This window comes from Lycium barbarum, chromosome 4, assembly GCF_019175385.1.
Source record: "Lycium barbarum isolate Lr01 chromosome 4, ASM1917538v2, whole genome shotgun sequence".
Taxonomy (NCBI): domain Eukaryota; kingdom Viridiplantae; phylum Streptophyta; class Magnoliopsida; order Solanales; family Solanaceae; genus Lycium; species Lycium barbarum.
In genome coordinates this window covers 30,595,163-30,667,251 of record NC_083340.1, presented here as the reverse complement: position 1 = coordinate 30,667,251, position 72,089 = coordinate 30,595,163, and the positions used below count along the sequence as shown (strand labels likewise).

The 72,089-nt window shown below is 35.8% G+C and overlaps 1 protein-coding gene and 1 long non-coding RNA gene across 2 annotated transcripts; both read left to right on the top strand.

The window, feature by feature from the left end:
- Window positions 1-30,371: 30,371 nt before the first annotated feature.
- LOC132635778 (protein DUF642 L-GALACTONO-1,4-LACTONE-RESPONSIVE GENE 2) lies at window positions 30,372-39,086 on the top strand. Its single transcript, XM_060352301.1, has 3 exons — window positions 30,372-30,529; window positions 35,668-36,165; window positions 38,214-39,086. The coding sequence occupies exons 1-3, from the start codon at window positions 30,451-30,453 to the stop codon at window positions 38,750-38,752; spliced, it is 1,116 nt and encodes a 371-aa protein (XP_060208284.1). The 5' UTR covers window positions 30,372-30,450; the 3' UTR covers window positions 38,753-39,086.
- A 27,734-nt stretch (window positions 39,087-66,820) lies between these two features.
- On the top strand, window positions 66,821-69,305 carry LOC132638337 (uncharacterized). The gene is made up of 3 exons (XR_009581682.1): window positions 66,821-67,038; window positions 67,940-68,005; window positions 68,947-69,305. It is a non-coding gene; the product is annotated as an uncharacterized LOC132638337 (long non-coding RNA).
- The last annotated feature ends 2,784 nt before the right edge of the window (window positions 69,306-72,089 follow it).

The following is a 72,089-nucleotide window of genomic DNA, read 5'->3' as shown; positions in this document are numbered from 1 at the left end:
GTCCTCGGGGACGGTAACCACAGCCGATCTTGTTCTCCTCGGATCCACGCTTGGGGCCGGAAAGTTGCGCACCAAGCTATCCCTGGTCCCAGATTCGGAGGTCCGGTTGGCAGACCTCGTGGACCGAGGGATCGTAAGATGTCTGAATCCTGCGGCTTCGACGGTAGCGGGAGGAGTCCCCGAGAACATGTCCTCAAAGTCGTCAGGCCTCGGAGTCGAAGAACTTGGAACAACACCAGTATCTTCAGCAAAGCTCGAGGGCCCCGTGGTAGAAGCAGACTCGTGCTCGGGAGCCGGATGGATATCAGCAGGGACTTCAACCTCCGGGACCGGTTCAGCCCTTTGGCCGGTTCCAGCAGCGGCCGCCTCCCCGGGCCTTCCTGTCCTTTGAAGGGGAAGCTCTTCGGAGGAGGTTTCACCTGAAATGTCGACGAAGTCAATCGACCTTAAAGGAGCTGGAGAAAGGATTTCTTCCGCACCTGTGTGAGAAGCCGGAACTAAAAGTCCTTCGCCGACCGAAGGAAGAGGTGCAACTACGACAGAATCCTCCGGGATCGAGGCCACGGAAGGTACGACATCAACCCTCCGAACTATAATATCGGGCTCTGTTTCGTCCCGTAAGGGCCGACTAACGCTTCTCGCCCTTTTCTTCTTCGACTGTTGCCCTTTGTCTGAGGGCCTTTTTCTTTTTGCAGCAGTAGCAGCAGCAAGGGCACGAGATACACCCGCCGTATCAAACTCGGACGCTGACGTTGTGGGTTCGGCTGTCGACTCCGATTTGGGGGCTACCGAGCCCTTAGGCAAACCTGAAAAGCGAAGATGTTAGTGAAGGTCGAAGGAGGAAAACGAACGATAAAGAATGCAATGAACACGAATAGAAGTAGAGGGCTACCGTGATTCTGGGCAACCCATCGACCACGTGATAGGTGGGCCCAGGTCCGATTTTCATGAGGACACTGGCGGAGGAGTGTTGTGACCCATTCGCTCAGGTTGCGAATGACCAGAGGGACGTAACCATTGGCTGGTAAAAGTAAGGAAGAAACAATGAGAAAGCAAAATCAAAATTTGACAAAGCATGCCAAAGCGATTACCGGGGTTTCGGACTTACGCTTGTTATTCCACTTCTCCGGGAAAGACATATAATCGGCTGGAATGATGTCTTCGGCCCTCACCCGGACATATCGCTCCAACCAACCCCGGTCTCTATCTTCATCCATTTTCGAGAAGAATAGATTCCGGCTGCGCTTGGCAATTTTTATTACACCACCTCGGAAAATCCTCAGGGAGTATAAACGTATCAGGTGGGCCAGCTTCCACTCCTTCTCGACATTGTTGGCCAACTGCCGAAGACATGCTACGACCCTCCAAACGATTGGACCGATCTGTGCTAAGGTTACGCCGTAGGTCCGGCACATGTCCAGGATGACCGGATCAACCGGGGGGTCGAGTTTGAGAGTGAAAGGATAAGTGTACACATACAGAAACCCTTCCCGGTGGTCAGCAACAGATTCGTCTGAACCGGAGGCAAAAACCCAAACCGGACGGGTGTCCCACCCGCAGTCGACCCGGACTATGTCTAGCCTCTCCTCAGTAATGGATGAGGGGTATCACCTCACATCAAACCCCCTATCGGACACCAAGGAAGGTTTCTCAACCTCAAGATCTTTGTTGAAGTTGGGCTTAGCCGGTATAATATCAGAGGCCGTGGGCTCGAAAGCGCTTTTTGTTTTGGCCGGAGATGCAGGCTCGGAACCCGGGGACGAAACCGATGGAACATCATGGGAAGTGGTTTCGGACATTTCGAAAGATATGAAAGGAAGAGGGTTCAGAAGAAAGCTCAAAAAGATTGAGGGAACTGGTGATTCGAGAAGCGACGAAGTGCAAAGCAACACTCAAACGAGAACAATTGGCAGAAATTGTGACAAAGTTGCCCCTTTTTACGTAGTATGTGCAATAAATCAGCGACAGACTGGCTATTGAAGACAACTAAATATGGTGAAAATGAGGAAATGCAGTGAAGAGTGAAAAGTGAAGAAGAAACGGATCGTGAAAAGTGTTGGAATGAAGGGGAAAAGGGCCTTATATAGGCATGGAACTGTGACAGTTACGATTCTCCAACCAACTGTGGGATGCCACGTGTCCCCCGTAATTAATGAGAAACGACTCGAAGCGACGTGCGTGCGGCGGTTGTCAGAGCCGGCCATTCGGGATAAGACACGTGGCTGATAAAAGGGGAACGTGACGCAACCGTTCCCGCCAAAATAAGAAGATAACGACGGGCAAACAGAGTCACCGGTTTTGTGGTTTATCCACTTCCCATTACCCCGATAGATCGGTAATCCGGAAAGTGTGGGGGCTATCTGTATACGGTAAATACCGGATATGAGTCAAACCGGATAGAGAAAGGAATAAGAACGTACACGAAGAGTCTCGTTCCGAACCGAAGGGACGCTTGTCCGGAGCTGATAGAGCTTACCATTTGTTCCGGTTCATTTATCACCGAGTTGATCGAGGTCGTTACCCCGAGTACCCGTGCCATTGGTTCGGTACACCCGTTGCACACAGGCCACACGTCGGTAGCGTCCTGCCATGGTCAACTACCAACCATGCGTGTGTCAGACCGTACGGCCAAGCTAATCCCACCAAATCCGTTCGGAGTTGTCCTTATTATTATTTTAATGGCTTGTATTGTATATGGCCCTTGGAGGCAACACTATAAATAGGGTTGATCCCCCTCCTTTGAAGGGGTTTGCCTCCTCACTTTCAAGAACAATTGTAATAGCAAATATATATAATTTCTCTCTAAATATTGGATTCGGCTGTGATCTGTTGTTTTCATCTTTATCTTACTTCTTCCATCAAATATTTCATATTGCTCATAAATGTTCATACCCACAGCAAATCGCTATTGTCAGCCGCTTTATTACAAAACATTCATACACTTGTTTTCTTCATCTAGTATACATTGAGACCCAAACACACATCCTATATCTATTTATAAATTTAATTGATTATCCAAATCCGGGATAAACAATATTACATGTCCAAGGTGTTTAAGTTGGCCTATGTTATTATCACAAACATAAGAACGGGCAGGATTTTTGGCTTTTTTCTTCTTTTTGTTTTTGAAAATGAAGTTGCTTATATAGTCTTTGACTAGTATTTCAAGTTAAGGTGTGTATGGTATGTTTGAGGAGGTCACTCGTGTACCATTAGACTCTCGTGAGTGGTTCACTTATTTCAGTCCAGTACGGGCTCATCATATTTTGTTTACTAATACCACTGTAATTTCCTTTCTCAAGGCCCGAGGATTAATGTGTTCTCAAGAACGAACATGCATGCTTCTAAATTCTAATTCAATGGAGTAGATTGTTATGGAATTGCCCCCCCCCCCCCCCAACCCCCACCAACCCCCTCTTCTGTCTATAGCTACGTTGGTATATTTATACTGATAGCCAATAGGATGCGCACTGCATAGAAGGGAAGTACTACAACCTACAAGCAAAGTTCGCAGAAACATTCATGCTCTACAAAATGAGATAGGCTATTTGAATTGTCACTATCCATATTGCTCAACATTGATGGTTAGACAAAATAAGCAATAAAGCATATAATGAAAACGTTTGCTCAATTTACCAAAACTTGTAATTTGATGACTAAAAGTGAGTAATAAAGATTTTAAATACGATCGAGTTGCCACCAATATATGAAATTATATAATTTGTACACGTACTTGACCCCAAGCTAATGTCCTTTTTTTATTTGTCTAATAGCTTTAATTCTTAGAAATGAGAGAGAGAGGAAAGAGTAAATTCTTCCACATAAAATGAAACCATAAATGTCAACAAGCTCTTCAATTTGCTGATGAAAAAAATTACAATCAATCAAAGATTCCTTTATTTTTCTCATTTCCACCTTATTATGTAAAAAACAAATGCATCTCTATTTGGTTTTTTCCCCATAATTCACATTCGCCCTGGAATCTGTGAGGAAATGCGTTTTCTTTTTTCCTTAAGATTATGAAGCAGCGAGCAAGGAACAAAACAAATAAAATAAAATTGTGGTTTAATCTGCTTTTAAAAAGAGAGAGAGAGAGAGAGAGAGAGAGAGAGAAAGAGAGAGCATTATTAGGAGACAAAGGTATTGAATAGCGCACACGTGAGATGACTTTAAGCCGTAAGAATTTGACTTCAAGTTTGAGCCCGTTTGGATTGGCTTACAGCTTAAAGCTGTTTGCAGCTTATAAGCTGAAAAAAATAAGTTGGGGTAGTCCAACTTATTTTTTTTGGCTTATAAGCTGTTTTCAGCTTATAAGCTGCTTTAGATAAACTAAGTCAAATGGGTCCAATTATTTTTTTGAGCTTATTTTAAGCATAAAGTGACTTTAAGCTGGCCAGCCAAACACTCAAAAAAGCTGAAAACAGCTTATAAGCTAACTTATAAGCCAATCCAAACGGGCTCTTTGTGGCCCAACTAAAAAGAGTCGGCTATTTGTCATTTTCTTCATATATATAAGACCCTATATATCCCAATTACCCTACCAACAAGTACACCTACCAAAATGAACAGAGGAAAAAGAAAAAAGTGGAAAGTTTAGGTCATACTTAACTTAATTATATACATAATATTTATTAAAATTTCATATTAAAAGCGGTGGTTTTATTTTTGAGGTTACCTTAAAAAGTAGTAGATCTTTACATTGGTATTGGAAGACTATCGTTTTCATTTTGATTGGAGAAAGATGTGCCAATCATAATTAATTTGTCCGATTGGTATTTTTATAGTTAGCCAACTTATTTAGAGCTATATAAATCCGTTTGGAGATGAACATTTTTCTTTGAAAAGATTTTTGAAAACATCATTTGATTATTATATGGAATAATTTTTTGGTTAGTTTTTGAAAATAAGCTTCAAGCCTGAAAATTGGTCAAGTAAAATCACTCAAAATTTTAACTTTTTTCAAGTAAAATTCATCTCAACTTTCAAATATCATTTTTCAACTATACTTTAAATATCACTCGATTTGTGTCCAATCGCATACTAAATCATTATCATTATTATTGAACAATAAAAAGAAGTTATTTAATTTAATAAATCGTTATCATTACTATTGGACAATAAAAAGAAGTCATTGAACGTACCCTTTAATTAAGAGATATGAAACAAAGGACATCTAGTTCTAAGATCCTTTATATAATGTTCTACAGTATTTGAGCAAATTCCTATGAATTTTATTTTACTTAGAAGCAACTCACGAAAAAACAAAAACTAAAAAACTAAAAACAAGAAAAAAAACAAAAAAAAACAAAAAAACGTAGTGGTATGTGAATTTCTACCTTTCTGGTGTTATTTCCTCAAAAGTCAATCAAGAAAGAGACAGACCACCAAAAGATTTTGTGATTCTAAACAACTTTGAGTTAATTCTTAAAGGTATTTAAGACCTTTTCCTCGTTAATTCCATGATAAATCCAACTAAATTAATTTAATTTAGCTGATTCTGTTTCATTTAAATAGAAGTGCTACAGCTTTCTTTTCACGACTTTTCTTTTCAATCAAATTGTTCCTAGTTATATCATCTATAAAAGTGACGTGTAATTGTACATAGCAGGGAACATCAGTTCTTACAAATATATTGCTGTGAAAATGATTCACCTTTTATTTTTAAATATAAGAATAATTACTCAATCCATATGTTAGCAATATTGATGCATCGATAGATTCAAAGAGTCCATAGAAAGCCAGGTTTTCAGATGTATTTGGAATAGTTCATCTCTAAGCAGAATATCCATTTTTAGATTAGGCTAAAGTACTGAAAATTGTTAATAAAAGAAGTTGTCCATCTTTTATCACATTTTATATCTATATTACTGCTTTTATTTCTACTTTATTTAAAAGTTAGTAAAAAAACAAAAAACAAAAAAACTCAGCAATTGAATGCACAACGAGTTTAATTTCTTATGCATTTACTGCATAAGATATTTTTATACAATTATATAAGACATATACCATTATTACATAAAAATATAATTATAATAAATTTAATTTGTAACGTAGTAAAAATGGTAAATAGTTTGATATAACAAGTTAAGTTGCCGTGCAGTTTAAATGGTAAATAGAAAAAATATCCATCTTTTAACTTATTTTATTCTTGGTTCTTTTTACTTTATTTTAAAAGATTAATAAAAAAACTAAGGAATTTCATAACTTAATCAACCTCACTACTTGTTCTCTCTGTATTTTCGGCCACATGAATCTTTTTTTCAGCCGACATTTCTGCAAGCCTGCAATGATATATGGATGACTATTTACTACAGGACAGATATCTTATTTTGTCTTGCAAAAATCCAAAATTAGCAAAGGAGTTAAGGAGATAAAAGAAATACTGTAATATTAATTCAATAGTTATGGAAAATAGGAAAACTAGAAAAGAACAAAGAAGGTACAATAAGGGCAAAATGATACTTTTAAGTTTGTGCCAAAGACAAAATAGCGTCCGGGTATTTTCTTTTGCCTCAACACATGAACGACGGGAAAAAGAGAAAGGGGTCATTTCTGATCTTTAAATTTTGTCTTTCAAAATTGAATTCATGCTTAGAGATGCATAAGTTACGTATCATAATATTCACAAGTTATGCCCACACCCCTCAATAACTTATATTTCGCTAGGAGTAAGTTCGATTTGAAGGGACAAAAAATTAAAGATCAACCCATTTGAAGGGAAAATCATGAAATTATTTGAAAAGAAAACGATAAAAAAAAGGCAACTTATATAAATAATTACCTTTTATAAGCTCCTAACAATATATAGCTATAAGTTTGCAATTTACAAACCATAGCTACCTTTGCAATTTCGGCTGTATTTTCGTGTTTTTAAATATAGCTGTAAGGCTGCTATCCGAAATACAGCTGAATATATCAAATACATTTGACATACATCTGACCAAATACACTGAAATACAGTCCAATACAGCAAAATGTTAGGTTGCTATTCGAAATACAGCCCAATACATCAAATACATATGACGTGAATGTGGTGCAACCAATTTTGTTAATACAGTTAAATACAAGTGTATTTGATTGTATTTAAAAGTATGAAAATACAGCCGAAATTATAATTTCTCAGAAAAAAAGAATGTGCTCAGCGGGATTCGAACCTGGGCGCAAAAGGACAAAGGACATGGCCAATGACCACTCCAGTTATACCGCCTCATGTATCGTAGCTACGAAATGTAAAATATAACTACGAAATGTAATTATTGCAAAAGATAGTTATAATCTATGAATAACTCTTAGAAGTAGTTATGGATGTAAAGTTTCCAAAAAGAAATGAGGCTGAGGTAGAAACCCGGCCCACATCCATAAATAAATGAGTCCCAGATGGCTAGTGAAACTTAAGAAAGCCCAAAAACAGGCCATGATCTTTTGTTTCAGGCATCAGGTCAGCTAGATTTTCCTAGCGACCTCTCTTTTGTGGGGTATTTTCATGATTATGGGCCCACACCAAACCCCTTGTGTGTTGTGACTTTCTACCAAGAGAAAGCAAAAAGTTTGTAATCTAGAGTGTATGGACAGTAGCTTTAGGAGGAGGAGGAGGATTTATTTTGATTTTTGTTTGTTTGTTTATAAGTGGAAGACCTGTAGAGGTGGCAACATAATCCATTTTTAGTACCTCACTCAATCTGTTCAAGTTTAAATACGTAATATAACTTGCTTATCGATTTGAACTAACGAGTAAGAACTAAAAATTAGTCATCAAATTGTTGGGTAGAAAACCACCAAAATGTGGTACTAACTCAACATGTCGAAAAAGCAACTCAACGTACAAACAACACTTAAAATTAGAAATGACGTAATTAGAAAAAGCTTAAGTTTAAAATTTTAGAAAAAATACATTAAGTTTCATGAGTAGGGGATGTTGTGTCATGTTGGGCAGGTTGGATTATCACCTGTTATTTTATCCTATTGATTCAATTTACTTTGACCCAGATGAATTTTGAACAAATTGCATTACGTTCGGGTGTCGTAATTTGACCTACTTTGACCATATTTTTGCGTGGATTCAATTCATATGGACTGGTCTTTAATTTTTGCCCCTCAAATCGCTGATCTTTAATTTTTGCTTCTGCTTCTCATTTAATGAAAATTTGTGGGCAAAGTATCTTTATTCGTTGGTCTATGAAATCAAATATTATGGGTTCGATCCCCAGCAGAGTTAAAAAAAAAATCGAGGTTTGATAGAAACTATACCTTGTCCGGCATAGTTTTGTAGAAATTAAGTTATCCGGCATATATAAGTTGTGTGGTAACTAATTCGCTCGGCATAAGTTTATAGATACTATGCCTATTCGGGCAAAGTTACATAGAAATTATGCATTGTCCTGCATAAGTTCCATAGAAATGAAGTTATGCCTAATAACTTTTCTACAGAATTATGTCGGACAAGGCATAATTTCTATGTAACTTTGCCCGAATGGGCATAATTTCTATGAAACGTTGCCTTGCGAATTAGGTCATGGATCCGAATTTATTTTTCTTTTTTTTTGTTTTTTCGATGTCAGAGATATTTTCGACCACTTTTTTATTATTAAAGTGCCACAAGACAATTAAAAACCAGCGATTGGAGGGGCAAAAATAAAAGACCACCCCAAAATAGGACGTTAGTGCGAATTGCCCTACTTTGACACCCAAGTTCAACCCAACTGCCGATGTTCCACCTCTAGGAAGAAGTTCGAAAAAGAAAACCCGGTGACAACTGCACATTGTCATTGTATTATAAAAGTATAGCAAGTTTATCAATAAATTATACATTCTTAATTTTAGAAGAAGGTGTATTGATGATATATAGTATTGAAATTTGAGCACTCATATTTGATGTCAATGATCTCATTACTATTCAATTTTAGGTTGGTATTTATATAATCGTTGGAACATCTGATTTATCGTATTTGAAAAGCGAGCATGGACTTCGCTTGTAGGAAGGAGATCATCTCAGAATAATTTTATTTTCGATTTGGTATTTAATATTAATATGAATTATAATAGTTTTAGAGCATTTTAACTGCTTAATCTTAAACAAAAGTAAACACACACAGACTTTCCAAAAATATGCGGCCTAACAGAACTCATTGCTAGGGGTGTCAATGGTACGGTTGGTACGGTTCGGGCGGTTATTTTATAAAATTTATACCGTACCAATTTTTCGGTTATTTCATTTTGTAAAATCAAAATTAGGCTTTTCGAAAACGTCCTATCATGTCGGTTTCTCTTCGGTATCGGTACGGTTCGGTTACGTTTCGATTTTTTTTTTTAAAAAAGAACATCATGTTATAGTCACTAGTAAAAGTTAAGACACAATGCCATACATACTTCTATAGGACTTTGACAAAAACTCTCTAGATATTTTTACTGATTAAAAGGTGAAGAATCAAGAAAGCATGAAAGACGACAAGAATAGAGATTGATCCCAGTATTTTATGGTAGTGTATAATAATGTTAAGCTAAAACAAATATATTTTAGATCACACGATGGGGAAAACCCAATGAAGATGAGACTCAAGAACTGAGACTACTAAGATTGAGTATCCACTAAGAGAATTTGAAATCATACGAGAGAAAAAATATCTAATACCTTATAGCTTTCTATCCAAAATCGTTGGGATACCTTGTAGTAGCTTACTAGTTATTACTCGAGATGCTAGAACTAATTTAAGTTCAATATGAGTAATATAATAGGCTTCAGAGTTGGAACTTTAGGTATTAATTATGTTGTCGGCTTGTAGTCAGGCGAAAATTTTAATATTTTATTGTACGCAAATTTAATATATAAAATATATTTTACATATATATACTTATTCGGTTCGGTTCGGTATTTTTCGATTTATTTTTATAAAATTAAAACCAACCTAATTATTCGGTACGGTTATAAATTTATATAAAAATTGTCGGTTTTATTAATAGAAACCTAAAAATTCGGTTCGGTACGGTACAATTCGTCGGTTAAGTTGGTTTTTTTAAAATCATTGACACCCCTTTGCTAGTTTACATTCACGTAGTCTACATTTTCCTTATAACATTGTTTATTCACTCTTATGCATTATTATACAATATTTATATACTTATATAAACAATGTATCTACCTTGTATAAAGTGTATTAACCTTATATAACAGTAGAGTATATAATAATGTACTATAAAAGTACAAAAACGCCATTAGCTGTAGTGACAAACTTCTTCTCAATTTTCAGTTGCAATTCTTATTCAGAACAAGTCCAAATACCCGCCTAGTAAGTTTAATTTTGGTAGATAACATCCTTAGATTATTTCCAACAAGTCTAAAAAAAACCTCACTCCAAATTTCTCTTGAAAGTCAAAATTAAAATTCAAACTCACTTCTTCAAGCTTATTCAACAATGAAGGATTACTTTTCTAATATAATTTTTACAACCCAAATCTTACAAAACGAGTACCCTAAGTCTCTAGCCATGATTTGAGCTCCACACAACAAACAATTGAGTTATGTCAACTAACAATCAAAATGACTCCCAATTTTAAGATTCAACTTTGAAAATATAAACTCAAATAACAATTAAGATTTCAACATTTCTCCTCCTATCTGAATCTGAATGCAAAACTAGGATGAATTCGCTACTTGTCAATCGAAGTTCAATGACAGCGGAATTGAAACAACTCAAAAATCAAGCAAAAGAAGGGCAAATGAGTAAAAATTGTATGTCTTTAATGACTTATTAATAAGTGAAAGAATATTTTAAATTATATACAAGATAGCTAAATCGGGTAATATCTAAAAATATAAGCTTATTTAAATAATAAGCTTAGCCCAAGTAATATACAGGATAAAAATCCTTAGGATATAAGCACACATTAATATCACCATGTCAGTGAAATTTTGTAAGGATGAGTAATCTTCCGGTTGATGCTAAGTCCCAATGACTTATAATATAAGTAAAGGAAAATACGTTGCGCAAAACTTTTAATGTTCATTAGGCAAAAGTTGAGATAAATTGGTTTTTCCTATGAGGTGGGAGTTTGTCGCATTTCAATAAATCAAAGACAGTAAACTTGTTCGCTTGGTCATGAGTTCTTTCTCATAACAAATGTTGCATGTGTTGCTCAATTGTTCACAATTTATAATAGTCGGAGAAGACTTAGAACTATTTATACTACCTATCGTGTTAAATTGGTCAAGATGTGATGTATTGACAAAAATTTCTTGTACTATTCTATTGTTCACGATATTTTTCTCCACCTTGTAAAGAATCATTCTTATGATCTACAAAATAATATGCTACACCCTTTTAATTGAAAATGTATGTGTCAATTTTTCTTTTAAGAAAGTATAATTGACTTTGATCATGATTAATTTTAAAATTAAAAAATAAGTCAGTCAATACAGCTGAAAATCATGTCCTATAAGCCATATGTAACACTATATTTAATATTTGTAACTTATTGAATATTCCGAACTCATTTCTCGTAAGAAAAGCTCATTTAGGCATACATTACAACTGAAACTTAAGTTGAGGTTAGTTTTTAGAAATTTGTTAAACGGGACAAAAAGTTTAAAATCACCCCAAAGATATCCTATTTTGTACATTTTTACAATTAATTTTAAACAAATTAAACGGGATTCTCTATATATGTAGGTTTTAGGTGTTTGGTGATAAAATTTACTTTATGCGTCACATGACAAACTTTAGTTAGGTGAGATCTCCTATCATTTGACAAGTAGAATCATGAGAACCACTTACCTGGTTTAAAAATATAAAAATAAAAAAGGCAACTTTTTCGTACAAAATTTTCCTAATTAAAATACTTAATAAATTAAATGATAAAAAATGCAAGAGTGTACAACCTCCCGAGACACAAGAAATTTCACCTGATGTCCTTCTCAAGGGATGGTGTCTGATTTTTTATATTGTTAAGAAAACTTTAGCAAATATAGCTTCTTCTTCTTTTTCTTTTCGGTTAAAAGCAAATATAGTTATTTGTCCGAATTTGTGCTAATCCTCGTCCTCCTTTTTCCTCCCTGTTTTTCAGTTTTGTGCTAGTAAAAAATTGAAGATACATAGCTTATCTGTAATTGGGTCGAATTAGTTTTATTGAAGAAACTTAATTAAAAAACACCAATTGTTGAACTTGATTGTTGAAGAAGACAGTGTGTCTATTAATTATTTAAACCATTGAAAATATTGTTGAGATTGGTATATGAACATTAGATTAATTTAGATCCATTTGGAGTTGATTTGAATTGCAGCAAAACGTGTTATGTGAAGTTACTCATAAACGTCTGATAATCTGACTGGAGTTGCGAACAATTTGTTTTCAAGCTACGATACAATTTGTACTAAAATGTTGGTGATTCGTTGTCACGCCCTGAACCATGGCCTGGGCGAAATACGGTACTCGGAGCCTTACTGCATGTGACCAAGCGAACCACATGGCTTGCTGAATCATTATGAGGCATAACATGAGCAAAATATAATGTGAATGCATGATGAGCCTTTATAAAACGTAGTAATTTATAATACTTAATAAAAATACTTGTTTAAACATGAGTGCGGAAATAACATGAATGAGCCAAAACGGCTATACGACTCCGAATGTCTGACATAACATAACTGACTTGTCTAATCTATGAAACCTCTAACATAAGTCTGAACATGAAAAACATACTCGCTAGGACAAGGCCCCCAGCATACCTTAGATGCATAACTAATCATAAAACAAAAGTTGACTAAACCCCGAATGAGATGGGGCTCACCAATAAGCTGATACGAATGCTGTCTTACTGAGCAGATGTGTCATGAAATGCAAGCCCCCGGGCAATAAAAGGGGACGTCAGCACATTGAATGTACTGGTACGTAAAGCAACTTAATGAAATAACATGGGACATGAAATAACATGATAAGAACTGAAACTGAAAACCTGAACATGAACATGAATACATATATTTATATATAACATGGTAAAAATATCATAAGTAGGGAGAGCAATAACTTATAACCGATCCATGGTCTGGTGCTTGCGTCCCGCCAGCATAACACTCAGTCCTTACCAGGGAACATGAGATTTAATAAAATATGAAAGAATCCAGTTATTATGAGAGATCGTTCGGGACATGGGTGGAGCGATCCTCATCCTACGGTGGCTACGTAGTTTCAGGCTATCTGAAGCCCTCCTCGGTAATTAAAGCAACTCCCAAAAACATGAACATGTAAAATAAGTGGCACTTGTTGCCCATGGTTTTCATGAATATAACTTGCTTGTACATGGATATCATGAATTATAGCTTGCTTGCATGAAATTGTAAAACATGTATAGTACTTTCTTAAAATAGCATAATATATCATAAACTAGCATGCATGAACTCATTGAATGAGATATATGGGTTTTTTATAGATTACGGACAGATTCTTAATAATCATAAAGAAATATTAAGAACTCAACGATGGAATTATAACAATTCATAGATAATATAATCATGAACATGAATCTAGGGTTATCATGAGCATGGTATAGAAACCCTAGTTTTCGTAAAGAATCATAATTTATGGATTATGAGGCGTGGGGAAGAACAATGATGTTCCCACACGTAGATAGTAACTCTACATACCTTAGTCGCTCCAAAACTTGAATTAAAGACTTGAGCTTTGAAGAAGATTTCCAAAATCATGAATTCTTGAACCTTGAGATGGGTTTTCTTGAAAACCCTAGTTTTGGAATGATAATTTCTTGTTTAGATTACAAGGATAGGTATTAGAATTGACTTGAAATAATAAGAGTAGGCTTACCTTGGTGTTCTTGATGATAGAAGAGGATAGGAGGTCGTTCTAGGGATTGAAGGAATGAAAACTAATGATTTGAACTGATATGGACGAATATATACTATTCTGGAAAATTATATTTTCGGCCCAGTTAAATACTGGCCGTATTTTAAAATATGGACTGCACTCGTCTCTTCAGTAAAATGGTCATAACTCTTTGGACAGATGTCCGTTTTACCCCCATAATATACCGTTGGAAAGGTATTTCAAAGCTTTACAACTTTCATCAAGGAAGTTTTCCCAAAATTCCAAATACGTTTTGAAATACGGGCCGTATTTTGAAATACGGTCCGTATTTAGCGATGTAACCTCTAAGTGTCAAATTCCAGAATGCTCAGAAATCTTTGGTACTAGTTTACGACTTCAAATACGGACCGTATACTGAAATATGGTCACTTTCATGGGCGTAAACCCCCATCTTACAACTGAACAGGGAAATTCCAATTCCCACATTCTTTATCTGATTTTCTAAGTCTAAGATCATGGTCAAAGCTTAGGTTAAAGGTAACGGGGTGTTACAATATCTCCCCCTTGGGATCATTCGTCCTCGAATGATGGGTCATGGTTAAGAATATGGCTGGACATGGCTTGAATACGTGAACATGAAAGAAACATGACGTAAAACATAAGAGCTTGGCATGGTTACATGGGAACATGGTCATGGATCATGAGAACTGAATACGTGATTACATGGAAACATGTACATGGGCAACATGAAACTGAGTAGCACGTACATGAATGAGAATCATGAAAGATTTGTCCTCGATTTATGACTAGTGGTTAAGAATCGCTACTAACTCTGGAATCTACAAAATTTATGGCAGGACTTCTTTCATAATTCGGACCCTCACGACATTTCTCAAACGCCTGCCAACTAACTAAAGTACCAACACACAACTCACATAGCATCTTAATACGCATGATGTGACATAACGTGATTACTGAATCTTTAATGTAGCTAACATAAATACTGAGCTGGCTTGAACACACGGATATTGGCTGAATGATTACATGATTACTATACATGGGGTTTGGAAGAAAATTCGTAGGCACGAATGACATGAGTACTGGAAATAGGCACGAACATGACATGATTACCTAGGCGTGAGATGCATGACGTGGGACATAAATACCCGAAGACTAGATGACATGAATACATGAGTGCTAAACTGTCATGAGATACGAATACGTGTGAAAATGGATATCGTAACCTGGGATCTGAATGTCGAAAACATGATTGTTACAACATGTGGATTTGGATACTTAGAGACTTAATTATTGACGTTAGTATGTCACCATGGTAATATGAGATAGAAGTATGACTTAGGCTTTGAATGTAAGCGCAACTCGATGTGAATGCGACAGACTTGAGTCGTATAACAAGAATATGATCCTAACATAGGTGTTCATAAATCTCTAGCATAGGCATGACATGAATATGTCGAATCTGATACTCCCGAGATAAGTACCATAGGGTACATGAAAATATATCTATTTGAATATAGGAATGCACCTTACTTCTGATTATCTTGTTAGCTGTTAATCATGATTATGAATACCTTAGCTCATCTTGCTCATTCTCGTGAGAGGACTGAGAGAAAAGGAATTGTTGGTACTATTCATATAAGATACTTGAGAAAATACTCAAAATACCCCCAACGTTTGACCAAAATCCCAACTACACTCCTAATCTTTGCGGGGGTCCTATTACCCCCCTGGACAAATTTTTTTCAGTATCAAAATGCCTTTTTTTTGCTGATGTGGACAAGAGCGTGAATGCACCGCCCAGTGGCGTGTGACAGCCTTTAAAAAACAGCATCTGACGTGTTTTGGAGCGCCAACTCAGCTGCCACATAGATGCCACATAGATTAATTTTGAACTCCCTCCATTTTTAGGCTACTTCATCTTCTTCTTCACCCTATTTAATACCCATCTCCATTTTTTTTTTGTCAAAATAATATCCATTATAAATTCATAAAACATAAAAAAATAATACCCCCATGAAAATCTAATCTTGTTAAACGAAAGCACTAGCAATCAATGTGAAACCAAAAATAAAGCTAGCATTTGGTGTCGTTTCTTAAATTCAATGTACACCCACACACACACACACACACACACACACACACATATATATATATATATATATATATATATATATATATATATATATATAGTTCTTTATAGAGTATTATACACAAAAAGATAAAGTGAAACTCTAATTTTATTTTGTTTTATAATTTTCAGGAAGAGAAGGAAGAAGAGAATAATTAAAAACTATGACGAAGAATTCATTGTCAGTTGGAAATGTGTTGTGGTTATGGTGGAAACTGGTTGTTGTTGTTTCCCTTACTCTTTGTGTATTAGCTTTTTTGAAGCTACAAAGCTATTCTCTTTCCGATTCCGAACAACTTTCCACCATAAATGAAAATCTGAAGAAAAAAAAAATGAAAAATCTGAAGAAAAAAAAATGAAAAATCTGGAAAAAATAAAAGGTTGAAAAATCTAATCTTGTTAAAGAAAATCTGATTGGAAGTTGCTTGTTTGGAGTTGCTACTTGTTGCTTGGTTGGAGTTGTTTAAGCACTAATTCTTTGAGTTGATTTGGGGATAAAATTAAACTCCATTGCTAGGAATTTGGAGAAAGCTATGAAGAACACCAAATGGGTTTCTTTAAATTCTTGATTGTTTAATCAAATTAATGGATGAACTTTGTTCTATTTGGTGTTAGGAAGCTTCCTTTCACATTTGGGTTTGTTTGGATTAGATTTGAGGAAGTTGGTGTGATTTTTTTTTTCAACTCCTAATGAAGATGATGATGATGATGATGATGATAATGTTGATGAAGATGAAGGAGAATTGGGTATGGGTTTCGGATCCTTACTAAAAATGGAGTATGGAAAATTGAGAGATTTTTTTTTTTTTGAAGAAGAGTAGATGGATGGAGGAAGGGGGAAATTAATAAAAAAAATGGGGCGAAATTAAACACGTGGCACGTGGGCCAGGCACGTGTGGACAACCGCCATTTAATATTTGGGGGTTGGCAGATTGGACTGCCACATCAGCAAAAAATGGGCATTTTGATACTGAAAATATTTGTCCGGGGGGGTAATAGGACCCCCGCAAAGGTTAGGTGTGTAGTTAGGATTTTGGTCAAATGTTGGGGGGTATTTTGAGAATTTTCTCTAAGATACTTTGCTTTAGAGAACAGACATGACATGGTGCATTGTACATGGAGGACGTAACGTGGAACATGCGTACATGGGAACGTGATTCATATGGCATGAAACGTGAATACGTGAATAGCATGACATGGGACATGGGTACATGAAAAACATGGCGTTCACATAAGTATATGCATGCCATGGCATATAGACTTGAGTTCATGAGCATTGAAGTAAGACTAAGGCATAAGTGTGACTTGCGTGGAGTACAATTGTAGGCTAACTCTTGGGTACTCATAGACGTAAGGCATGGATAAAGCATTACCTTTAGAATTTAGATATACCGAACGAATAGGACATGATTCAACATAGCTTACTCTTATCACCGTGAGTAAATGCCCTTGTTATAAATAAGGCTTATGAAAGAATGGATTATAGGCATGAATAATTCGTTCCTTGAGCATCTAAGACATAAGTAGAAAGTTACCTTGAACTTAAACAGGGCATAGGTACTTCGGAAAAGAAAATGGCATCTTTTGTGCCAAGCTACGAGCTGCTTTAAAACAGTAGCCAGAGGAACATAAACATGAGTTACATAGAATCATGGGTAGGACATCCATCTTGGTTCACTTCATTATTATCTAACAAAATCATTGTTAAGATACCGCTATAAGTGGAATGCATAATGAAATGGATTGGGGCAAGAGTATGTGGTAACATGGATAACATAATCATAGGGGTCAAGATCATCATCAGATTTGAAAAGCACTTAGATGCTAGAACATGGACATGAGTACAAAAGCATGATAGATCTGTGAGACCTGAATGCAGTTTTTAACTTTAGACATGAGCACACCAGAAGTGCCAGACATGAAAGGACATTCCCTTGCATAACTTACTATCGTATGAAGTCTTAATTCTTGTATCTTAAACGTGGAGTATCAATCTATAACATGGGCATGATATGGGTACGAAAGGCACGAGTAGAGTACGTCTGGGCACTAGCACCACATAGTACATGAATTACTCTGGAATTGGAACCGTTATACCCTTAAAACCCGTTATTCGATCTAGAACTTTATCTCATAACATAGTTACCAAGTACTTGATCACAACAGCATGACAAAGATCACATTCTACGCACCTTATCTTGGCTACATAAAACTGTGACCCTCTGACATAATATCCTTAACACCTATCAGCTTACAAAACACATAGTTTATATCGACACCTTATCATATTATATCCCCCTTAGTTTAAAAGCTGACGTTTAAAGCCCGTGGATCCCTGGAGTTAGCGATAAGTGGTCATCTAGTGGTTCTGCTAATTTCTTCTAACATACTGACGACTCATTTCTTCGGCTTACTTCAAGCAAGTCTTACTTACTGGGAAAACTGGATTACTTAAATGAACGGGTTTCTAATGTACATAACTGGCATACTAGCTTTGTCAGTCTTGAGGAAAACTCTTTTCTGATAACCCTTAAAGGCTCTTCTTCTGTAGCTTGCTCTTTTATTGCTTAGATAGTTTTCTTCTTTCACCAATTTCTATACCTCAAATTTAACTTAAACCCTTTGGGTTCTAACACGCCTTCGGTGTATTCAGACAGTTACCCACTTAGTAGTGCTAACTTGACTAAGTACTCAAATCGTACTTCTACTAACTCTGCTGAAAATTTCTAATTCACTGTATATATTCAAACTTACTTAATATGCTTCCGTTAACCACTTGCTAGCATCACATCATCTAATTTTTCTCTGAGTACTAAAGTGAAGCATAAGGTTATTTCTAATTTTTCCTCCTTATCTGACTCTATTCTGGGGTTGTATACTATCTTTCTGAACTATAGACACAGATCACACCTAGGGAAATTTTATCTGTCTCAAATTCTCAAATGAGAAATTGGAACAACTAATCTCAAACTCCCTATACAAGTTCAAAATTATATTACACCATACCTATCCGGGATAAATACTTAATCACATAACCTAAGAGGGAATTGTCATATCTTTTATCTCATAGTAATATTTGCTTCTTGTAGTAACTCACTAACATCATACTCTCTAGGTCTGATCTGGATAAGCTTAAATAATTTAAAACTATCCCTAAAAATTCAATATCGTCTGCTCGTGGTTTTTCTTATCGCACTCAGTCCCTTCTTAGTCATATACAAAGTTCATATGGAAAAAATATATATATATACCTTTGAAAAAGTCGAGACTTTCTAGTATTACAGGTGGTTGGCTCTTAGGCTATTTCCTGTTTAAAACTACTGTGGACAATTTATTATTGCTGCAGCTAATTTCATAACATGTTACTCTGTAAGGTCTTAAATCTGAACTATTATCCTTATACTGTAGCTCCATGGTCAGATAATCCAAATAAACTTATTCTGTAAGGTATATAACCTATGTGTACTGCCATGCCGAAAATTGTTTTTAAAAGGGTATTATCACCTGATAAACACACCATGCACTATTTGGTAAGTCTTGGATCTCGAATTTTCCTTCTCGCCGTTTACGCGTTCGATACGTTTAGAATTCGATGGAAAGAGAATGTTACTTACTACTCTAAGCTTCATGGCACGAGTTAGAATAATTCCTGATGCCTCCACCGGAGAGCAACACATCGATAACGACTAGCTTTACATCTTCCTCATCCATTGAGACTACGCGTATTCGGTAGAATGGGAAACAACACATGAGTTCGAGTGATTTCTGAGAACACAGCTTTATTGCACGATCTAGAGTTGAAAGAATTGAGACAATCTTAAATGTCTTGGTGGTCAACTGTTTATATGTGTAGGGCGCACACACATATAAAAGTGACCCCACTGGAAACGGTTTCATAGACTCCCTAAGACACTTGAACCTAGGCTCTGATACCAAGCTTTGTCACGCCCCGAACCATGGCCTGGGCGAAACACGGTACTCGGTGCCTTACTGTATGTGACCAAGCGAACCACATGGCTTGCTGAATCATTATGAGGCATAACATGAGCGGATTATAACGTGAATGCATGATGAGCCTTTATAAAACGCAGTAAGTCATAATACTTAATAAAAATACTTGTTTAAACATGAGTACGGAAATAACATGAATGAACCAAAACGACTATACGACTTCGAATGTCTGACATAACATAACAAACTAGTCTAGTCTATGAAACCTCTAACATAAGTCTGAACATGAAAAACATACTCGCTGGGACAAGACCCCCAGCATACCTTAGATGCATAACTAATCATAAAATAAAAGTTGACTAAACCCCGAATGAGATGGGACTCACTAATAAGCTGATACGAATGCTGTCCTACTGAGCAGATGTGTCGTGAAATGCAAGCCCCCGGGCAATAAAAGGGGACGTCAGCACATTGAATGTACTGGTACGTAAAGCAACTGAATGAAATAACATGGGACATGAAATAACATGATAAGAACTGAAACTGAAAACCTGGACAGGAACATGAATACATATATTTATATATAATATGGTAAAAATATCATAAATAGGGAGAGCAATAACTTATAACCGATCCATGGTCTGGTGCTTGCGTCCCGCCAGCAGAACACTCAGTCCTTTCCAAGGAACATGAGATTTAATAAAATATGAAAGGATCCAGTCATTATGAGAGATCGTCCGGGACATGGGTGGAGCGATCCTCATCCTACGGTGGCTACGTAGTTTCAGGCTATCTGAAGCCCTCCTCGGTAATTAAAGCAACTCCCAAAAACATGAACATGTAAAATAAGTGGCACTTCCTGCCCATGGTTTTCATGAATATAACTTGCTTGTACATGGATATCATGAATTATAGCTTGCTTGCATGAATTTGTAAAACATGTATAGTATTTTCTTAAAATAGCATAATATATCATAAACTAGCATGCATGAACCCATGGAATGAGATATATGGATTTTTCATAGATTATGGACAAATTCTTAATAATCATAAAGAAATATTAAGAACTCAACGATGGAATTATAACAATTCATAGATAATATAATCATGGACATGGATCTAGGGTTATCATGAGCATGGTATAGAAACCCTAGTTTTCGTAAAGAATCATAATATATGGATTATGAGGCGTGGGGAAGAACAATGATGTTCCCACACGTAGATAGTAACTCTACATACCTTAGTCGCTCCAAAACTTGAATTAAAGACTTGAGCTTTGAAGAAAATTTCCAAAATCATGAATTCTTGAACCTTGAGATGGGTTTTCTTGAAAACCTTAGTTTTGGAATGATAATTTCTTGTTTAGATTACAAGGATATGTATTAGAATTGACTTGAAATAATTAGAGTAGGCTTACCTTGGTGTTCTTGATGATGAAAGAGGATAGGAGGTCGTTCTAGGGCTTGAAAGAATGAAAAATAATGATTTGAACTGATATGGACGAATATATACTATTCTGGAAAATTAAATTTTCGGCCCTGTTAAATACTGGCCATATTTTGAAATACTGGCCGTATTTTGAAATACTGGCCGTATTTTGAAATACTGGCCGTATTTTGAAATACGGACTGCACTGCGTCTCTTCAGTAAAATGGCCATAACGCTTTGCATAAATGTCCGTTTAACCCCCATAATATACTGTTGGAAAGGTATTTCAAAGCTTTACAACTTTCATCAAGGAAGTTTTCCCAAATTACAAATAAGTTTTGAAATTCGGGCCGTATTTTGAAATATGATCCGTATTTAACGATGTAACCTCTAAGTGTCAAATTCCAGAATGCTCAGAAATCTTTGGTACCAGTTTACGACTTGAAATACGGCCCGTATACTGAAATTCGGTCACTGTTCATGGGCGTAAACCCCCATCTTACAACTGAACAGGGAAATTCCAATTCCCACATTCTTTATCTAATTTTCTAAGTCTAGGATCATGGTTAAAGATACGGGGTGTTACATTCGCTAGGAATTGTGTAAGCCCATCTATTAAAAAATCTAACCAGAATCTGTGATCAATTTTTATTAAATTTCTGGTGATTCACCAAAACTTGTGGCAAGTCATCCATCAAAACTCATGGTAATCCGCCAAATTTTTTTGTACCAAATTCAATTAGCCGTAAGTTGTGGCAATTCAAGTCTTCTGGTGATTCACCATGAATTGACACCAATTTCTGTTGCGAAAGATATTTTTGCAAATATATTTTTTAATGGCATCATAATTAAATAACGATGTAAAATAATTCTGCAAAAGAAGTCATACCATCAATGCATAAAAATTTGTATACTTAATCCACTTCAAAACATACTTCAGACGTACGTGATTGAAGTTACAAATTTCGGGTAGTGTACACTTTAGAAAAATCAAGTTACAAACTTCCAACCATCGGATCCGAAGTTCTTTTGTCATAGTCTAAACTTTAGACCATTGTGACTGAAGTTCTCCTGCACAGTGCATATATGATTATGACCGAAGTTCTTTCTGTGATAGTGCAAACTTCAGACGATCGCGTCTGAAGTTTGCTTGAAGCACGCAGTCCTAACTTCAGACAATTGGATATGAAGTTTTTCTGTCGCAATACAAACTTCAGATAATCATGCCTGAAGTTCTCTCACGGCAGTGCATGCTCCAGACAATTAATGACTAGTAGTTTTTCTTGTGAAAGTGCAAACTTTAGACAATCACGTCTAAGGTTTGCTTGAAGTAGTCCTAAAATTTTAGACAATTAAGACTAAAATACTCCCATGGCAGTGCATACTTCAGACGATTATGACATGAAGTTTTATCTGTGACAGTGCAACTTCAAAAAATCATGTTGAAAGTCGCCTGAAGCAGTCCTAACTTCATAAATCGATTGTCTATTAGGGGTAAAGGCTCCAGTAAGGTTGTTCAGTTCAGGTATTGAGTTTCTTAAATATGTTGAATTTATGACTGAAAGTTTTTCATCACTGGGTTAAAAAGGAGGAGGAGAAGAAGAGAAACGAAGAAGTGGAATCTGAAGTGTTTGTACATGGGGCACCAATCAAATAACTTGTAAGAAGTGGACGTGAATTAAATGGGGGGAGACTAATCGTCTGTTTGGTCAAGCTTCTAAAATTAGTTTATTTTTAAAAGTGTTTTTTTTCAAAAGTACTTTTTAAAAAAGTACTTTTGACGAAAATCAATTTGTGTTTGGCCAATTAATTTAAAAAGTAATTTTGAGCAGCAATTAATGTTTAGCCAAACTTTTAAAAAGTGTTTCTAAGTGTATTTTTCTTAAAAGTACTTTTCAAAAAAGTGCATTTGGGCAAAAACTATTTCTTTTAGCTTCTGAAAAGCTGTTTTTGCTATTCCCTAAAAACACTTATTTTCTCCCAAAAATTTGACCAAACACTTCACTTTTTTAAAATAAGCACTTATCTCGAAAATATGTACTTTTAAGGGGGGGGGGGGGGGGGGGGGGGGGAATAAGCTTTGGCAAAGAGGCTATAATATATTACACGTTGAAGCCAGAGCAATTTATTGACATTATATAACCATATCCAAGAAAATAAAGTCTTTTTTTCATATGATTGTAGTTCTAGTTCAAAACCTCAACAAATTAATTGATATTTACTATATTATATAAGAGCAAATGTGAGGACTTTTTTAGTCCTCATAATAATTTTCCAATTTTTTAAAAACTTTTTAATTAATTACTTTTATGTCCTAATCTTATTTATTTAAGTCAATTTTTTTGTTTTTTGTTTTTAAAGTCTACTTTTCAAAAGCTATCAAACCTGGGGACTTTTGTAGTCCTCACAATAATTTTCAAATTTTTTTAAAACTTTTTAATTAATTACTTTTATGTCCTAATCTTATTTATTTAAGTCAATTTTTTTTGTTTTTGTTTTTAAAGTCTACTTTTCAAAAACTATCGAACCTCCTACCTCATTTTTCACGTTCTTTGATTTTCTGCTTGGTGCTCGATATCCGCATTTGAGCCCAATTAATCCAGATAATTCGCATTGTATCGCGCCTATTCGGGGGGAGCGCTTCCTCCAAAGATTTTTTTCCATATCCATATTCGAACCCCTAATCCCTAATTAAGAGAGGAGTAGCTCCATCAGTTGCACAAGTTAAATTATGTATTTGTCTTAAAAGTTCATTAACTATGTATAGATTATTTATTTAGAACTAAATAACTTTAGAAAATTAGGATACATAAGTTATAATGTCAAATTCTGGCTCCAAATTTGATTTGAATTAAATAATTTCATCAAAATGGAAGTTGAAATATTAAAGGAGTGAAATGAAAATTTTGCTTTCATATAACTACCCACTTATGGGACTACAATGGGTATATGGTTGTTGTTGTTGTTGTTGTTGTTGTTGTTGTTGTTGTTGCTGTTGTATACTTGTACTAACACAAATTGTATTTTTTTAATTAAAATATCTACTTTTATATTTTGAGTTTGGGCCCGGACTTAACACGGACCTCACATTACTAGTTACGTTTATAAGGCCAACATTATTGAACAGACATATCGCAAACCCACGAACGTCACTTAACAAGATCTAAGTTTATGATTAGCGGGGATCTTGTCACCAAAATCTAATGGAGAAATGTCTAATATTTTCTTTTTGTTCTTTTTGGTTGTGGGTGGGGTTACATTTTGGTTTGTTGGAGTTATAAAATCGATATGATTACTTCATTTAATTAGTCCTAGTACTGTTGCTAAACTAAACTTTGAGGAGTAGTAATTTGACTTTTTCATTGATCAATTCAATTCCCCTAAAAGTTGAATTGAGGAGGAGGATTTCCAAACGAACGATAATATTAGAAAAGGAAAAATCAATCAGTTTGTAATTTTATACACTAATAAATAAATTAAGAGATACAAACAAATCATAATAAGGGATGTAATTGTAATACCGTAAATCACAAGGGAGACTAGTGAAATGAAATAAAATCTGAGGGGAGGTCTCTAGAATTATCTCATATTACTACTGTATATAAGAGAGGATCCCAAATTTTTGTAATTCTCACAAGAATTTTAATTCCATGGTATTGCTACACATGACTTTGTTTTGTCTTTTCCTTGCCTATTATCATTTTTTGGATTCGTTCTTTGTCTTAAATCAATTTTTATGTGAGCATATGTAATTGGTGTATATTTTACTACTATATATAAGGGAGGATCTCAAATTTTTGTAGTCCTCGGGAATTTTATTCCTATGGTGTTGCTATATATGGCTTTGTTTTGTCTTTTCCTTGCTTATTATCAATTTTTTGGGCTAATTCTTTATCTTAAGTAAATTTTCATGTGCGCATATGTAATTGGTGTATATTGAATTGTAGTAACTTTTTGTGAATCTTTTCTTGCTCTTTACTTCCTTCGGTTCATATTATATGATATTCTTAACTTTTATATTTAATTCGAATATTTTTTTATATATAATTGAGAAGGTATTAATAGTTTTTTATACCAAAATTTCCATTATTTAGATAAGTGAAATTTTAAATAACCAAAAAATTGTAACTATATATAAGGGAGGATGCAATTTGTAGTTCTCACAAGAATTTTAACCCTATAGTGTTGCTAGACGTGGTGATAGTTCCAAGTGCATCCGTGTTTTGATGATTGTCAAACTATTTCAGAACTAGATAGAGACCTGGTCTGTGATCTGCTCTCTGTGCACCCTGCACGGTAAGTAGAGACAACTGTAAAGTCGAGCTACTTACTGCACAAATATAACAGTTGAGCTGGACCATTCTTTAGGTCAAAATGAATGAGTGGTCTCTATCCATCCCACATGCTCCCACTATATATACAACTAATGGCAACGTATTGAGTAGACTTGAAAACCTAATCCAAAATCTTGCAAAGCTGCCGACATAAGTTCTCAAGATCTCTTAATAACAAAGTCACCTACAAGTTGAAGAACCTAATCCAGATACAAGATTTAGTCTATGTTCTTTAGGGTTGTTGTAAATCTTTGTTCATTTGTGCTTAAATTGTAAAGCTACTCTTCTGTGTTAAGAAGCTGTTTGTAGGTGATTTGAAAAGTCTCAAAGTGTACTTGCTGGAAGTGTGTTTCCGCAAGCTTTTGAGTGGTACATTAGGTTAGAGTTAGTCTAGGTGTATTAGTGGTCCTTGGCTGTCAGTCAAGTGGAGGTGCTTGCAATCGGAGTATTGTAAGTGTGGAGGGACTACGGGGTTAGTTCCTAGGTTACATAAGTGTTATTGTAAGGGTGAGGGATTATGGGATTTAGTTCCTAGCTTACGATAGAGTTGTAACCTGAAGTTACTCGTATAGTGGAGTTGAAATCCTACTCGAGTAGGTCGTGGTTTTTAATCCCTTGAGCAAGGAGTTTTCGACGGTAAAATCTTGTGTTGACTCTCTTATTGCACTGCATGAGGGACCTGGATACACTGTTTAGTGGATGCATAGCATGTAACACGTGGCTTTGTTTCGTCTTTTCCTAGCTTATCCTCATTTTTTTCACTCATTCTTTATCTTAAATCAGGTGATGGGGTTGCACCAAGGATCAGCTCTTAGCCCATTTTTTTTCTCCTTAGTGATCGATGGATTGACGCGGCAAATTCAAGGTGAGGTGCCATGGTGTATGCTATTTGCGGATGACATAGTCCTGATTGACGAGTCTCGCAGCGGGGTTAACGCTAAGCTGGAGGTTTGGAGACAAACTCTGGAGTCTAAAGGGTTCAAGTTGAGTAGGACCAAGATAGAGTACTTGGAGTGCAAGTTCAGTGATATAGTGCATGAGACTGACGTGGAAGTGAAGCTTGGCACCCAGGTCATACAGAAGAAAAATAGTTTCAAGTATCTTGGGTCTATTATATAAGGAAATAGGGAGACTGATAATGACGTCACACACCGTGTTGGTGCAGGGTGGATGAAATGGAGGCTTGCCTCCGGAGTGTTGTGTGACAAGAAGGTGCCACCGAAACTTAAAGGCAAGTTCTACAAAGTGGTGGTTAGACCAACTATGTTATATGGGGCGGAGTGTTGGCTAGTCAAGAAATCTCATGTTCAGAAGATGAAAGTGGCGGAAATGAGAATGCTGCGATGGATGTGTGGGCACACTAGGAGCGATAGGATTAGGAATGAAGTCATCCGAGATAAGGTTGGAATAGCCTCAGTGGAAGACAAGATGCGGGAAGCGAGGCTGAGATGGTTTGGGCATATGATGCGGAGAGATGCAAATGCCCCAGTGCGGAGGTGCGAGAGGTTGGCCAGTGACGGTTTCAGAAGAGGTAGAGGTAGGCCGAAGAAGTATTGGGGGGGGGGGGGGGGGGGATTAGACAGGACATGACACATTTCCTGCTTACCGAGGACATGACCTTAGATAGGAGGGTATGGAGGACTCATATTAGGGTAGAAGGCTAGTAGGTAGTCGCGTTTATCCTTTCTTACGAGTAGTTATGTTGCTCTATAGTTTCTTGTCTCTTGATTTCTGCGAGTATCTGTTGATTTATAATGGCTTATTTACTTTTACTTTCATTGTTTTCATTTTCATAATTGCTTTGATTTGTTTGCCCGTATCTGACCTTTCTTATGCTTTTTCTTGAACCGAGGGTCTTCCGGAAACAGCCTCCCTATCTAAGGTGGGGTTAAGGTCTGCGTACACTCTACCCTCCCCAGACCCCACGTTGTGGGATTCACTGGGTATGTTGTTGTTGTTGTTGTTGTTGTTGTTGTTGTTGTTGTTGTTGTTGTATTCTTTATCTTAAATCAATTTTTATGTGGGTATATGTAATTGGTGTATATTGAATTGTAGTGGAGTAACTTTTTATAAATATTTTCTTTTTCTTTACTAATAGTTTTTCTTTATACCAAATTTTTCGTTATTTAGATAAGTGAATTTTACATAACCAAAAGATCATGTCAAGTAGGTAGTATTTAATTAAGGTATATTAGTGAAATGCTTCTTACTTTCTAGCCCAATTTAAAAACACTATATAATATGAACTGAAAGGATTATTAAATTACCCTTTACATTGTTTGTCATTATACATATTAGCAAAATATAGGCAATTATGGAGCCGCATTATCGTTTTAAACTGGAGATTTATTAGATCTTACTCGCTCTGGATAAAAAAAAGAGTTCACTTAGCCATTTGCACACCTCTTAAGAAACTATTCACTCCAAGAAAAAATATGTAAATTGACTAAACTACCCTTAATTAAATAGACATTGGGATGTGATCACGTAACACTTAATATGAGCAAATCTGGAAAGATAAGGTTAATTGTTTCTTGATTTAATAAGTGAACACTTTTTTTGACCCAAGAAAAAGAGGCTAAGTGAATATTTTTTTTTGATCCGGAGGGAGTACTAAGTACTCTTGCCCCCGTATTAATTTATGTGACATTTTTCATTTTCCCGGAATTAATTGACTAAATTATAAAGCTAAATTGAGTTAGATCAACTTTATATTTTAAAATTAACATATAGATATTAAAATTACAAAAAGTATCATACTTGCAATTTTAACTTAGAATTAATATTTTTAAGCATAAACTATATATGAAGAACTAAATTGATTCTTGGCGTTCATCTAATGAAACTAATTCTTTTCTTAATTTCGTCTAAAACTATGATTAAATCACCACATTTAGCTAGCATAAACTATTGTTACATGAAATATTATGAGTAAAATTAAAACTTATAAATACCAAAAAAAATCTTTTTTATCTATAAATACAAAATTATATGCTCACGGATTCATAAAAATGTCAATATTTTTCAATTTATGATTTTCACCGAGTTGTAATTATTTTACATAATTTAAATATCTTACTTTACAGAATGTCGAGTCGCTTGTGTCCTTTTTGTATTTGATAATTTTTCTACCAACCTTCCTTTCTCATAAATAATTTTTGTTTTAAAATGATCTAATAAGTTGACTAAAGAGCATTAATATTAATGAAGACTTATCAACAACACATATTTAACGTGCCACTGAATTGTTAATTATAGGTAATAGATTATACTTTTTTAAATAAATATTACTACATTTATATCTTGAGTTAAGCCCAGACATCACGTATCAAGTTTTTAATTCTAAGTAGGCAAAATTTTGGAACAATCTGAAAGAAAAATAAAGCAACAAACAATTACAATACTATGAACATATTTATACAATTTTTCTATGGATAGAAACATAAGAAGTAGCTCAATTAATAATATATTCATTGTCATTAAAACATTGTCATTAAAAAAATTAACTTTTTAATATATGTAAGGTTTTATTTTTTTCTCATTATATAAACTAAATCAAATATTGTTGTTTTTTCTTAAAAGAATCAAATTAAACTAAATCAAAGAATATGTCGATTTGGTTAGCTTGATTTTTGGTATTAGAATAACATCGTAATTGGGTTAGCTACATACATTTGGAAGCAAAGTGAAAGTGTCGGAGGAGGAAAGGAAAGGCCAAAAATGTCAAGGTCATGTCTTTAGATGCTTTGCACCAGGTTGGAGGGAGAATACCATGTGACTGCATGCAGCTTCTGTCTTCACTTCCCCACCAAAAGAGTTTCTATTTATATTTTATAGAAAGAACTTGTAAAATCAATATTATTCTTGTCATTAACTAAAGCGATAATAGTTAAAATACATTTGAACTAATCCCTCCGTATGTAATACACTTTTTTTTTGTCACAACAAAAGAAATGATACGATACTATATTTAGAAATAATTAATTTAAAACTTTCATGTTTACCCTTAATTAAAATAATTTACAGCCTCATAAATATTCATTTCTTGTTTTAAACCACAACTTTCAAAAGTCTCATTTTTTTTGTTGCTTAAACCCGTGTCCAGTCAAATTATATCACATAAATTGAAACTGAGGCAGAATAATTTTCTTGTGAGTTTCACACCACAATTATCAATTGTATCAGGTGGTATAAAGGAACAACTGATACTCGACCTAGTCAGTTTTGAGGTGTTTTAATACATAGATGGTGATAATTCAAGAAAAAAATGGAACAACTGATAATTGAAATGTGAAACTTGTGAAAATTGATAGATTAGATGTGATTTTGATCATTAACTCTAAACTAAACATTCGCTCTATCTACCTTTGTTCATTCCATTTTACGTGATACTATTTCGTTAGCGTTAGCATTTGTTTATTCTAAAAAGAATATATTTTAAACTTAAGAAACATTTTTAACTTCAAATTTAGTAGTTTAATTTTAGTGATTTTTATAATCTCAAAATTTCATATCATGATCGAAGCCATAAGTTCTAGAGTTTTTTTTTTAGAAGTTTTTAAGCTCGATTACCACTCAACTCCGTCACATAAATTAGAAATGAAGGAGTGTTGTCAAAATAACAAGAGTAACCAAGGACAAAATATGCAATTTCCGTAAAATTGAAGGCCCTTTTAGAAAGTAGACATGCATAAAAAGGCAACCTGGAATTCGAACCAAACCAACCGGTCTTCTTCCTCTTACAGTCAATTATTCTTCTTATTTAGAGTTGGAAAAATGATGAAGAACTCAAGAATAGCACTGTTGCTGGTGCTACTGTGTGCCATTTCCAACATTTCCTCAGCCTTAATTGATGGTAAGTTCCAAAACACTTGCTTCATTCATTAATGATTTTCATGTCTTTTTGTGGTAACTATATGATATTTTTATTAGACTTTGAGGTAATGCTAGTTTATGCTGTTCTTGCTACTTCAAATACTAACTCTCTTTACATACGTGGTCGGGGTGGAACTAGAGAGAAAGCTACTGATTCTGTATTTGTGCTAAGAAATTAACTTAATATGAGTAAATAGTTTATTCAGAATTCAGTAAGGTATATTTTTTAGAATTTAGAATCAGTAAATTTAAAATTTAAGCTACGGCTTTATATGTGGTTGCTTATTATTTAATGACTTTTGGTTACTTTTAAATTGCATTAGTCACTTCTTAGAACTTTTAATGGGAATTAACTGTCGTATCGGAAAATGTCTTTGAACTTCTAAACCCCTTTTCCCTCCCTACACTCTCAACATTTAAGCGTTTGTTGTTTTTGAAAATAATAAAAAAAATAAAAAATAGAGCTAGAGAGAGTTTTACCATTTTATTTTTTACATGAAAGTTTGTAATTGTGGTTAAGTTCTTAAATAAGTATTGAGATCTCAGTTGATGCACAATGGGAAGAAGTTAAGTGAATTAGAGTTGCATTCCAAAAACTTTTGTGGGTATTATTCCCTCTATCCCAATCCATGTGGTACTCCTTTTTTTTTTTAAAGGGAAAAGGGTAAAAAATGCTCCTCTATTTTGGAAAAAAAGACTAAAAATATCTTTCATTATAAATTTAGGTCAAAAATATTTCTCTCGTCGTTAAAGTTTTCAAATATATCCTTGTCTTAAGAGAAAATCCCAACATACCCCATTTTCATTTTTAAATCCGTTCCATTTAAACCCGAATCAACTACATAAAAAACTCATATGCGACCAATTTATTCTCGAGTACCATATCTGGAACCACTAGGCACAGGAGCGGCTAACTGATATGGATTTTCTATTTAGTTGGGTCGGGTTTAAATATAGCGGTTTAAAAATTAAATTGAGTTATGTTGGGGATTTTCATTAAGACAAGGGTATATTTGAAAATTTTAATGACGGGAGGTTTATTTTTGACTCAAATTTGTAATGGAGAATATTTTTAACTTTTTTCCCAAAGTAGAGGGACATTTTTGACCCTTTTCTCTCTTTTTAATCATACCTACTAAAAATGATACATTTTTATATATAGCCTTTGACCCTTAAATGCTTATCATGTTTCATTTTTTTATAGTTAAATTATATGAACTTTAATCAACGTTTCAAGTATTTTTTTTTTAATTATGAAATGAATTGGAGTTTGTAGTACTTTTTATATAGTTATTTATATTTAAATTGTAATTATAAAATATTAAATTTATGTAATTTAATGTAACTCTTAAAAAAGTCAAATTACCGAACAATTTAACTTCTAACATTTCCTTTTATCTTTAATCAATATATATTTCTACACAAATACTTACCACTACTACAAAACAGAAAAATCAGAGGTCTAATGGGTAGGTTGCAAGAGTCAGTTAACAGTATCAGAGTGACCATTTAATTTTGTCATAAATGCTTGTCTGATATAAATGACCAACCAAGACACAGAGCTACATGTAGCTTTGAGCTCAACTTGCACTTGTGATGGGAGGAGTGGTCACGGAGGTGATTTTTTGTCATTTACAAAAGCACATAGTCAGGACCTCCAGTGCAGAAAGCTGTTCTTTCAAGCCAAATTAAATACTCCTCTTTCATTTCATATAAGGCTCTGCTTGATTGAATAGAGTTTGAACAAAGTGTTATGTCAAATATATAGTGACATCTTTATGCAAAAAAGTGTGATTTCAAATATATAGTGACATTTTTATGATTTTAAAAGTAGAACATACGGTAAGACCCTAAATAAGATAATTTATATCAACACAAATATCTAAAATTTATTTTATAATACAAATTTTAAAAGTTTCTTTTCTTTTAAGTGTCACTGTCACATGAGATGAGAGTATTTTTTTTTTATTTTTTTTTATGGTTGAAAGCAGAGGGTAGAAGCCTAGAAGGACGAGGTTATTATCCATTGGATTTGAAACCTCGTGCTATATTTCCCAGTTGTCTAAGAAGAATTGCTTTTTAGAGGGGTTGTACATGTGCATGTACAGATAGCACGAGCTGTGCACATGATGCTGCTTACTGACTGACTTTTTCCAACTTTGGGTGACTCCTCTTTTGGATTTTGTGAGAAAATGACTCTTAGAGCACCCATCAAAGTCTTGCAATATGTCATCCAAATTCCGATTTGATTTTGGACGATTTTTTTGTGGAGTAAAGGGCAAAATTGTGGGGATTTTGGGGAAAGGTTAGGTTTCACAGCTGGTTTTTCCACCTTAAAGGTGGGGCGTTAGCTGGCTCCAGTAATATAGTAATGTCCAAAATTTTATTTCAGTGTCGCACACTATTAATATTAATGTTATAAGGTTTTTTAATCTCACAAATTAGTGGATTAAAAGTTTGTTAACGTAAAAATAAAAGATTTGAGGGAATGACAAAGAAAGTCTTAACACAAGCACACAATAAAGTTTGTGAGGAATACCTGAAACTTCAAAAGTAACGAAGATAATGACCCGATTAATTCAAGTTCATTCTGCCAAGTTTTCCTACTCCCTTCGATTTAAAAAGAGTATCAGCTTAGTTTTTATTTTTCTGTTCAAAAAGTGTGTTCATTTAGCAAATCAAGAAAAAATCAATCTTATTTTTTTCAGATTTGTCTTTATTAAATGTTAAGTGATCAAATCTCAATACTTATTTAATTAGGAATAATTTAGTCAAATTACTTAATTTTGTTTAGAAATTAGTATTTTTTTTAAACGATGTGCAAATGGCTAAATGAACACTATTTTGTAATTCGAGAGAATAGTGTTTTTCTCCGTCTCATTGTATCCACAGAGTAGAATGTTTATTTTAAATCTTTATAAAGTAATATGTTTTAATGTATGAGCTTGTTTGGATGGACTTATGCGTATAAACTGTTTGCAGCTATATAATTTATAGGCTAAAAAAAATAAGTTGAGATAGTCTAACTTATTTTTTTGAACAACTTATAAGCTGCTTTAGATAAGCTAAGTTAAATGGGTCCAATTATTTTTTTGAGCTTATTTTACGCACAAAATGACTTTAAGCTGGCCAGTCAAACACTCAAAAAAGCTAAAAACAGCTTATAAGCAACTTATAAGTAACTTATAAGCCAATCCAAACGGACTCTATATAAAGAAGTGACAGGTTATTTATTTATCTTTTAAGGTTATTAATTTATACTCCCCCATTCCATAATAGGTGATTTTTTAAGTTTTTCATTTTGTTTCAAAATAAGTAGTGTTTTGGGATTTCAAGAAGAAATTGATCTTCTTCCAAAATGATCTTTATTTATATAATCAAAAATCATTAAGTTTTTCTTTTTTTAGACATTTAACTAGGAGTAAGTTAGTAAAAATATTTCTAATTTTTTAGGAGTGAACACTTTTTTAAGGGGTGTGTATAAACATAAAAAATCACTTATTATGGAATGAAAGGAGTATAACTTATTATAAATAAATACCAGTTGTAACTTGGTAGTGCATAATTCGTATACATTATTGCAACAAGTTTAGCTCATCACTCTAAACCCCTCTAAAAGCCCCTTCCATAGATACTCTACGACTCTACGTACTGGGTAAGGTTGCTGCCGTGCCTATTCTAAAGTTTAAAGTTTTGTATTCTTGTACATGTTCTACGATGTACGTTGCTTAAATAATTTGAAAATTTATAATTGACAAAGGAGTCGTACTGCAAGAGAGAAAAACATGGGATGGGAATTGGGACGTACAACATTGATTATTTTACCGGAAAAAGTGCTGCAATAGGGACAAGTGTCATCACATTCGTATAATTGTTGTCCCTACTTTAGGGATTTGCAGAGATACCTATTCCTTTGTCCGATATGTTTCGAAATATTATAATAAGAGTAATCTTCAAAATATTCAGGCAATTTGGATATGGATGACTCTCTAGGCATTCTAACATCACGTTATCCCTGACTATCTCTGTTTAATTCTGTGAGAAAATAATTTTAAATCCTACTGGATAAATCTTTTTCTAGTTTTATTTTAGGATGATTGCCCTTTAAATTTGTCACTAAATTTCATTTAGATACTCAAATTAGAATTTGTTTTGATTGAACGCGCTTGAACACATAAAAAAGTGTTCCTATTAGACACTTCAATTTTTTAAAAAGACTCTTCACAATTTTTCAAGCACCAATTACATTAATAAATTATTAGTTAAAATATGTCGTTTCCTTTAATTATATGCATTTAGCTTAATAAGCCATAAAATCTAGTGCATGTTCCAATTGGCCGATCTGTCTAATTAAAGGAGTTGACATATTTTATGTGGTTAACTTATCTATGTAATCGGCGTACATGTATAGAAGCTTTTACAAAATTTGCATTCGTGTGTCAGGTGCACATTTTTAAACATGTCCTAGTTTGTGTGTCTAAATAAAATTTGATGATAAATTTATCTTTTAATATGCCATTTGTATATATGAGTCAGAGAGGAAAATGGTTTGAGCTTGAAAGCAAAACTTAAACCTAGCAGTATCTGTTGCAATCATGATCAATTTAGTTGCTACTTTCCGAAAAGGGAAAATTAAACCTAAGCCAAGTTCTCTTGTACAAATTCGATTGCTAAATGTGCCAAGTGACCAATAACAACTAGCTGTAGCACTATTATTTACATGGAATTAAGTTAGGAAAAATTACACTTCAATACCTTTGGGTGATCTAGTTACCGGGTAATGTATAGGTATTTATGCTTAAATATACATATATTATACAATATTATACGTATATACATATTAGTGTGTAGGTTTTGCATATTTGGGTTACTGCCAGTAATTAAGTCTGGCCAACGGTACATTTACATAAATTTCCCATTAAGTTATATGCACTATTGCTCTAGATTAGTTATTAATAAATTTATAACGAGACCTGATTTATGTAAATATATTTTACAATATCAGTAAATAAAACTTAAAGAGACTGTTTACATTTCTGTATAAACTTAAGACTTATGCTTAACACTAGCAGTATCTGATGCAAACATGATCAATTTGGTCTTTTCAAACGTTCACAGGATTGTTAAAGAATGGAAACTTCGAAATGCCCCCATCGAAAGCGGACCTAAACGGCACGGTGGTTCTAAAGCACAACGCCATACCAGAATGGTCAATCTCCGGGTTCGTAGAGTACATAAAAGCGGGCCAAAAACAAGGTGACATGCTACTAGTCGTGCCCGAGGGCTATGCTGCGGTTCGTTTAGGAAACGAAGCGTCCATCAAGCAAGTACTGAACGTTACAAAGGGAATGTACTATTCCTTAACGTTCAGTGCTGCTAGAACTTGTGCTCAAGAGGAACGGATTAATGTATCCGTTACGCCTGATTTTGGAGTGCTGCCAATCCAGACATTGTATAGTAGCAGTGGTTGGGACTCATATGCTTGGGCATTTCAAGCTGAACTTAGCAAAGTTGAGATCTTGCTTCATAATCCCGGTGTTGAGGAAGATCCTGCTTGTGGTCCTCTCATCGATTCTATCGCCATTCGCAGTTTATATCCTCCCCGGGCCACTAATCGTAAGTTTTCGATTTCATTTCTTTTCTCCGTGTACTTCCTTCGTTATATTTTATATAACAGTATTTGTCTGGACACAAACTTAAGATAGAAATAAATACGCCGTATCATGACAACTTTCAACTAAATTCTAGAGTGTCATTAAACATATGCCGAGTGATGTAAGGACCGCTTTCTGGTCTTTGGTCACATGTTTATAATATCTTTTATTGGAGTTTATATCCCTTGTTCCTGTAACGAGGGTTATTATATATGTCTAAGGATCTTCCATTATTGTGCCGTTTGCGAAAGCTGCAATCTTCAGGTCATGAACATGATATCAATTCTTCTACCCTCATGCTCCTTTTTTGTTGCTGTGATGTGGATGTGGATTATTTGAACTGTCACCAAGGATTTTTAGTCCAAGTGAATTACCGGAACTACTTTAAAATAAGTCACCTTTCTTTACGTAATTTGGCCCGCCCCAAAAACACTTGATGATGGAAACCCAAAAAGTTATATAGTTAAAGAGTTCCAAATATAGAATTACGCAATCTTTTTGAAATAGATTAAAGCAAAGTGTCATGTAAAGTAGATGAGGGAAGTATTTGTTTCCAAAACTTAGTTGACTTGTATATCCGAATGAAAATTGGTTTGAGTCACATTCGTTGGGTTATAGAAACACTATAATTTACACTAGAAATCAATAAAAAGGAATCTGGAACTGACATTAGTTTAAATGATTTAGTATATGATTGTATTATTAGGTGAATATTATATTGACTGGTACTACTAGTATCTAGTTTTGGACACCTATAAAAGTCACACACTCTCACATGCCTAAATAAAAGGTGACTTTGCATGATTATGATGTTGTCTGTTCGTTGGACCACTCTTCTCATCTACTATCCAATCTACTGCTTCTGGAGGTAGGGTTAGAATCCTGTCACTATTAACTTTTAAATTCTGAATGTTTCCACTAAGATCTTTATTCATTTTAATACTAAGCCAATAGATCTCGTTCTGGTAGGATATTTTGAGTGAATTTTGGAGAGGAATAACTTGTAATTATTTTGTGTAATTTTATATAGATAAAGTCATAATTTAGCTGTTGGACCGCTGAGATTTTTCTTAATTAATTTAAGAAAAAAAGAGAAATTTGAAGTACATGTATTGCTGGCACCAGTTGCTAAAAGGGACCCAAATTTTAATCCTTTGTCCATTTAGGTTCCTCTATGGGTGCACGAATTGATACTTCCCCATTGCTCATTCCGAGTACTAATTGCAAAGAGCTGTAATGTGATTATATTCTCATACGGTCATACCTAATTCATCATTTCTGACATGCACATTCAAGTATAGTTTAGGTCAGTAATTAATTGCTTCTATCCAAGTTCCAAACTTTGTTGTGTTTAATATCTCATATAATGCTGGACAATATGGTCCTGCAATCTGATTTAATACATGAATGACTAGTAGTCGATCGAAACTGATAAAAATAGTATCACAGTATAGTTTTGTAAAATTTGGAACAAGTGAGTTTTCTCTCCACTTAGTAAACTTATCCATCTAAAAATGTTCACCTATACCACAATATAAATCATCATCCTAGGGAAGGTGCATGGCTTGATGGTGTCGAACCTATTTTTGTGGATATTAGTACTTGTATCGTGTCTAATACTAACAGAGTTTCTATTTTCGGTTTTTTCCTCTTCAAATCACGTATCTGTACTGAACTCTTAATGAATATTCTTAATCAAAAGTGGAGCTAAAATTTTGAGTTTATGAATTCTGGATTTTAGAAAAGACAGCTTATTGAGTTCTGGATAAATCATTTATACATATTAAGTGAATTTTTAGAGTTTGAGCCAAAGTTAAGTTACTCTCCCGAACCGAACCCGTAAACAGAACTGTAGCTTCACCCCTGCTCTTAATGGAGATATGAGTCTGTCTTCAGTACATTGGTAGTTTGCTCCGCTAGTTGAGTTTTTAGTTGTTTGTAGGTTCTCAATTATGACTTTATGCATGCACATTCACTGAAAATGACAATGTTAAATCATATACTGTGCAGAGAATTTATTGAAAAATGGAGGCTTTGAAGAGGGTCCATACATATTCCCAAACACAAGCTGGGGAGTGCTCATACCACCAAACATTGAAGATGATCATTCCCCTTTGCCAGCATGGATGGTTGAATCCCTAAAGGCAGTGAAATACTTAGATTCTGACCATTTCTCAGTGCCACAGGGCAAGAGAGCCGTAGAGCTTGTTGCTGGTAAAGAAAGTGCCATTGCCCAAGTTGCAAGAACCACAATTGGCAAGATGTATCAACTTACTTTCAAAGTTGGAGATGCTAGCAACTCTTGTGAAGGCTCCATGATTGTTGAGGCCTTTGCTGGAAGGGACACACTTAAAGTCCCTTATGAGTCTAAGGGGAAAGGCGGATATAAACGTGCTGTTCTTCATTTCAAGGCCACTGCTAGCCGGACTCGGATCATGTTCCTTAGCACGTACTACCACACCAGGAGCGATGATTTCGTTTCCCTCTGTGGCCCCGTCATCGATGATGTGATGCTCTTGAGTGTTAGAAACCATCGTCGATTTCTCTGAGGCGTGTGTTTTGATGAAATACGGAGAGTTTTATGAGTTAAGGTATGAGTAAATTTGGTTGTAATGAAGCAAAGAAGAATGTGGGAGTTCTATTTTATCTTACTTTGGCTTGTTTACTACTAGTAGTATTATCATATAAGTACTATACTAATGTCTAATGAAAGGCAAAGAAGTATATATTTATATTCTGATTGGTGTTGAGTGGTTTATGTATTACAGTTTGGGTTTGACTTTGGGAGTACTTAAAAGTAGTTTTAGCAAATGATTGTTGCAACGCTAGTAATTCGAGCAACCATTGTCTTTTTAGCCAATAAAGAAGTGTGATTTGGATGAAGATTTGAGTGGTATATCACTAGCTATATTTGTTAATCTACATTTGAATATATATGAGGCGTTATTAAACTTTGGCTTAATGTGTATGCGGCCTCCTAAATTTTTTTTTTTTTTTTTTTTCGTTTTGGTACCTTAACTAAGTGTTGTTTCTATTGAATCTCTAAATTTATCTTTAAGGGTGTCTATCAAACACAATCCGACTTACATCGTAATTCATGTTCAATGTAGCGACATACTAATATATATTCTAATTTAATTATGCTATCTTTTAGCTAAGATTAGTAGCAATTGAGAGGAAAAAAAAGAGTAGCTCTTAATTAAGCTGGCAGTGAAAGACTAGAACCAGTAGAAATCGAAACATCCATAACCAAAACGATAGGTTATCACATGTTTAAAATATTACTCCACCTTCATTTTCCCAATTTAATTTCTGCTTTTAATAAAAATCAGATTTAGGAGGTTTGATCAACACACTTGAAGACGAGTTCAGGATTCAATATAAACAACACTTAGTTGACGTGTTAAAATGGAAAAAAGTGGCAAGTTTAGGGGGCTGCATATGCATTAAGCCTTAAACTTTCCCTACATTCTCCTCCGCCGCGCCCCTCTCTCACCTAAGAGTCAGTTCCTTAGATTGTCACCCAAGTTTGGAAACTTACTTTCAGATACTGTCTCCATTCACTTTTACTTGTCTACTTTTGACTTTGCACGTCCCTTAAGAATTACTACATGAAGTATGTATGTTACTATAATATCCATATAAATTGGTGTATAGTCTCATTGAACTTGAAGAATGATTTGAAAATGAGTAATTAATGTTAAGGGTAAAACAAGAAAAAAAAAGTTTGTATTTCCTTGATATGTTAAAATGGACAAGTAAAAATGAAAATTTATTTTTAGTATAGTAAACAAGTAAAAGTGAACGGAGGGAGTATTACTTTTGTTTCTTTTAAGACAATAAAATCGCCCAACTATCATTATTTTCCACAAAATCTCATTCTTAACTATCATTATTTTCCACAAAGTCTCATTCTCTCTTAGTTGACATGCCATGTCATTAAAATCCATCTTTTAATAATAAGCCTATTGTACCCATTAAATCCATTTAACCAAACTCATTTTTTATAACTGATCAAATATGAACCTATTAAAAAGCACCAAATGAGTCAAATCACACTTTCTATTAAACAACTTTTTCTAATCTAAGACTCTTTTTAATCTCAAATCAATTATATTTATTTTTATTTGAATTAAAATTTTAAAATTCGGAAACAGCCTCCCTACCTAAGGTGGGGGTAAGGTCTGCGTACACTCTACCCTCCCCAGACCCCACGTTGTGAGATTAACTGAGAATGTTGTTGTTGTTGTAAAATTTTAGTATTTTTATCTTTCTATAGACTTTAATTTCAAACTTTATTTATAAATTTAAAACTTCATCTATTAACTCAAATTTATCTAACTAAGCTCTGTATAGATTTTTAGAGTTTTTTTTTTTTTTTGTATCGTTTCTGTTAACAAGAAAGATGTTTAAAACTGAACATCAGTGGCCTGTATAACTCAAATTGTAATTTATTTTTCTTTTTTTGGGTGAAATTTCCGACTCATCTTTCATCAAAAGGGGGTGTCTAACTGTCTATTGCAAAGAACATTGCGCTCAAAATTCTGGATGCCTGATAAGATTGAGAGGTTTGGTCATTGGTTCAAATTTCATCAGTACATGCATTTTCTAGTTCTTATTTGTTAATTTGTTCTCTTATTTGTATGTTATTGTTAAACGTTACATTAATTTGTGAATTTAATGTTATCTATTAAGTAGCATATATTATGTTTCGTTTTTTCTTTTGATGCATCATAAACTCCTAAGGTCGTCATCGATTCAGTCGTGACATGGGGGATAAATGGAGATTACTACTAGTTTGGATTTTTTCTAAGCAGCTATTCATAATTAACAAAATCCCATCCTTTTCCCGTCCTATATTTGTTAATTAGTTCCCTTATTTATGTGTTTTATTTTAATCAAGATAAAAAAATATCTTAGATTTGAAAAAGTTGCTTAATAGAAAGTATGATTTGACTCCTTTGCCGTTTTTTAATCGAGTCATGTTTGATCGGGTATAAAATTTAGATTTAGTTAAATGGGTTTAATGAGTTAAATAAGTTTATTGTTAAAAATCATGAACTTTAATGACATGACATGTCAAGTAGGAAAGAAGGAAGCTTTTGAGGTGTTTAGTATATTTTAAGGAAAATAGTGATAGTTGAGTGATTTTATTGTCCTAAAAAAATAAAAGTGATTTTTGAAGGCAATTTCTCAAACTTGAATGACTATATAAGGAATTGATGCATCCAAATAAGTTTTACAAATCAACAATTTGGTATTTAGTCTTTACGCTTTGGACTGGGCAATTTGCGCGAATGCCCTTCAAATGCGTTGATCTTTAATTTTTGCCCCCGTAATGCGTGGTCTTTAATATTTGCCCTTCTAAGCTAAAAAATAATAAGAAAAGACGTTACTACCCCTACCCATCACATATAAAAACCTGAAAGTTTGTAACGAATCCCAAACATCCAATTAAACCTATCCATCATTCCAACAACAAGCCTTTCAATCGTTCCATCGTTCCAACATTTCACCGGAGAAATCTCCATTGATTTTGCTGCTACAACATCGGAAAAGATAAATACATAATATATAGTGTTTCAATTGAACGTAATTCAACTCAATTTGATGCTTTATTAAGTTTAGATTTGTTAATATTTGAAAATAACAACAAATCATCTTCTATGAACTAAACAACTGATATTCAGTTGAGATTCAACATTGCGAATCATAATTTTACTCAACAACATAGAATTGATCAAATTTATTGCTTTGTTCTGATTTTGATTAGTTTATACGTTCCATTTGATTAGTATACAATGCTCAATGACTTAGACTTGAAATTATAGTAACTTCAGTTGACAAAAAATAATCAGGCAAAGTTCTGAACAAGTATGCCGGAGGAGGCAGAAGTTCACCTTGCAAAAGAACAAAGTATGCCGCTAGAGTCAAACTTTCATTTTCATAAGCAAAACATCAAGTATACAAGTGTTAAGAACTAGAAAAGTATGCCGGAGGAGGCAGAAGTTTACTTTACAAAAGAACAAAGTATGCTGTTAGAGACAACTTTTATTTTCATGAGCAAAACAAAAATTTACGCAAGTGTTAAGAACTAGAAAAGTATGCCGGAGGAGGCAGAAGTTTACTTTACAAAAGAACAAAGTATGCTGTTAGAGGCAACTTTCATTTTCATAAGCAAAATAAAAAAGTACACAAGTGTTAAGAATTAGACAAGTCTGCCGGAGGGGACAGAAGTTCACGTTACAAAAGAACAAAGTATGCTGTTAGTGGCAAACTTTTATTTTCATGAGCAAAGCAAAAATTTATGCAAGTGTTAAGAACTAGAAAAGTATGCTAGAGGAGGCAGAAGTTCACTTTACAAAAGAATAAAGTATGATGTTAGAGGCAACTTTCATTTTCATAAGCAAAACAAAAATTTACGCAAGTGTTAAGAACTACAAAAGTATGCCGGAGGAGGTAGATGTTTACTTTACAAAAGAACAAAGTATGCTGTTAGAGGCAACTTTTATTTTCATGAGCAAAACAAAAATTTACGCAAGTGTTAAGAACTAGAAAAGTATGCCGGAGGAGGCAGAAGTTTACTTTACAAAAGAACAAAGTATGCTGTTAGAGGCAACTTTCATTTTCATAAGCAAAATAAAAAAGTACACAAGTGTTAAGAATTAGACAAGTCTGCCGAAGGAGGCAGAAGTTCACTTTACAAAAGCACAAATTATGCTGTTAGAGGCAAACTTTCATTTTCATAAGCAAAACATCAAGTATACAAGTGTTAAGAACTAGAAAAGTATGCCGGATGAGACAGAAGTTTACTTTACAAAAGAACAAAGTATGCTGTTAGAGGCAACTTTCATTTTCATAAGCAAAATAAAAAAGTACACAAGTGTTAAGAATTAGACAAGTCTGCCGGAGGGGACAGAAGTTCACGTTACAAAAGAACAAAGTATGCTGTTAGTGGCAAACTTTTATTTTCATGAGCAAAGCAAAAATTTATGCAAGTGTTAAGAACTAGAAAAGTATGCTGGAGGAGGCAGAAGTTCACTTTACAAAAGAATAAAGTATGCTGTTAGAGGCAACTTTCATTTTCATAAGCAAAACAAAAACATTATTAACAAAACAACACCAAAAACACATAAGATTGCATAAAAACCAAAATTATTAACAAGACAACACCAAAAAATCAAGCACACATAAATTAACTTAATTCATGAAGTTATGCCGGAACAAGCATAACTTTATGCCGGAACCGGCATAACTTCAGTTTACAAAATTACAAAGTATGCCGTGAGAGGCAAACTTTCATTTTTCATAACCAAAACAAAACATTATTAACAAAACACTAAAAACACATAAGATTGCATAAAAACCAAAATTATTAACAAGACAACACCAAAAAATCAAGCACACATAAATTAACTTAATTCATGAAGTTATGCCGGAACAAGCATAACTTCAGTTTCAAAAACCAAGAACTCTGCCGGACCCGACATATGTTGCCTCAGACAAACACATTCTTCACAAAAACCTGATTATTAAATAAAAACAGCAGCAACAACATAAAACAGCTGTTCACAGGCAAAACTTCAACGATTCAACAAAGAGAAAACCAAAACGCATATCAAAATCAACTAAAACATATTATGACATTCATAATACGACATTCAAAAAACCAAAATATATACATGGGGAATGAAACTAAAGTTCAAAAAATCATACAGACACTATAACAAAACACTATAATTTTAAATAAAAAAGGATCAATTAAATATAAAAAACGATGAAGACAAGGATATCAATTCAACAAATAACAATTTAACATAAAAACAAATATTGAAACGAGCAAAAGATCCAAATTCGTACCTAAGTTTTAGAACAGATGAGACAAACACAAAACAGAGGAGGAAAGAAGAAGCAAAAAAAGAAAAGAAAAGGGCAAATGACGAAATAAAAAGGATTTTAATGGGGTAAGGGTAATTTTGTCAAAAAACTTTCATTAAACAGGCGGCAAGGGAAAAATTTAAAGAAGACATAAATGAGGGGGCCAAATATAAAGACCAGCCCAAAAGAAGGGCACTCCGCGCAAAAAATTGCTTTGGACTGTGGTATTGTGTACTGGACTCCATAAGGACAAAATGGAGGATTATTTGCACTGTATGGCCATATTTGGGAGAATTGTACCAATAGAATGACTTACGGTCATTGTTTATATTTAAATCACATCTCTTGGGGTATAGTCCTTCTCCGGATTCTGCTAGCGCGGATGCTTGTGCACTGGGCTGCTCTTTGTTTATAATTTGTTTCCTTTCTAAGGAAATCTTACAAGAACGGCCTTAACGCTACACAATAAGAAGAATGAAAAAAATGCTTTTGTTCAATTCTTCACAATTTTCGCTCTGGTCGCAACTTAGTGCTATGTACATTTTGCCTATTTTGTTAAATTATTTACAAATACAATTATTCATATTTTTTGTGGACCAACCATAACTCGGTACTCTTTATTCTACATATTTTGTTTATTATTCACCATTTTCATCGAATGAAAAAAATCTTATTTATGTTATTCAATTGTTCACAAGTTTTGCCAGGTGGACTCAACTTGAAACTATCTTTATTCTATATGTCCTGTTAAATTGTGAGAACGTTACCCCGAGACTAAAAATGACTCTTAAATACCTATTTTATAGAGAGTTCAAATAATTATCCAACATAATAATATTTTTAAATATAACAATTTAACGAATTCAGCATCCCTTGAGTTTTTAGGCTCCAATTTTAGTAACCTAATCTTTTCTCCTATTTTCCCCCCTCCCCTTGCTCGTTCTTCCCATTTTCACCTTCTTTGTGTCTTCACCTTTTAAGCCCCAAAATAGTAGTCAAATTAAGTTTTTAATCATGAAATAGAATCTAAATCAACAACAAAACAACATGAAATGAAATAGGTTTCCAAATCTGCAAGTTAAATATGAAATAGGTTTCAAAACTTTTCACTTTATATCCTTATTAACAACTTCAAAGAAATGATGTGACACGATTTTGAGTTAGGATCATTTAAAATACCAAATTAGATTATAAGCCCAACAAAACAACTCAAAAATTTGAATCGTCTTCTTCTTCTTAATCATGGTCTGATTTTTGTTTTGTTATGGTGGGACGAATGGTGGTTTCGTGATGGTGGTTTGAAGGTGGAAATCAATGTATGCTCGGTGCATCTCCTTATCTATATATTTGCTGTATAGTTATTGTACATCCTATGCTATATTGTATATACAGTGACATACACAGGACATACAAGTGTATATATATAACACCAATATACAATGTGATACAAGTGTACATGAAGATAAGAAGTTGTGGAAGCTATGAGAGAGAACTCCATCGAAGAAAAAACCAACAAACAAATATAGTTAGAAGTCTTATCACCGAAACTTTCAGCGCATGGCTTATTTCTCTCTCGGCGCACGCTAACTAACTTGAGCCGCCATGGGGAAGAGGGAGCGGATACCATCTTTGAAAGCACAGGAAACACTAGCAATGGTGAATAGCACAGAAGAATAAACAGAGACTGAAGGAAATTGGGGAAACAATTTAAGAAGTAGAAGTTACTAAGGAGCCAACTGAAACTAGGGCAACACCAGCTCCGATCTCGCAATTGGAAGCTTAGAAGAAATGGTCAGAACTTGTTCATGCATCCTCAGGCACTGGGAAGCAGAATTCACTAAGTACCCGTAACAAATCCTGGGCAGATGAAGTAGAAGGAGAGGTGGAGAAACAGATGCCGCGAAGCTCAATATGGGACAACTTCGACATTACAAAGATATCAAATGCAGGATTCAAATTAGAATACATTGCATCAGAGATACATGGTGAGTCCCCTGTAATCGACATTGATATTGAGTATATTAGTTCAGAAATAGCCTATTGGAAAACTGTTGTAGTGTGCTATTTATTGGGAGCCCATCCCTCATTTGAAGTAATAAAAGGCTATATTACACGAATGTGGTCGAAGCTAGGGATTAACAAAATAGCAATGCTTAAAAATGGGATAGTAATTGTATGATTTGACTCTGCTGCTAGCAAGGATGAAGTACTTCAAAGAGGCATTTACCATTTTGACAATAAGCCATTCACTGTTAAGGCTTGGAATTACGAAATGAAGTTCACACGAGAAGAACTGTACATAGTGCCGATTTGGATCAAATTACCAGGGCTGAATTTCAAATACTGGAGCCCTAAGGGACTAAGTAAAATTGGTAGTCTTATCGGCAAGCCTTTAATGGTCAATCATAATACAAAAAGGAAAATAGGATTGAATTTTGCTAGATTGCTAGTAGAAGTTGAGATGGATTCTGCATTGCCAGATGTGATCCTATTTAGAACTGAATGGGGGAATTTGGTGGGGCAAAAGGTGGAATACGACTGGAAACCAACTTTGTGCAGATTTTGTGACAAGTATGGGCATACAGATGAAAACTGTGGAAAGAAGAAAGCTCAAGCTACTCCTCCTATTCCAGTTGAGAAGGAACAAGCTGAGATAGAGGAACAAGTAGAACAACCTCTAGAAGAATCAACAAGGGCACATCAACAGGGAAAGATGAATAAGAGGTTGGAGAAGCATAGTACTACAAGTAACAAGGATGATTCTGCAGAAGTTTCTAATGTTGACATAGGTGGTGAAGTTAGGCCAAAACAGCAGAGGTCACAGATGCAAGAAACTGTGCATGCTAAAACTAAAGAACAAACTAAGAATTTGTCAGTTAAGATGAAGCAGAGGGAAAATCAGCAAAGAACAGAAGTTTGGGTGACTCCTCAGAGATCAAAACGAGCATTGACAAAGGCCCAACAACAGGTGATAACACAAATTGCCTTTCAGGCTCTGAACAAAGGTGAAAATACAAAGAAGCAGATAAATGATGCAAGTTTGAAGGTGGTTGGTCACTCTACTCCTCCCACTGGAAATTGATAGTTGTATATGTTGGAATGTGAGAGGGCTGAATGGCCCTAATAAGCAAAAGGAGGTTAAACTCCTTTGCAATAATGAAAGAGCAGGATTGGTAGGCTTGCTAGAGACAAAAATAGAGACAAATAAAATTGATGAAGTTGCTCAAAAGATGTTTGGTGGAAGGCCATATATTACAAATCTTGAATCTCATATAATGGGAGAATTTGGATCAGTTGGAGACCTGATTACTGCATAGTTACTCCAATTGAGAAAACAACTCAAATGATCACATGTGAAGTAAGGAACATCTTTCAGTAGTTAACATTCACTATGACAATGGTTTATGCTTATAACACCAGAGAGGGTTGGAAAGAACTTTGGAATTCACTTATAACATTTAACATGAACTGCAGAGCACCATGGATAATCCTAGGGGACTTTAACTCAGTACTCACAACTGAAGATAGAATAGGTGGAAACCCAGTGAATTGGGCAGAAGTAATGGATTTTCAAAACTGCATAGAGAAGTGTGACTTGATGGAGGTGCCTCATCATGGGCAAAGATACACCTGGAATGACAAAGGAAGTGGTCCAAGAATATTCTAAAAAGTTGACAGAGTACTGATAAACAATGACTGGTTCACTAATATGCCCACTTGCAAAACTCACTATTTTGCCTGAGGTATAAGTGACCATTGCCCCATTAAAGTGACTTTTGCTGAAGAAAATTTAAGAGGCAAGAAATCATTCCAATACTGTAATATGTGGGCAACACACCATCTCTGAAAATGAATAGTCAAAGTAGGTTGGGATGAGCATATAAAGGGTTGTAAAATGCTGAAAGTAGTGAGGAAATTGAAAGTCTTTTAGAAACATTGTCATAGAAGCACAAGAGGATAGGGAGGAGCTATTACAAGCACAAAAACTCCTACGACAGGATCCATTAAACATCAGTTATCAGGAGGAATAAAAGGAGAAATATCATAAGTTTAAGCAATCTTCTTATAAGGCAGAAATTTACCTCCAGCAGAGAAGTAAAACTACATGGTTGAAACTTGGGGATGACAACACTAAATACTTCTTCTCAATTATCAAGGACAAGACATTGAGACAAGAAGCTACTCAACTAAAGCATAATAATTGTAATTGGTCGACAGACCCAGTAATAGCTGATATCTTTGTGGAATACTACAAAGAACTGCTAGGGAAGAAATGTGAGAATAGATTGAAAGCTTTTACTAGTATTTTACAGAAAGGAGCCTGCTTATCACTACAACAGCAGGTTGACTTGTTGAAGCCATATACTGCAAAGGAAGTACAAATTGCCATGTTCCAAATTGATAAGAACAAAAGCCAGGGTCCAGATGGCTTTGGGAGTGGTTTCTTCAAGGATGCATAGGAAGTTGTGGGACCAGATATCATAGAAGCAATACTTGAATTCTTTAAAAATGGAAAGCTGCCAAGACATTTGAATGCCACTAATACCAAAAGTAGCAGTTCCTGAATTTGCCAGTCAGTTCAGGCCCATCTTGTCACGACCCAGCCCCGTGGGCCGCGACTGGTGCCCTATTTGGACACCCAAATAGACTTACGTATCAGATTGACATATCAAAATTCATTCGAACTTAACATACGTCATTTTAAGCAAATACTGCAAACAAATATCATCTTAAGCGGTCTCCCGTACAGAAACATCATATCCAAATCCAATATATTGGCGGAATACACATCGCCAGATATACGCACATACACAGACAAATGGGCCGTTTTGGCCATAATAGTAAACGGGGCCGCATTAAGACGAAATCATAATCACAAACGAACAAACATGACCCATGACCCACATACATGACTACAGGCCTCTACAAAACATAACAGAAACATATGACGGGACAGGGCCCCGCCGTACCCAAATAGTCATATATATACAGAATATGTGTAGCAGAAGATATGTACCAAAAGTATGAGCTCCGAATCAAAAGGAGTAATCCAAGTGGCAGAGTATGTATCCTATACTGGGGGATCACCAAAATGAACGTCCGTACCTGCGGGCATGAAACGCAGCCCCCGAAGAAAGGGGGTCAGTACGAAATATGTACTGAGTATGTAAAGCATGAAATAAAGAAATCCAAATCATAACCGAGTTGGGGAGTACAGAATTTGGGTACAGAATGGGTATATCAAAATCGGTGCAGAAAACATATGTATATATATATATATATATATATATATATATATATATATATATATATATATATATATATATATATATATATATCATGCAAATAAAATCATGCTTAAGGCTCAGGAACGTGGTCGCCACTCCGACGCTAGCGCCACAACACATCATACTCCAGAAAGTTTCAAATTTCCGTACAATCACCGAACGTATCACATCATCAGAACATATCATATCATCCGAACACATCGTATACTATATCACATCATAACGCCGTATATAAGTGGTACCCATCCCTATGGCGAGGTCTCGAGAACCGTAACACATCATACTTCCGAATATTACATAGTGCGCACGATCACAAAACCGGCCCGGGATCCGGCGAACGATATCATAGTAATAGGCACAAGCGGAGTAGTGCGGGAACCATATGCATACACGTAAACAAATTCCAAGACTCGACAAATAAATATATATATACTGATAGCAGAAGGTTCAAGGTAAGTATAGAGTCCATCGGAATCATTATACAAAAGTTGCGAGCTTTTAAGTTACCAAACTTTCGAATCACTTCATAGGTCATTTCCTTGAAAATTTAGTATCATTTATTTTTAAGAAGCTTTCAAAAAACCTTATAGAGTACTTCAAATGGAGCCTTAAAATCATATGCACATCTCTAGAATATACATATCCAAACTTAGGCCATATCAAATATTTTCCAAACCATATCCGGAAGTGTACCGACTAATATTTCAAACATCATAAGTATGTGACAAGTCATATGAACTAGTTCATGGAAATCACAGACATAGGCCATCCTAGTGGCTCTAAGAGTAGAATTTTCTTTGGAACATACATATGTATATTATTCATTTACTTCATAAGGGTCATGCCAAAAAGGAAGAACGCTAAGCCTTACATACCTCGATCGCTCACTAACAAATCTCGATCGCTTGCCAACCAATCCCGACTCAGGTCTCGGGCTCTCCTGTTGACACCCAATTTTGTCCCGCCTCTCCTCCGAAATACCTATTTACACTTCGGGTATTTCGAGAAATTGAAAAAATATGCATTTAAGTTTTACTATAATTATTAGTCTTTTATTAACACCCACGTTTTATTATTCTACTGCAGTTATTATTATTATCATTATTATTATTATTATTATTATTATTATTTATTATTATTATTATTATTATTATCCTTAAATTATCATTTATTACTGATTGTCAATTATTATTCTTGTCATTTCCGTTATCATTATTATTATTATTATTATTATTATTATTATTATTATTATTATTATTATTATTATTAATCGGTATCATCAGTGTTATTTTGTTATTAATTATTAATCATCATTATCATCGTTGTTTTATTATTGTCATTTGTTTTTATCAACAATCATTATTTATTATTGTTATTATCGTTATTATTTTATTATTATTATTATCATTATTATTATCATCATTATTATTTTATCATTATTATTGTTATCACTATTATTATTAATTTATTATCATTTTGTCATTATCAATAATTGTTATTTTATTATTATTATTATTGTCATTAATTTATTATCATCCACTGTTCTTTTTATCGATATTTGTTATTTGTCATTATTTTTTATTATTAATTATCATCATTAGTATTATTATTATTGTTATTTTGTTATTAATCATCAATATTTGTTATCTATTATTACCATTATTATTATTATTATTACTATTATTATTATTATTATTATTATTATTATTATTATTATTATTATTATTATTATTATTATTATTATTATTACCACCACAATCATTATTATGGGCATCAGTATTATCGTCATCATTTATCATTATCATTGCTGTTAATTATTAGTATTATTATTATCAGCAGTATTATTACCGCTAGTCATTCGTTACGGTTATTTAGTATTATTGAAACTGGCATTTCTCGGCATTTTATCAACTTCCGCATACACATCACACTTATTTCGCACATTTAAAATGATAGCGTTTATTTATTGTTAAAATATTATTGCACGGTCATTGCAACAACATATAATTTATTATCCGGGTCTTTTACAATTGCATATTTTTCGTACCAGGTGATATTCTGGCACCCTTGGTACATCGTTAATCAAAATGGGTCTTTTATTCAAATTTAGAAGCCAAATTATTTCTTGCACTCGGTCCGCATTTTTTACTTACCGGACCCCAAATCAAAGTCCGATTAACTCCTAATATTTTTTGATTAGCCCATATCGCTTATCTTAATTTTTAGACTAGTCCATGGTTCAATTCACTAATCCATTCTTTTAATACCCGGTCTAAAAAATTGACCCGGTCCACAAATGGACCTGATCCGACCCATCTTTATCCAAAATAAGGGAAACCCTTAAAAAGGGTTTCCCATTTTTTATCCCATTTTTTCGTCGCCTCCTTCTTCTCTTTTCTTCCTCCTCCCATCACCGCCTCCAACCCCCATCGCCACCGCCGCGCCTCCCCATTTCCCCTCTTTCGTCGTCGACTCTTCCTACGTTACCCGCACCTCCACTATCTCCCTCATCCCACTGCTTCATCACCCACACCCATACCTCCATCTTCACCACGTGACCCCCATCACCGACACCCCTGTCCCCCACTTGCGTCTGACACCACCACACCTTCGTCTCCATCCTCTGACACCACCACACCTTCGTCCGCCTTTAATTGGACATTTTAGGCTCGTTCGCCTTTAATTGAACATTTTAGGCTATTCCGCCTTTAATTAAACATTGTAGGTTCGTCCATCTTTAATTGGACATTTTTAGGCTCGTTCGCCTTTAATTAAACATTATAGGCTCGTCCGCCCTTAATTGGATATTTTAGGCTCGTCCGCCTTTAATTGGACATTTTAGGCTCGTCCGCCTTTAATAGGACATTTTAGGCTCGTTCGCCTTTAATTGAACATTTTATGCTATTCCGCCTTCAATAGGACATTTTAGGCTAGTCCGCCGTTAATAGGACATTTTGAGCATTGCCTTCTATCTGTCGCATGGGCTTAGCACCGCCCTCTTGATGCTTTTGCATAAGGCCGAGCACCGTTTTTCCATCTCAATTTCATTCTTCTTTGTAACCTGAACTACGCTCGACCCGATTCCCTCAGTGGGATTCGTCGTTTGCGAAAAGCTCAATATCCTTCCGTGCCAGAAACTGAGACGAATTTTAAAGGCGTCATCGCAGCCCAACATCCTCCTGTGCCAAAACTGGGACAAATTTTTAAGGGGCATCATCGCAAGCGACATCGAGAAACATGAAGGAGTATATGGCCAACAGAGTTATCAGGCAAAAGGGAAACTTGGGAAAAAGGACGCTCGCTTTGTTTCACAGTGCGTCACGGTCCCAGTTAGCCAAGACTAAGAAATAGGCGGAGTTTACAAGTCCAGACAAAGTTGGAAGCGTAAAGCGTCGAGAGCCAAATCTTCAAAGTCAACGCGAACCAAAGCGCTGCACATGCACTAAATACCCTACGAAAGCACTGCATCATTGCCCGCATTGCACCGCACTTGCATGACTTTATTATTTTCAAATGCCCCTGTGTATGCGCAGCCGCATCGCACCGCACCTGCATTACATTCAGATGCCCTGCAAAGGCACAACATCATTGTTCGCAAAAGCACCGACATTTAGGTCCGTCCGCCTTTAATTGGACATTTAGGCTTGTCCGCCTTTAATTAGACATTTTAGGCTAAGTCTGCCTTTAATAAAGACATTTTTTGCATTGCCTTTTATACGATGCATGGGCTGCGCACCGCCCTTTGCATCGCTTCCATATATTGCCTGGGCCATGCACCGCCCTTTTAAATTTCTGCATAAGGCCATGCACCGCCTTTCATAGGATGCATGGGCTGCGCACCGCCCTTCGCATCGCTTTCATATATTGCTTGGGCCATGCACCGCCCTTTTAATTTTCTGCATAAAGCCGAACACCACCCTTTGCATCGCTTTCACATGTTGCACGGGCTGCGCACCGCCCTCTGAAAATTTCTGCATAAGATATCACACCGCACTTGTTTTGCTTTATTATTATCTTTAATACCCCTGCGCGTGCTCGCAGCCGCATTGCACCGCACTTGCATCGTCTTACTTCAATATGGGTTTTACTGACTATTTTTATCTAGTTTAAAGTTTCGCAGGACCTTTAGCGCATCGTGGAATTATTTCTTCGGCAGTGAACTGGGGTGACACGTCGGGAAGGATAAGCAGACTTCCCGACAAGGGTCAAAGATCTACCTCGAACACTCGGCTCCACTTTCAAATTTCTTGTTCACGTTCCATTTACAGAGTTCTATCACAAAACCCAGTGTCATCATAATTCGACACTGGGACTATATTTTGCGAAGATTCGCATCAAATCGTGAGTCGCCAGTCATAGGTGTTGTAGTCTTCCTAGAACTACACACGGCCTGATTCTCGTGCAACCCGAGATATGTAGGCAATTCAAAGACCAGAGTTCGGCCGTAACTTTCTTTACCCTTAATCCACCATCGTCCTTTAGTCGGGACAAAATAGGCTACTAAGTCAACGTCTTTGCCCGACAACTCTTTTCATCATTGTCAGGCAAAGAGGGACAAGTTGTTGACACCCAATTTTGTCCCGCCTCTCCTCCGAAATACCTATTTACACTTCGGGTATTTCGAGAAATTAAAAAAATATGCATTTAAGTTTTACTATAATTATTAGTCTTTTATTAACACCCACGTTTTATTACTCTACTGCAGTTATTATTATTATCATCATTATTATTATTATTATTATTATTATTATTATTATTATTATTATCCTTAAATTATCATTTATTACTGATTGTCAATTATTATTCTTGTCATTTCCGTTATCATTATTATTATTATTATTATTATTATTAATCGGTATCATCAGTGTTATTTTGTTATTAATTATTAATCATCATTATCATCGTTGTTTTATTATTGTCATTTGTTTTTATCAACAATCATTATTTATTATTGTTATTATCGTTATTATTTTATTATTATTATTATCATTATTATTATCATCATTATTATTTTATCATTATTATTGTTATCACTATTATTATTAATTTATTATCATTTTGTCATTATCAATAATTGTTATTTTATTATTATTATTATTGTCATTAATTTATTATCATCCACTGTTCTTTTTATCGATATTTGTTATTTGTCATTATTATCATTATTTTTTATTATTAATTATCATCATTAGTATTATTATTATTGTTATTTTGTTATTAATCATCAATATTTGTTATCTATTATTACCATTATTATTATTATTATTATTATTACTATTATTATTATTATTATTATTATTATTATTATTATTATTATTATTATTATTATTATTATTATTATTATTATTATTATTACCACCACAATCATTATTATGGGCATCAGTATTATCGTCATCATTTATCATTATCATTGCTATTAATTATTAGTATTATTATTATCAGCAGTATTATGTACTAATCCTTTTTTCTTTTCTTTTTTTTCTTTTCTTTTTTTGCATGAACCTTGCATACGAGTCCAAAGGACTCATCTCTCGCATTCGGTGTTGGGCCAAGGCCCAACGAAAATATGATTTCCCCTCCGTCCAGTTCCGTCCACAACCAGAAAAATAGGAAGATTCTGGGCCAAAGCCCAATGGCAAAGTAGAACGCAGCAGCAGTCCAAATGGGCTGAGCCCATTAATTTATTTTATGCCTTTATTTTCCCGTGCAGTTAATTTGTATTGTTTGACTAACCTTTTATTCTGTTTGTTTTTCTTTTGCTTATTCGAATTATAGGGATTTAGTATGATGGGTTTAGAATAATGGGTAACTAACCTAAGGAAACTAATAGTTAATCCTGCAAGTTACATCTTCTTCTGTTTATATTAAAATTATTTATAGCATCTATGATATTTTATCATCATAATTGATTTTCAAAATGGCGCGAATATATATGTCGAGCTAAGAGAATCGTATTTTACTCTTACTATCCTAGAGATTTCAAAACATCATTAATATGCAAACATAAATTCAATCACCTTTTAAATAACTCTTCAAGTTTTTTAGTTAATCGTGCATATTCTTAATTAAGCATAATTGTTAAAGATAATATAAACGGATAAAAGGAATCTATTAGCTATTTTGTGTTTTTATTCACACTTCTAAAAACTCAAAATCAATTAATACCTCATTGCTTAGTTCGTTTAGACATTTATTAAAACATTGCATAAATCCGCATTTCCTTCTACTTATATGTAAGTTATCATACTTTGTAAACTTCATTTTTATTATGCTACTTCATTTAAAACTATTATCAACTATTATAAATTTATTTCAAATAGCATTTTAATATTTTCTTTTATATAAAGTATTAGTCTTATTTTAATAGCTTTCTTATTTAAAGCCTTAGCAACAATATGTATAAGTCTTATTTTTAAGCAGTTCATATTTTTTGAAACATTAGCAGCATCACAAGTCCACTTCTTAAAATTTAAATGCTACATCTTTAACTTCAATTAATTAATCTAAGTTTGGTCGGATAACCGTAAGTTAACGGATTCTAAAAGATGCCTAACCCCTTCCTTTTAGGATTAAATAGAACCCTTACCTAGAATCATATTGGTTAAGCAGACCATTAACAGAGGTTTAGTTTTAACTTCACCTTAGTTAATATCTAGGTGTCCTAATTAACCGTTAAATTAATTAGGTGGCGACTCCTTAAAAAAAAAAATAGGGATCACCAATATGTCATACTCCGCTTCAACCCGGTTAAAATGGGGTGTGACATCTCCAATATCTACAATAATGTTATTAATTTCCAAAAAAAAAAAAAAATTAGCTACTAGTACTTAGAATTTTAATTCTAATTAGTATTTGTCTACCGAAATTTCGGCAGCACCTCCCCTGTAAATTCAACATCCCCGAGAATTAAACTTGGCCAAATTCATCAACAACCATACCAACAATACCAGCAACCAAACCAATAACATCAAAAACCAATTTAAAACGCATTCCACATTAGTAACCTTCCTTTCAACATAATTCATCGACATTCAATTCAACTACGAATTTTTCAAGCCAATTATCGACACTTAAACATTCATTACCAATTCAAGATCATTCAAAAGCATTTCAAGGCTTCTAATACCATTCTACAAATTATACAAAATTCCACCAAGTCTAGAATTCATCCGAAATCTCCAACCTTTAACACAACATTCACAACATAATTTTTTCATCTTCCCATTTCATCACATCAACCACAATTTACACCTTAACAATTCCATTTCCATAATTACATAAATTTACAATAAAATCACAAAATTTCCTATAACAACTTAACAATAATTTTCATGTCAACTTAAACTAAAATTCTTCATTTGCATAAAAAGGCCATTACAACACAATTAACTTAATAAATAAAATTTGATCATTCGTCTCCATTTACCCATTTTCGGCCACATACCCATAACACAAAATTCTCATACTTTACATTCACTTTCATATACTACAACATATATATAAACTTCTTCCAAGATAAAAGAGTAGAATTCTTACCTTTTTCAAGAATTTCCACTTTGTAAAAAAAGTACTCTTTTGCTTCCAAATTTGTATCACATTGAAGAGGGTTTCCAACTTAATAGGAATTCAAGAAGCAATAGATTTTTGCATCAAGGATTTGGCTTCAAGATTTTTTTTTTTTTTGTTCTAGCCGAACCCTCTCTCTTTCTTGCTCTCAATATTTATTTTTCTTGAATGTTCTACAAGTGATGAATAATATGGTGATTACCTCTTTTTATTTCTTGGGTTTTAATTCCAAATGGGCCTTGAGCCATTGCCCATGGCCGGCCACCCCCTTTAATCTTGGGCCTTTTTGTTTTTGTTTTTTTTTTTCATTAAGCCCAAATCGTTGCGGGTCTTATTTTAAAATTCCCGAAACAAATTTCTAAAATTTCCCAGTATGCCCTTGACCTTCCGCCATGTTTCCACATCAACATTTCATGGACAACACACATTTATTAAATAAATATCAATTTATGGCCTTATTTCTTACAAGTAAAAATTATTTCGAATTTCCCGAACATGCAAAAATGCGGGATATAACATCCTCTCCCCCTTTAGAACATTCGTCCTCGAATGTTAAATTAGCCTCATATGACTTACAAGCATTTTTGGGGGGAGGTTCTTCCTATGGATGGCACATACAAATCATTCATTAGTCAACATAACCAATTTCGGAAATTTAGATTTACCTGAAGACATAGGAAACAAGTGAGGGTACTTCTTCTTCATCTCGTCCTCTGCTTCCCAGGTCATTTCTTCTCTATTATTGTTTCGCCACAAGACCTTAACAGAGGGTACATCTTTGGTGCGTAGTCTCCTCACCTGACGATCCAGAATAGCTACAGGTTGTTCTTCATAAGACAATTCCTCCGTTACCTGAATATCTTCTATGGGGAACACTCTGGAAGGATCACCGATACATTTACGGAGCATTGACACATGAAATACCGGATGTACTGCCTCCAGATCGGATGATAAGTCTAGCTCATAGGCGACCTCGCCTATCTTCCGAATAATCTGATAAGACCCGATATATCGCGGACTGAGCTTTCCTTTTCTGCCGAATCTCATCACACCTTTCATAGGAGACACTTTCAGGAATACCCAGTCTCCAACCTGGAATTCTAACGGTCGACGTCGTTTATCTGCATATGATTTCTGTCGACTCTGAGCTGCTAATAACCGTTCCCGAATGAGTTTTACCTTATCGACTGCTTGTTGAATCATATCGGGACCAATCAACTTTGTTTCACCCACATCGAACCAACCAATTGGAGATCTGCACTTTCTACCATATAAGGCCTCATACGGTGCCATCTAGATGCTGGAGTGATAACTGTTATTATAAGCAAATTCAATAAGCGGCAAATGATCCTCCCAACTACCTCTGAAATCTATAACACTGGCCCGTAGCATATCTTCCAGCGTCTGAATAGTACGCTCGGCCTGTCCGTCGGACTGAGGATGGAATGCTGTACTAAGACTCACCTGAGTCCCTAATCCCTCCTGAAATGACCTCCAGAAATTTGCTGTAAACTGAGCACCTCTGTCGGTGGTAATAGATATAGAAACTCCGTGAAGCCTTACTATCTCTTTAATATACAATCTGGCATAATCCTCAGCCGAATAAGTAGTCCTGACCGGAAGAAAATGGGCTGATTTTGTCAGTCTATCCACAATAACCCATATAGAATCATACCTGCGTGGAGTGCGCGGTAAACCTGTAATGAAATCCATATTGATTATTTCCCACTTCCACGCTGGGATTTCCATTTCCTGCAGTAACCCGCCGGGCTTTTGATGCTCGATCTTAACTTGCTGGCAATTTGGGCACTGAGCTACGAACTCTGCAATATCTCTTTTCATACCATCCCACCAATATAAGCATCTGAGATCGTGGTACATTTTTGTGGATCCAGGATGAACAGAATACCGAGCATAATGTGCCTCTTCCATAATCTGTCGCCGCAGTCCTGCAACGTCAGACACACATAACCTGCCACTATATAGCAATACCCCATCAGGTGACATCTCGAATTGGGTCTTTTCCTTATCAATGGCTGTATCTCTGTAATGTACCAGAATAGGATCCTCGAACTGACGCTGTTTTACCTCTTCCATAATTGATGATTCAGCAACTTCTCGGACAGAAACCCCAATATCTCCAGAATCGGCCAAACGGACTCCAAGACTGGCTAACTGATGAATTTCACGAACTAATTCCTTCTTCTCTGGCTGCACATCGGTCACACTGCCCATAGATTTGCGGCTAAGTGCATCTGCTACAACATTAGCCTTTCCCGGATGATACAAAATATCGACATCATAATCTTTCAATAATTCTAGCCATCTTCTTTGCCGCAAATTTAGCTCCTTTTGCTTAAAAATATACTGAAGGATTTTGTGGTCCGTATAGATATCAACATGGACCCCATATAAATAATGCCGCCATATCTTCAAAGCATGAATCACCGCGGCTAATTCCAGATCATGGGTGGGATAATTTCTCTCGTGCGGTCTGAGCTGCCAGGAAGCATAGGCTATAACTCGACCGTGCTGCATTAGTACACAACCTATCCCAATACCAGAAGCATCACAATAAATAACATACCCATCTGGTCCCTCTGGAAGGGCTAGAACTGGGGCTGTAATTAATTTTTCCTTCAGCAACTGGAAACTGCGCTCACAAGCCTCGGTCCACTGAAATTTGGCTGCCTTCTGAGTTAACTTTGTTAATGGTGCCGCAATAGAAGCAAAGTTCTCCACAAACCTCCTGTAATATCCGGCCAATCCCAGAAAGCTGCGTACCTCAGTCGGTGTTGTGGGCCTAGGCCAATTCTGTACAGCCTCGATCTTCTGTGTGTCGACCCGAATACCATCTGCTCCAACGATATGCCCCAAGAATGCCACTGAAGTTAACCAGAATTCACATTTGGAGAATTTAGCATATAATTTCTGTTGCCGCAGTGTGCCAAGTACGGTTCTCAGATGACCTGAATGTTCCTCTGCTGATCGCGAATAAACCAGAATATCATCGATAAACACAATCACGAACATATCCAGAAACGGCCTGAATACCCGATTCATCAAATCCATAAATACTGCTGGAGCATTAGTTAGCCCGAAAGACATCACTCTGAACTCATAATGCCCGTACCGGGTCCTGAAAGCAGTCTTTGGAATGTCTGCCTCTCGTACCCGTACCTGATGATAGCCCGAACGCAAATCTATCTTCGAAAAATATTTAGCACCCTGCAACTGATCAAATAAATCATCAATCTGGGGAAGGGGATATTTATTCTTGATAGTCACCTTATTCAGCTGTCTGTAATCAATACACATCCGTAGCGACCCGTCTTTCTTTCTTACGAACAATACTGGCGCTCTCCAGGGCGACGTACTAGGTCTAATGAAGCCTTTTTCTAATAGATCTTTTAGCTGCTCTTTCAACTCTTTCAATTCTGCAGGTGCCATTCTGTTAGGAGAAATAGATATAGGCTGAGTGTCTGGCAGCACATCTATCGTGAAATCTATCTCCCGTTCAGGGGGAAGACCTGGAAGCTCGTCCGGAAACACATCTGGAAATTCATTAACAACCGAAACTGACTGGAGAGTAGGTGTTTCTGCTTTAGTATCGTGCACTCGAACCAAATGATAGATATACCCTTTCTGGATCATCTTCTTAGCCTTGAGGTATGAAATAAACTTACCTCTCGGCGATGCTGTATTTCCTGCCCATTCTATAACCGGTTCCCCTGGAAACTAGAAGCGAACTACCTTATTTTGGAAATCAACATTAGCATAACATGAGGCTAACCAGTCCATACCCATAATAACATCAAATTCCATCATATCTAATTCAACCAAATCAGCTTTAGTGGAACGGCCACATATAATTACAGAACAATCTCTATATACCTGCCTCGCTATAATAGAATCCCCAACCGGCGTAGCTACCTCGAACGGTTCTATAGGTTCAGGCGTTATCCCAATTTTGTTAGCGACTAGGGGAGAAATATATGATAAAGTAGACCCTGGATCAATCAATGCATATACAGCTCGAGAGAAAACCAATAATGTACCTGTGACAACATTTGGCGACGCCTCCTGATCCTGTCGGCTAGCCAATGCATATATGCGGTTCGAAGGACCTCTAGAATCAGAAACTCCGCCACGGCCTTTATCGCGGCCCGCCGGTGCTGGAATACCCCGCCCCGCAGGGCGCATAGCTGAAGGAGTAGAAGACGAACCAGCAGCTAATCTCGTCGGCTGAGCTGCACCACCAGAACCACCCGCCAACGGACAGTCTCTCATAATATGGCCCTGGCGGCCGCAAGAAAAACAGGCACCTGTGGCCCTGTAACACTCTCCTGGGTGCGACCTCCCACAATAAGAACACCGGATAGGGGTGGTCTAGACTGACTGGGACCTCTGCTCATCCGAGAAACTGAGGCTCTGGAACTCTGGCCCGCTCCAGAATACCCTGCACTGCCCAATCGTCTACCTGTAGAATGTGTACTCCGGCCTGACGGAGGAGGATATCTACTAGACCGCTGCTGCTGAGGCTGCCCGTCTCGAGACTCTCCAGAATACCCAGCTGACCTAGCCTGCTTGGGCGGTCTCCTATCACGATCTCTGCTCGACTGGTCCTATCTATGTCGGTCCTCCATCCCCTGGGCATAAGCTTGTAACCGGGCAATGTCCATACCAGTTTGTGATGCCATCGCCATACAGCTGTCAATCAAATATCGATCCAATCCTATCACATACCGGTGCATCCGATCAGGCATCTCAGCTACTATGGCAGGTGCATATCTAGCCAGATAATCAAAATCCAAGCTGTACTCTCGGACACTCCTGCCTCTCTGCCGCAGCTGCAGAAATCTATCAACTCTCGCCCGCCGCAACTCTGGGGGCAAAACGTGGCTGAGAAAGGCGGCTACAAACTCATCCCATACGGCCGGTGGAGCATCCTCACCTCTGGACAACTCCCATGACTCGTACCAATTGATCGCAACATCCCGCAATCAGTGTGAAGCCAACTCGACAGACTCGGTCTCAGAAGCACTGACCAGTCTCAACGAGCGCTGCATCTGTTGGATGAAATCCTGGGGGTCCTCATCGGGCTTTGCCCCGTAAAACTCTGGGGAACCACAAGTCAAGAAATCCCGAACCCTCAGACTGTCACGTCTGTCCATATCATCACCTCCTAGCCCGCGTCTGCGAGCATGACCTGCTACTAGTGTCGTCAATAACTGCACGACCTCTCTCATCGCCCTGTCCTCCGCCCCTGGCTGAGGAGATAGAGGCTCGGGCGCTAGAGTCTCTGGGGCTAATGGTGGAGTTGCTCCAGGCTCCTCTGATGATGACGGCATAGCGGAGCCCGCTGACTGCGACGCAGTATCAGACGTAGTCTGAGTACGAGTCCGAGTAGCTCTCTGTGCCTGGCTGGTCTCTCCTGCCACTGCTTTGCCCTTCTGGGCAGCCGTCGCCTTCTTTGGAGGCATCACTGAAAAAAAATATGACAGCCGGTCAGAAAAGAGTCATCCTAATAGCACAGCTTTATCGCACGATCTAAGATTCAAAGAAAGGTAACACCCTAAATGTCCTGTAGCCTCCTGTTTATAGATGTGGTGCACAACACAACGATAAACAAGACTCTACTAGATACGACCTGTAGACATTCCGAGGACACACCACTCTGATACCACTTCTGTCACGACCCAGCCTCGTGGGCCGCGACTGGTGCCCTATTTGGACACCCAAATAGACTTACGTATCAGATTGACATATCAAAATTCATTCGAACTTAACATACGTCATTTTAAGCAAATACTGCAAACAAATATCATCTTAAGCGGTCGCCCGTACAGAAAAATCATATCCAAATCCAATATATTGGCGGAATACACATCGCCAGATATACGCACATACACAGACAAATGGGCCGTTTTGGCCATAATAGTAAACGGGGCCGCATTAAGACGAAATCATAATCACAAACGAACAAACATGACCCATGACCCACATACATGACTACATGCCTCTACAAAATATAACAGAAACATATGACGGAACAGGGCCCCGCCGTACCCAATAGTCATATATATACATAATATGTGTAGCAGAAGATATGTACCAAAAGTATGAGCTCCGAATCAAAAGAAGTAATCCAAGTGGCAGACTACGTATCCTATACTGGGGGATCACCAAAATAAACGTCCGTACCTGCGGGCATGAAACGCAGCCCCCGAAGAAAGGGGGTCAGTACGAAATATGTACTGGGTATGTAAAGCATGAAATACAGAAATTCAAATCATAACCGAGTTGGGGAGTACAGAATTTGGGTACAGAATGGGTATATCAAAATCGGTGCAGAAAACATATATATATATATATATATATATATATATATATATATCATGCAAATAAAATCATGCATAAGGCTCAGGAACATGGTCGCCACTCCGACGCTGGCGCCACAACACATCATACTCCAGAAAGTTTCAAATTTCCGTACAATCACCGAACGTATCATATCATCAGAACATATCATATCATCCGAACACATCATATACCATATCACATCATAACGCCGTATATAAGCGGTACCCGGCCCTATGGCGAGGTCTCGGGAACCGTAACACATCATACTGCCGAATATTACATAGTGCGCACGATCACAAAACCGGCCCGGGATCCGGCGAACGATATCATAGTAATAGGCACGAGCGGAGTAGTGCGGGAACCATATGCATACACGTAAATAAATTTCAAGACTCGACAAATAAATATATATGTACTGATAGCAGAAGGCTCAAGGTAAGTATAGAGTCCATCAGAATCATTATACAAAAGTTGCGAGCTTTTAAGTTACCAAGCTTTCGAATCACTTCATAGGTCATTTCCTTGAAAATTTAGTATCATTTATTTTTAAGAAGCTTTCAAACAACCTTATAGAGTACTTCAAATGGAGCCTTAAAATCATATGCACATCTCTAGAATATACATATCCAAACTTAGGCCATATCAAATATTTTCCAAACCATATCCGGAAGCGTACCGACTAATATTTCAAACATCATAAGTATGTGACAAGTCATATGAACTAGTTCATGGAAATCAAAGACATAGGCCATCCTAGTGGCTCTAAGAGTAGAATTTTCTTTGGAACATACATATATATATTATTCATTTACTTCATAAGGGTCATGCCAAAAAGGAAGAACGCTAAGCCTTACATACCTCGATCGCTCACTACCAAATCTCGATCGCTTGCCAACCAATCCCGACTCAGGTCTCGGGCTCTCCAATATCTACAATAATGTTATTAATTTCCAAAAAATAAAATAAAATTAGCTACTAGTACTTAGAATTTTAATTCTAATTAGTATTTGTCTACTGAAATTTCGGCAGCACCTCCCCTGTAAATTCAACATCCCCGAGAATTAAACTCGGCCAAATTCATCAACAACCATACCAACAATACCAGCAACCAAACCAATAACATCAAAAACCAATTTAAAACGCATTCCACATTAGTAACCTTCCTTTGAACATAATTCATCGACATTCAATTCAACTACGATTTTTTCAAGCCAATTATCGACACTTACACATTCATTACCAATTCAAGATCATTCAAAAGCATTTCAAGGCATCTCATACCATTCTACAAATTATACAAAATTCCGCCAAGACTAGAATTCATCCGAAATCTCCAACCTTTAACACAACATTCACAACATAATTTTTTCATCTTCCCATTTCATCACATCAACCACAATTTACACCTTAACAATTCCATTTCCATAATTATATAAATTTACAATAAAATCACAAAATTTCCTATAACAACTTAACAATAATTTTCATGTCAACTTAAACTAAAATTCTTCCATTTGCATAAAAAGGCCATTACAACGCAATTAACATAATAAATAAAATTTGGTCATTCCTCTCCATTTACCCATTTTCGGCCACACACCCACATACCCATAACACAAAATTCTCATACTTTACATTCAATTCCATATACTACAACATATATATAAATTTCTTCCAAGATAAAAGAGTAGAATTCTTACCTTTTTCAAGAATTTCCACTTTGTAAAAAAAGTACTCTTTTGCTTCCAAATTTGTATCACATTGAAGAGGGTTTCCATCTTAATAGGAATTCAAGAAGAAATAGATATTTTCATCAAGGATTTGGCTTCAAGATTTTTTTTTTGTTCTAGCCGAACCCTCTCTCTTTCTTGCTCTCAATATTTATTTTTCTTGAATGTTCTACAAGTGATGAATAATATGGTGATTACCTCTTTTTATTTCTTGGGATTTAATTCCAAATGGGCCTTGAGCCATTTCCCATGGCCGGCCACCCCCTTTAATCTTGGGCCTTTTTTTTTTTTTTTTTTTTTCATTAAGCCCAAATCGTTGCGGGTCTTATTTTAAAATTCCCGAAACAAATTTCTAAAATTTCCCAGTATGCCCTTGACCTTCCTCCATGTTTCCACATCAACATTTCATGGACAACACACATTTATTAAATAAAGATCAATTTATGGCCTTATTTCTTACAAGTCAAAATTATTTCAAATTTCCCGAACATGCAAAAATGCGGGATATAACACATCTCATGCTGCAATGTTATATACAAATGTATATCCAAAGTGATTTGTGAAAGGATCAGAGGTGTATTAGGGGAAATAGTGGCAGACAATCAATCAACATTTGTTCAGAATAGATCAATGGTCCATAACATCTTAATTTGGCATGACTTGCTGAGACATTATGGAAGGAAGACAACTCCTAGATGTTTGATGAAAATTGACCTGAGAAAGGCATGTGACATGGTTAGCTGGGAGTTTGCTGAGAAATCTCTAAAAGGGTATGGTTTTCCAAACAGTTTTGTGCACCTAGTCATGACTTGTGTCACTTCCCCTTCCTTTACTGTCAAAGTAAATGGTGAGAGTCATGGTTTTTTTGCTGGGAAAAGCGGAATAAGACAGGGGGACCTAATGTCACCCCTATTGTTTATAATGGTTATGGAGTATCTATCAAGAATTCTCAAGTGTTTGAGCTGCGTACCAGATTTTCAATTTCATCCTATGTGCAAATCACTCAAACTAACACACTTGGTATTTGCAGATGATCTTATGATCTTCTGCAAAGGTGATGTTGCCTTAGTATCTAGAGCAATGGAGGCTCTAACATAGTTTAGTAAAGTTACAGGGCTAGTGGCTAATGTTGACAAAGCAAATATGTTCCTAGCAGGAGTTGAGGATAGCATAAAAGAACAACTATTAGCAAAGATTGGTTCCTACCTTGGACAATTTCCCATCAGATAGCTGGGACTTCCTTTGTCCTCAAAGAAGTGGAATAAATTAGAATGCCAACAGCTAATAGACAAGATAACTTGCAGAATTCAGAGTGGATATTCAAAGCAACTATCATATGCAGGCAGACTGCAATTAGTGAATGCAATTTTATTTTCAATTCACAGTTTTTGGGGATCAGTTTTCATTCTACCCCAAAGCATATTGAAGGGTGTTACGTCCCGTATTTTTACAGATTGGGACAACCCGGATGAACTATGATAATTTAAGGCCAAGATTATTTCGGGATTTGAAGTCGGGACTTTTGACCATTTGATTTTTTTTTTTGAGACATAAGTTATATATGAAATTGTTGGCATTGAACACTTAGGAAAATTGGGACCTCAATTCAAAAAAATTGGAAGTTGAAAACCATCCACCATTTCCATGTTGGCCGTGTATGATGGGAAAGGGACCCCACACAATTTTGCGTCATCTTTTAATTGGGACAACACATTAAGGTGGGCCAAGGGAATTGTACATTTCACTTAAGTGATAAAAGATGACTTCTAGCCTTTATTTCCATTTCATCCACACTTAGAAAAAGGTGCAAAAGCTGGAAACCCCCATTAGAGGCTCACGGCCAGCCATAGCAAAAATCACCTTCCATTTCTTGTCCTTCAAAAATTATTTTGTTGATGCAAACCCGTTATTTTGAGGTCCCTAAGTAGCGTGGAAGCATCGTTGGAGCGATCAAACCATCATTTTTCATCTTTTGAAAACCCTAGGCTATTGGAAAGTTGAAGAAGAAAGGTAAGAATCCATTATGTTTTGTATGTTATAAAGGTTGTATGCTTGTTGTAGTATCTTATAATGGAGGAAAATCATGAAATAAAGTATGTTGAAGTTGAGGCTATATGTATGAGGCTTGGCCGTGGGATGGGTGTGTGTGTTGTGTTGTATTAGAGTGATGAATTAATGTCTAGTTAGTATATTATGATCATTGCAAGGTGAAGAACGATTGAGAATCATCCATATATGTGTATGTGTAGTGTTAGTCGAAATGGGTCATATTATATGACAATGAACGAATTGATAGCACTTAATGTTTTAGTCGTCGTCGTTGTGAATTCTACGTTGGAAATGAATGTTTATTGACTCAAATTGATATTGTGATTGTTGCGGACTGAATTGGAGATTATTGTACATTTAATGTATTTTGTACATTGATGAAAATAACATTGTTAGAATGTGAATTGTGGATACAAATCATGATTCGAAAATGAAGAAAAGGGTTATAGGGGTGTCTCGGTTTGGGGCTGAATTCGGCTGCTTTGGGGAAAATTTTGGATTGTTGGAAATGTTATATGAATTGTTTAGAATGTCCTAGAATATTGTTGGTAAAGATTCGGGTTGATAATTAAATGTGTGAGTGATGTTGTGGCTTGAATGTAAGTCGTCGAATTGAATTTATGAAAGTTGATAAATGATGACAAGAGAGCTATTATTGTTGAATTACCTTTCGGATTAATTATTAATGTTGTTAGGTTGGTTGTTGTGGTTGTGTTGATCGATATGGCCGAGTTAAATTCTCGGGGCAGCCTATTTACAGGGGAAATGCTGCCCGAATTTCTATAGAATTAAGGGCGAAATTGGAATTTATTGCCCAATAAGTCTTTAGCTGATGTTTGGCATTTTTTTGGCTTATTTTTAGATCGTGGGCAGCCCGAAGCCTAGTTTGGACTTAGCTTGAGTTGGATCATATTGGAGAGCGTTTGAGGTATGTAAAGTAACCTTTCTTTTTGGCATGCCTTAGTTAAAGTAGGCCATGATACGAGCTTCTAGGAAACTCTATTCTCGCAAATCTGAGCTTGTCTATGATTCATATTTGTTTCTTTGGTATTCTTGGGCGCATATGCCATAACATTGATCCTTATATCCTTGGAGTTTATAATTTGTAAAGATTTCATGAAAGTTGATTTTTGGTTTCAAAGCTTGTTCTTTAGCGATTCCAAAAGTTCAAACGCCCATAACTTCCTCAGAAAAGCTCGGATTGCTTTGAAATTTTCGTAGGAGTTTATATGATATAAAATGAGTATGTTTTTCATAGGCGGACTCAGTTCGGGTCTATACTCGTCCGTGGATCCCGCGACGCCCTTTATGTAATTTCGGTAACTTTGGGAAGAAAATGTTGTAATTATGGTTCCGATTTCAAATATGACTATTTTACTTATCTTTTGGATTTATGATAATGATTTTATGCATATGATTCCTCACTACTCCGCTCGTGCCCTATGATATCGTTCGCCGGTTCTCGGGCCGGTTCGGTTGTCGTGCGTATTATGATACATTCCGGTGTTATGCTGTGTTTATGGTTCGCCGAGCTCCTCGCTCGAGGGTCGGGTTCCATATATGTTTGGCGTTATGCTGTGATTGGCGTTATGCTGTGTTGTGATGTGTGCCGGGGATTCGGAGATTTGAAACTTTCTGGTGTTATGCTGTGTTATGGCGCCATCGACAGGCGGGCGACCATATTTTCCTGTGCCCTATGCATAATTTATACTTTGGAAATAAACATTTTGATATTTTTGGATATGTATTATTTTCCATACTTCTGATTCGATTACTGTTCAAGACTTATTTCTGTACCTTCTGCTTTGCATACTCAGTACATATTTCGTACTGACCCCCTCCTCCGGGGGCTGCGTTTCATGCCCGCAGGTACAGACGCACAGCCTGGTGATCCACCGATTTAGGACACCCCCTTCTGCTATTCGGAGTGCTCCTCTCATTCCGGAGCTTATATTTTTGGTATATATATTTGTTAGTGCATTTATATATATTCGTTCATGGGTACGGCGGGGCCGTGTCCCGTCATATGATTCTGTCGGTTTGTTTAGAGGTCTGTGGACATGTTTGTGGGTTAGGGTCTTTCTGTACGGATGCGTGTATATGTTGTGTTTGGGCGATCCCATTCGCCGTGGCGGCCGGTCCGCATATGTTTACATGTTGCTTTGTTGGCCGGTGTGGCCTTTGTTGGTATTTTCTGTGCGCAGGGTTATTTTGGATAGTCTGTAAAACAAAGGAAACTCTGCCGAAATTTTTCTGGAAATTATCTAAATTTGAAATATAGCCTTGATGGCATCCGCTATATACTTGAATGCATTTGATAAAAATTTGAGATGACATTTGATAGATGTGTTTGGGTGCCCAGATCGGGTACTAGTCACGGCCTACGGGGTTGGGTCGTGACAAAGGGTGTTGACAAGATATGTAGAAACTACTTTTGGGGTAATAAGGATGAGAATAAAAAGGTTCCATTGGCAGCATGGGAGAAACTCTGCTGTCCAAAGAAATATGATGGTCTTAATATGAAAGGATGTAGGAACTGGAACATATCTGTAACACCTCATGCATTCGGGCTAAGATTTGACTCATAAGACGGGAGTATAATAAACCCAATTTGAGTAGTGTATAAATGGTGTTTGAAACACAATCAAGACATGAGAAGAGTCCTTGAGCAAAGGAAAGTTGGAAGCTACCCTACGGAGCGTGTTTTCAAGTGAGTTTGCACCATGTCTCAATTAAAATTAGTATACGGAAAAATATATAAGGAATTTGGGAATATTTCCTTCTTGAAAGTTGTAGATCTTTGAAATATCGTTCCAACGGTATATTATGGAGGTCAAACAGACATCTGTACAAAAAGTTATGCCTGTATTACTAAAACAGTGTTCTGCCGATTTACGGTAGAATATACGGGCCATGAAAATTATACGGGCCGTATATTTAGGCCGTAAAAGCCAAAATCACTGTAATTGATTTACGGTGGGATATACGGTCCGTAAAACTTTTATGGGCCGTAAAATAGGGCATAAAATGGGTCCGATAGCAATTTTAAAATTTCATTTTAAGGTTTTTTCACTTCATTCTTCACACCCCCCAAGCCCTAGAACGACCTTCTATTCTCTCCCATCATCAAGAACACTAAGGTAAGCCTATTCTAATCATTCCAAGTCAATTCTAATATATATCCTTGTAATCTAAACAAGAATCATCATTCCTAACCTAGGGTTTTCAAGAAAACCCATCTCAAGGTTCAAGACTCAAGATTTTGGAAATGTTCTACAAAGTTAAAGTCTTTAATTCAAGTTTGGAGCAATACCAGGTATGTAGAATTACTATCTACGTGTGGGAACATCATTGTTCTTCCCCACGCCTCCTAATCCATAAAGTATGAAACTTTATAAAACTAGGGTTTCTATTCTATACTATGCTCATGATAACCCTAGGTCCATGTCTATGACTATATTATGCTTGAACTGCTATTATTCTATCATTGTGTTCTTGATACTCATTATGATTTTTGAAAATCTGTCCGTAATCCATGAAAACCCATATTTTGTATTCCATGGGTTCTTGCATGCATGTTTTTGACTAAGAATGATTATTTCATGAATATCCTATATGTCTACAAGTTTTCATGCAATTAAATCATATAATTACTTTCATGCCATGATACAAGAAATATACATGCTAAATACAAGTTATTTCATGAAACCATGCTACAAGTTATCTCATGAAACCATAATACAAGCTATGTTACAAGTTACTTCGTGAAATCATGATTACAAGTTATTTCACGAAAATCATGGGCTTCTTAGCCAACTATATTATGTTCATGTTTTTGGGAGTTGCACAAATTACCGAGAAGGCTCAGATAGCCTGAAACTACGTAGCCACCGTAGGACAAGGATCGCTCCGCCCAGTTAGGACGATACCTTAATTTTACACTGAATGGATCCATCAGGCACGTTACTACCTTATACCCTGGCAAGGTATGAGGGCTCTGCTGGTCCGGCGAGGTACCAGACTCCAAGTACCCATGTGGTGATATTACATGTCGGTTTATGAAATGCTCTCCCTACTTATCATGTTTTGCTTATATATATATATATATATATATATGTACCCATGCTCATGCTCATGTTCATGTCCAGGTTTTCAGTTTCAGTTCTTATCATGTTATTCCATGTCCCATGTTATTTCTTTCAGTTGCTTTACATACCAGTACATTCAATGTGCTGACGTCCCCTTTTATTGCCCGGTGGCCTGTATTTCACGATGCAGGTACGGATTTACAGGACGATGCCTCTGCTCATTAGGATCTGCACGTACCAGCTTATTGGTGAGCCCCATCTCATTCGGGGTTTAGGCATTATCTTTCTTTATCTAGTTTTGCATCTAAAGGTATGCTGGGGGCCTTGTCCCAGCAAGTATGTTACGTGTTTTTCAGACTCATGTTAGAGGTTTCATAGACAAGACAAGTGTCATGTTAGACTTCCAGAGTTGGTTAGCCGGTTTGGCTCACTTATGATATTGTCCGCATTCATGACTTAATCAAGTATTTATGTTTAATATTATGACTTACTATATTTTATAAAAGCTCATCATGCACTTCACGTTATATTTCCGCTCATGTATGCCTCATGATGGTTCAGCAAGCCATGTGTTTCGCTCGGTCACATGCAGTTAGGCACCGAGTGCCGTGTTACGCCCAGGCCATGGTTCGGGGCGTGACAATATCATCAGTAGGGAAATTGCTGTGCCAACTGTCAAAGAAGCATAATTCTCTTTGGATAAAATGGGTGCATGGATTTTATATGAAGCAAGACCAAGACATCTGGTCTCACACTCCTCCACAAGAATGCAGCTGGTGTTGGAAAAAGTTTCATGCTTTAAAGGCAGATATGATACAGTGGTATACACAAGAGAAATACAATTGGACTTCATCAGGAAAATACTCCATAACTGCTAGATATAACTCAATGTTACGAGAATTACAAAGCCTCAATATCTCAGTT

What these genes read in the sequence shown, in the direction of transcription:
- LOC132635778 (XM_060352301.1), top strand. Translation starts at nt 30,451, where the DNA reads ATGATGAAGAACTCAAGAATAGCACTGTTGCTGGTGCTACTGTGTGCC. An exon ending in TTCCTCAGCCTTAATTGATG is followed by an intron (nt 30,530 to 35,667) that starts GTAAGTTCCAAA and finishes AAACGTTCACAG; the next exon opens with GATTGTTAAAGAATGGAAAC. An exon ending in TCCTCCCCGGGCCACTAATC is followed by an intron (nt 36,166 to 38,213) that starts GTAAGTTTTCGA and finishes TATACTGTGCAG; the next exon opens with AGAATTTATTGAAAAATGGA.